The sequence below is a fragment of the Oenanthe melanoleuca genome, chromosome 2, assembly GCF_029582105.1.
Source record: "Oenanthe melanoleuca isolate GR-GAL-2019-014 chromosome 2, OMel1.0, whole genome shotgun sequence".
Lineage (NCBI taxonomy): Eukaryota > Metazoa > Chordata > Aves > Passeriformes > Muscicapidae > Oenanthe > Oenanthe melanoleuca.
The window spans coordinates 87,872,454-87,933,401 of NC_079335.1; the positions used below are offsets into that span (position 1 = coordinate 87,872,454).

The 60,948-nt window shown below is 39.8% G+C and overlaps 1 protein-coding gene across 3 annotated transcripts; it reads left to right on the forward strand.

Annotated features, from left to right (window-relative positions):
- The first annotated feature begins 19,859 nt into the window (after positions 1-19,859).
- Positions 19,860-49,017, forward strand: RNF182 (ring finger protein 182). Of its 3 annotated transcripts, XR_008839811.1 has the most exons (4): positions 20,086-20,265; positions 25,850-25,978; positions 40,397-40,477; positions 45,826-49,011. XR_008839811.1 is itself a non-coding variant. In XM_056484422.1 (3 exons), the coding sequence occupies exons 1-3, from the start codon at positions 20,088-20,090 to the stop codon at positions 45,900-45,902; spliced, it is 336 nt and encodes a 111-aa protein (XP_056340397.1). In that variant the 5' UTR covers positions 19,860-20,087; the 3' UTR covers positions 45,903-49,017. The 3 variants fall into 3 exon arrangements, 2 of the variants coding, with proteins under 2 accessions (XP_056340397.1, XP_056340396.1); XM_056484422.1 differs by lacking the exon at positions 25,850-25,978 and having other exon boundaries at positions 19,860-20,265; positions 45,826-49,017; XM_056484421.1 differs by lacking the exons at positions 20,086-20,265; positions 25,850-25,978 and having other exon boundaries at positions 40,139-40,477.
- The last annotated feature ends 11,931 nt before the right edge of the window (positions 49,018-60,948 follow it).

The window sequence follows — 60,948 nt, forward strand, 5'->3', positions numbered from 1 at the left end:
GTGAGCCTTTTGAGATGTGCCAGCCCCTGTTTCTCGAAGTAGGAATTAAGCATACTGTCTTAGGTTGCAATACAGGATGTGACCAAAAGTATGTATTCTATCACCATCTGTTGAAACCAGGTGGGGCAGTGATCTTTATCTTTTCCACAACCCACCCTCCCTCCAGGAAGATATCATCTGCTAATGGACCATTGAGTCCCACTGTATGACTGATAAAATTACATCATCCCACTGGGAGATGCTCCAGCCAGGGGGAGGAGCCAAGCCTTTCCTACCTAGATAAAACCTGAGATTTAGAACACCAAAGCAGCCTTTTTCAACTGGATTCCAGAGGAGAAGCTGGACCTTTCCACATCATCCCTGGACCTTCAGAAGAAACCTGCACCTTCTACAGAAGCACTGCTTCAGCTGAACCACATCTGCCACTGCAGGAGGATGCAGCCACCATTTAATGGGACTGCTACCAACACCCTGACTGACTGACAGGGTGTCAGGTTGTATTCTGACTCTGTCAGGGTTGGGATTGTTCTTTGTAATACTGTGTTTCTATTTTGATTTTCCTAGTAAATAACTTTCATTCCTACTTCCCATATCTTTGCCTAAGAGCCCCTTAATTTCAAAATTATAATAATTTGGAGGGAGGGGGTTTACATTCTCCATTTCAAAGAGAGGCTCCTGCCTTTCTTAGCAGACACCTGTCTTTCAAACCAGGACACATACTCATGTAGAAATTGAAGTGTGACCCGAATAACAGATCCAAAATGGTGGCATCCAAAATGACAAACCTCTTTAGATACTGTTGGCCTGGGAGTTTAGGAATTGCCTTCAAGCAAGAAGGGCACAAGAGATTATGTCAAGTCTATAAACATGACTGGAAGAATTAGGATAGGGCTGTACTGAAGCTGTACCTAGTCCAGCATCTTGTCTGCAGCAGCAGGCAGTGAGTTGTCCAGTAGCCAAGCAGCCCAAGGTGCTGTATTCAAACTGCAGTATCCACTGGAGATACACACTGAAATCTCATTTTTAACAGGGCCCTGGATCCTCTTTTTTCGTCAGTTTGGTAGATGGTGCTTGTCTCACCAGGCCTGGGGACATCTTGGACAGAAATCTTTACAGATTTCAGTGTACTTTATATTGCTTGTCCTACATGTGGGGTCATGCCTTCTCCAGATGGTAAAAAAAGACATATTGCTCCTGACATTTCTACTCAGTTCTGCAACAGTAGTCCCCATCTAGTCCCTCTGTCCTTCTTGGTTCTTGCATCTCCTAGCTACACACAGCATTGTTTTACTAGAGGTCTGAAGTTCAGCATGTCTGCCCCACAACATTCTGTGGAAATTTTTACTCCTCTTGATGCTCCTCTCCCTTTTATATTGCCTGTAGAATTTCCCTAGACACTTTCTATGGGGTCTGTTACACTGGAAGAAGTTAGGGATCCCAGCAGGTCACCTTGTACTCCTACCTGGTTCCATGGCCCTCAGGGAATGCAAGTCAGGAGCTCCTCCTGGGAGCAGCCTGTGCTGACAGCAAGCCTTACAGGATGCCCTGACCATTGCATGCCATCCAGGGGCCCAGCCATGTACACACACAACTCTGCCAAGCTGTGGCCCCTCTCCTGGTGCCTTCCAGACCACTTGTTTGGGTTTTTTTTCTAATACCTTCCCCATCTGTGGTCCCACTGAGTCATGGGATTTCCTGATCAACTTCCCCCGCCATCGTCAGCAGGAGAAAGAGGAAGCCTGGTGAAGAGTCCTGGTGACCATGGTGCCTATATCCATTCCCTTTTACTCTGAAGTCTCCAGCCCAGCATCAGTGACAGCTGCCCACTGGCTCCTCAAATGCCTTCGGGGTGGGGTGCGTCCTCCTCTGGTTCCCTATCTGTACATTCCTGACCTTTCGACATTGATCTTCCTTTCTTCTCTCTTCTGCTGTCTCTCGTGATCATTTGGCTTTCACCAGACCTTTTGAAGATCATGAGATCAGTGCAGGCATGCACTGACACCTCAACAGAATACTTGTCTAGCCTGAAAAGAGTTAATGCAACTCGCCCCTACTATGTGTAATAACTTTGTGCCTTCACCAGATTGTCTTCTCACCATATGCCCTCTTTTCCAGTCCATTTTTAAACAGGTTAAACAGCAGGAGCCCAAGAACAAAACCCCCTCAAGCATCACTAGAGACCTCCCTCAAATGTGGACGAGGGCCATTTACCCTCCTTTTTGTAACAGGTTATTCACATGAAGGCTTTTTCTGTTGTCCCATGGTGCCTTAATTTCTTTCAGACTTCTTACTGATGGATCTTTATATCTCCAGAAATTTTTGATGGATTTCTATACAGATGACCATGTTGTGGTTTTCATTTAACTTGCCAGAGTTTATGATTCTTTCTATTTTCCATTCTTGGACACAACTTCTATTTTGTGAAGAATGTCTTCTGCTTCTAATAAATTCCTTTATCCAGCTATGGACTGTGTCAGGTTTTCTTTTCCAAAGTCTTTGTCCATACACAGAGGAGAGAGAAAATGCACTCCTACATACATTACATGCTATGTTTAAATAGCCACCAGGCAAACTTTTTAGCCCTCAGGCATCCATTTTAGCTTATTTTTAACAATGTTCTTTATTCTTATGTAATTCTATTGCAGTTTGGGCTTTTTTTTGTTGTTGTTGTTGTTGTTGTTGTGTTCCCTAAGTATGTTGAGCAGGGGTATTTTGAACCAGGTTCTGCATGTTGCTGCAGGCTAATATAAAAGTTCTTTCTTCTTTTGTATGCTCTTTCATGCAGAAACAGTATTTTCATTTTATGCAGCATCAATCCCCTGTGTGACATTTATCCAATATACAAGTAGGAAATTGATACCTTCTGCTATTGTTGCATTTCTTGCTCTGTCAGCAGCTCCAATTTCCCTCAGCGTGTAATAGATACAGACATTTGATTTAATACTGATATGATATGCCACATTTCTGACTTAGGCCAGGAATATCAGGCTATATAGGTTTTGAGCTGCTTGTAAACAAAATTAGCATGCTACTTTAATTTGGCACAAAGGTTTCTCTAATATATGTTACCACTTATCTACTGCTTCTGCCTCCTCTATCACTTTTTTAGTGTTTGTACCACAGTTCTAAAGCATCTGATCAATTGCCTTCTTCCCATCAAGTTTCTGTTTAAAGTCATCTTGTTTGTTAAACCTCCACCTTTCATAAAAAATGCATGTTTTCTTTTTCTTTTGTTATACTGTGAGATCCTTCTTGTTTGATTATTCTTCATATTCCCTTTTAAAGTTTCATCAAATTATTGTTATTCAGCGGAGGATAAAGATTTCCTGACTTCCTGCTCTGAATATGTGCCATCCTGAATCATGTTTAGCACTTGTCAGCTTCTCCCTTCCTTCAATCTAAAAAAAAATTTCCTAATATCTTTTTAGGTGCCACCACTGGTTTTATTTTAGTTTACCTGAATCTGACTCACGCGTAATGAAAGTTTTCCCTTTTTCTAACAAGTTCAAATCCTTTGTCTTCAGCTAGTTCCTAGCAAGTCATTGACAACATGTCTCTACTTCTCCCAGTTCAGCTCTGCTCATGGTATTGGAAGCATTTCAGATGAAGCTACTATGGAACTCCTGGCCTCCAAATAACCATCTGACTGCACCCATTTCGCCTCCAAAACTGTCTCCTCCTCCCTTCTCAAGGTTTTTGCTCCATACACTGTGTCTGGATACTCTCTCAAGCCTCCTCCAAAAGCCTGCCCAGATTTTCCACATCATCCACCCAGCAGGTATTGCATCCAGCAGTTTAATCACCATGCAGTTCTTTTTGGTATGACAAAACCACATGGATGTATGCCTGATAAAGCATCAGGGGCCCTCTACTACTGTATCTTCCCGAAAATCCACTGCAAAAGGGAATGTGACCTCAAGATATGAGATTATTTCTGTCCCTCCCCCAGATAAGACTGCCACTCACAGAGCCTTCCCCCACCTCAGCAGCTTGGGGTCAGCCTGGAGATAGGTCTGTTGACCTATAGGATAGGTCTGTCTCTTAAAGAGATTGTCAGTGCCTCTGTGTGTTGCCCTGAAACCTTTTAGTTCAGGTGTCATGGCCTAAAGCACTGGGATGTTGGGCTAACTGCCCTGGATATTACCTGTGCACAGAAATTATTCACAGTGGTCACTGAGAACTCCTTGCCCACTCATTCTGTAAATATTAGAAGGGCTCTGATGGGCTCAGTACCCAGCTCCAGGCACAGATCCCTGAGGGAGGAGCCATTCAAATGCCCAAACAAGGATACAGGCAAAACTCCACCTCTGGCAGATCTCCTTTTATGTCACCAGAGCAGCACCACTGCTCTGGACTTGCTGTGAGTCCTTGGTTTCTCTGACTCATCCCATGGCAAGCCTTTGGTTTCTCTCTTATTCCTTGTCACTGACATCTAGAAAGGGAAAAGTGCAAGGGATGCTTGAATGTACTGCTGCATTGCTTTGCCCTCTGGTACATTTTGGATCTTCATTTTTTTGGCTTAGAAGGACATTCTTACAAACACTTTGATTCAACTGCCCTGAGCAGAAGCATTCCACAGGAGTCAGAAATGGTGACTTGGAAACAAGGGACCTTATACTTTATAAACACTGCTGGGGTTGAAGTGTGTTCATTCCTTTTGGTTGCATTTCTTCTATGTACTGATAGTTGCTCCTTTGTTCTGTTTTAGCTTTCAAAGAAAAGGTTACTGCCTGAGAGCTCCCCACTCATGGAAGAAAACAAGACCTAGCAAAATGGAGAGCAGCAACACCCAACAAGGACTGTGAAGCACCATGTGTGCAGTTGCCACTGGAACAGCAGCTTCGTGGGAGGTAGCCCAGAATGGAGCCTAGCTTGCTTGAAGATGAGGGACAAGGACATCTAGACATGGGAGCACCCTCATGAGAGTTCCCATAAAGTCTCTGGGAGCCACTTTCTTCACTCTCCCAGACACTCAGCTCCTACAGGCTCCCTCATTCCTTCAGCCTAGGGCTCTGCTCACAAGCTGTCATCAGCAAAACTACTGCAACCCTGCTGAGGCACACAAGGGATGGAAAGGGGAACCACTGCTTCTTGAGGGGGAGGCTGAGGAAACGGGTGACGACGTGCCGTGGGAGGATGAGCAGTGAGAAATGGAGAAATGAAAAATGGAAAGTTTTCTCTAGAGCTGTGACAAATATAACTCCTCTAATAGAACTAGACGGCAGAGTGGGCAAAGACGACTTGACGGCCTTTCAGAAGAGGAAGGAGTGACAAATATGTGAAGATACTAAAGTGGCCCATGTCCTGGGCTCTGGGGGTTCATGCTGAGGTGATTTAAGAAGCTCTTGGTCTAAGTTGCTCACTCATTACCACAGGTGGTTGCCCTGTCACTGACTTGTCAGAAGTAGTGATGTGCCCATGCCATAGGCACCAGACTAATATCTGTGGCTAATTCAGTTTATTAGGAGGTGGACCATGGTGGCCAAGGCCTTCCTCTTGATCCCTATAGGTTTAGTTGAATAGGTGACCAGCTGAGATCAGAAACCTCCTGAGACACAACAGCCTAACCAGACAAGCACCAAAAGTAGCCAGAAGATCACCAGGAGAGCCTTGATACCAATCTATCCAATTTTCTTGTCTTTAGACCTCCTTCTCTCTGCTTTTCACTAACTCCTTTATTGCGCCCTAGCTTGCACAAGGAACTGGAGAAGGTTTTCAGAAGCCCTGCAAGCTTGTTCTTCTGGTGTCTCCTTTCCTCTAGGGAGCTGAATTCCAGACTGAGTGGTACAGGTGGGAAGTGATCCCATGACATGGTTCAGAGAAGAGCACTTGTAGTTTATAGAGTGGCTGTCAGGGTGCAACAAGGGGTGGATGGGGAGAATTCCCAGGGTGGCAGAAGCAGGGTAGCCTGAGGAGAGGCAGTCCCAGCCCCAGGCAGCCCCAGCCATGGCCCCTGGCATCCAGCATCTCCATGGGGATGGAAATGGGTCTGTGGCCAGGCAGGGCAGAGCTGTGAGGAGCTGGAGACTGGTCCTGCTGTGACATTTCTGGGGCAGAGATTCACAGTTCAGGGTCCTGGTCCCTGGCCATGGTGGGGTAGAGCCCTGGAGGAGTTGAAATGGGGTTCTGGTCCCTGGTCAGAGTTGGGGGACCCCCAGGGCAGTTGGAGCACAAGCAGGGCTGGTGGTGCCCTTGGGATCCTAACAATGTCATTGGCCAAGTCTGACACTTTTGATCATCTCTGCTCATATTAAAGAACTGGAGAAAAACCTACTCCAGCAAATGAGTTGCAAAACTAAGCTTAATTCCCTGTAATCAAATTCCTTGTTGTTACCATGGTCATGTTCTCTGAATATCAACAGAGCAAATGACCACTGCAGAACATAAAAAGATGCCAGCCTCATACCTGGTGCCAGCTTTGGACTGCTTCTGGAAATTTGCTTTTCTTCTGGCTGCAGCAGTCCCTGGATGTGCTAGAGAGAGCAGCTAATAAATGGCAAGTAGTCCCATGAGAATTACCACTAATGGCTGCTGCTCAGTGAGATAATCACCCATTTAATAAAGGGTGAGCTTCTACCTCTGCACTTCCATGGGGAGCATTAATGCATTCTTTTCCCCTCCTTAGCCACTTATTTCTACAAAACTGGTAGGAACTTGATGTTTTTGAAACTACTCTTCCTCTGTTAATCTTAGTTGAAATTGCCCAATGGATTCAAGAAGTTAATAGGAATAGCTAGTTGGTTGTAGGAATGTTGACAGGCACAAAGCATTATCCTATTAAGAAAGCAATTGTGTTTATAAAAACACAGATTTTAAAATCATGCTAAAATCAGGGAAATGGGTACTGTTATAAGGATTATGATTTATTTCTGCACAAGTCTGGCTCACTAACAGCATGAGAAGGTAAAGGAGCTCAGAAGGAGGTGGCCATTGCTTAAACTTCATGCCTTGATACTCTTCTCTGGGAAGGAATGATGGAAGGGTCAGGATTTGATAGGAGTACTTGTATGCTCTTTAGAGACTAAGGGTTTTGCTTTGCACATCCAATTCTAGATCTTTCAAAGCTGCAATTAATCATCTTTCTCTTCTCCAACATTTTGTAAATTAAATCCCCTCTCAATCTGTCCCTTTTTTCCTTCTTTTACTTTGAAACCTGAATGTGCAGAGGTTGCTACTCGTATTCATGTTGAGCTTCTCAGTAGCAAAAAAGCCTTCTTGTTTGATGAAAATATTTGTTTCTCAGGCAAGTTCAAGGTTTAGATATAAACATTTGTGAGTAATTTCTCCTTAGGACTATTTAAAATGTAATGAGATCTACATTTTATATTGATTTGAGTTTTGGTTTACTTGTTCATACATTTTTGAGAAAGAACAGATGCTTCTTGAGTGTTTCCTTTGAGGCATATTAAACACACTCTGGAGAGCACACCTGAGCCAAAGGTCAATATTCCTCAGCAAACCAACCAAACAAACTGCTCCATGAGTTCTCAATTCTGGTAATGAAGGCTTATAAAATGAGCAGTAATTATATTTATTTTTATGTAAATTTTACAAACTACTGAAATACAGGTTTTAAAAATTTTTGCTTTGGTGACCTCTGGAGTATAGCAGCTGGTTTTCTACATACAGTACTGTATAATTTGGAAAATTCCAAGGCTTGCAAAAAATTTGTCTGGCAGCTTTCAATGAATTACATGTTGAATGGTTTTCACTACCAGCCATGCCTACAGTTTTGCCCTTCTAAGAAGTACATTTCTCACAAGACTTAAGATTCTTTCCAATTAAAGTCTGAAGTGGCTTTGCCGTATCTGTGGGTCACTGTACTCTTATTGTAAAACACCTCATTTAGCTAATCTCATTCCCATTGGCTTTAAAATTGTGGTGTTCATGACAAGGACAAGAACTCTCTTTCTTCCTTAAGAGGCTTGGTTACCTCAGGGAGTTGTGCCAATTATGTCAGTAAAAAATCCTCCCTTCGTAATGCTCCACGCTGGCCCTGAGCAGAGTAGTAAAAACAGATTGGTGAAGTACAAGCTGTGATCTGTCACTGTGTATGGCCAGGAGGAATTACTGAAAAGCTCCTTGTGTTCCCTCCTTACCCTCTGAATTGGTCTGGGTGTTACACACAGTTTACTCTGTGTATTTCAAATGCAGAAGAGAAACCAATGTCTGATAAGTGTTCAAATAGACAAAGCCACCCCAACAAGCAGTGGATGTGTTATTTGTGATGATGTCTCATTACAGATTATTCTGTAAACTACATCCTAAACTAAAAATTCTGGTTTGTTTATTTTCAGAAAGGCAATGGGCAGTTTGGGGGGGATGAAGGGAGAAAGAAAACTAAATTCCATTTTTTTCAGGAAGAGTTTTATTGCTATTCAGCTAAAGATTGAGCAACAGTTAGCTAGTCAGTGTGAGTGGTTTTCTTAAATTAACATGGGGAATTGCAAGTCACAGGAAACCTGGCTGTATTTCTAGAAGAGAACAGAGTAGTTGTCTACATGGTCGGTGAAAATGTCAACTTCCCTCAGCAAAAAAAAAGAAGAATTACATGAATTTTAATATATCACAAACATTTCAGTACATAGCTATATATGCCATGACTGAGACATTTCTTGCTGGTGGTGGAAGCAGAATATTTATATTATAAATTATTCTTGATGGTTCTGAGTGATAAATGTCAATAAAAAGTGATCCCAGCTGGCAGAATTCTAAATCTGCTCTGAAAAGAATATTCAGCCTGAAGAAATTGATGGAACTAATATTTTTCATAAGCCCTTGGTTTTGTACTTTTATCTACAGTTTCTCAATACAGATCTGTAATATTTTTCCCATGCATTTGGAAAATGTCAATTTCTCCTCAGATTACTTTGTAACTCATTTTACCACCACTTCACCCTCATTTCTTTTTTGTCCTGATATTTTACCTTTCTAAAGTTTTGAGTCAAGGAGTTATCTTTGTGAAATGTCTGATCAAGCATTTTAGGATTGCAAAAGCTCATGTTTGGAGCTCTTTTTCTAGCAAAGATTATTAAAAATTGACACAAGAGAAAGCAGTGAGAATAATACTGGAATCTTCGTCAAAATTCTGTTCAGTTTCTGTCTTCCAATTAGTCTGGGAATAAACTGAATAAAATAAAGAAGTGAATAAACTGATTTTGTTTCAGAAGTAGCAGTTTTATTGTCCCTTATAGAAATGGATACTCTACATACATAAGTCTTGTGAATGTGCACCTGCTGTTGAACCTTCACTGGGACTTTATTTTCCACCAGTTTTCATCGCCACATTTCATTTCCATCCTGACCCTGTTTCTCTCTGTGCAACCAAAAGCAATGATATGTGAGCTGTTTGGTTTGAAAAAAAAAAAGACAGGAGAGGGATGGGATGGGATGGGATGGGATGGGATGGGATGGGATGGGATGGGATGGGATGGGATGGGATGGGATGGGATGGGATGGGATGGGATGGGATGGGATGGGATGGGATGGGATGGGATGGGCTCTATGGATTTTAGATTTTTAATTTTGGGGTTTTTCTGGGTGGGGTTTTTTCTGTACTGGGAAGAAAAACAGGGCTAAGTGACAGGGTGATGGGAGGTGTCTGGGTGTGTTGGAGGTTTCCTTCTGCTTTAAGCAGACAGGGAAAAACTTCTGTTTTGATGAACTGACTCTAGGTGGCAACAGCACCCTGTGTAGCCTTCCTAGAGGCTAGTCAGGCAAAGATTAATGCTGCTTACAGAGGAAAAAAGATTACAGCATTTTCAGTACTGCTTCTAGAAAATTTTACAGCTGATCACACCAGCTGCTCATTGCAAGAAACATTTCCAGATTCTGACAGTTTTCATTGTAATAGAGGACTTGGTTTTCAACACGTATTTTGAATAAAATGCTGCATGTTTCATTTTGCAGCCATAATACTGCAGGTGTGCAGAGAAAAATTAGCAAATTATTCTCTTTTGGTTATCTTGCTTGGATGGGCAATCTCAGGAAGCATGTGTATCATCCTGATTTGTAATGATGCCTGTAAAAAGTGCACAGATGGATATGTACAACTGCAGTTCTGTAGCATTCACTAAGGATATTCCTGAAATGCCACTTCATCACCTCATCAAGAAAACAGCCACACAGATACCTATGAAATGCTTGACACATATTCTGCTTAAAACACTATTATCTGCCAAGAGATTTGTAATGTCCTATGTCATTCCATCTTCAGTACACATCCAGCCTCCTGGGCTTAGGAGTAGCTAAGCAAACACTTGAACAATATAAAAATTCTTAGAAGTATGATGGCCTGCAGCATTATCACATTTATCTCCAAAGTCAGCTTAACTCCACTGACCTTGAAATATTTAAATCTGTTATTGATGTGTTCACAGGCAAAGGGAGAAAACAGAGAAAAAGGTATTAGCTTTGATTATACCTTGAAGAAAAGAACCTGTCATTGTAACCACTCTATATACTAATAATGACCATAGAAAATCTTTCAAGTGTGATTACAACATCCTTGTAGCAGGCCAAAGTGTCTGATAGCACCTACAGGATATGACAAACTTCTTTATTACTCTGTCAAAGTGACAAAGCTGTAAACCCTTGTGATTAAATCAGATTGTTTATAATTGACCCATTCACCTGCATGTTGTCAATTAAACTCCTCTGGAGCTACCTCCAGTATTTCAATCCTCTAAGCTTGTTTCAAAGATAGGAGCTGTCCTTTAAAATGTTAAAACATATCTCCTGAAAGCAATTTCTTCCTTTCTTACAAAGGTATGGAATTTCTCTTTAAATGATACTGAATCAGATTTCCAGATGCATAGTATTCTATATCAATATCTTAGAATACTCTATAACCCTGTAGGCTGATTTTTTTAAATATATATTTATAAACTAATCAGGATTTATTCTTACTAGGAATACATTAAAAAAAAAAAAAATATATATATATATATATATATATACCTACCCTGTCTAGGAAAAGAATGCCCTAGAAGGGAAAAATAGAATTCACTAGCCCTTTTAGGTACTTTATGTCAAGGTACTTTGTGTAATTCCTGTTTTCATTTATTTTTTTCCTTTCAATTTAGCAGCAAAAGTGGTGGAAGTGAAATTAGAAAAATTGGTTATGTCTATCATGTATTGTCCCTCCTCCTGTTTCTTGCTTCTTTTTCTTTCAAGACATCAGCATTTTGAGTATACCTGGAATATAAGGCCAAAATAAAAATCGTGGTGTATTGGGACTAACAGGTTTTTCTGCCACCAGCTAGGCTCTTTGGATGCTTAGGAAGTATATTGTCAATGCCAACTATCCCTCCAGCAAAAATGGGGGAATATGTTGCTTGCTGACAGCCCAGTGGGTTTCCAGCTGGTATGACATAACATACAGAACTGTCTTACCCAGTATTGATACAGGCAAAATCAATGTGACTGAAGACAGTGAGAACTCAAGTGTAGGAACTGATAGTTATTAAATCATGTGTTCTCTAACTCTTCAGTGTAAAATTGTGCAGGGCTCTGTTTCACCATTCCTTTAACCTATGGGCATCTCTCCACCTTGGTTTTCATCCACATCAGTGAAACTTTCCCACTGATGGTTGAAATGTTCTGTGAAACTTGTGAGCCAGTGCAGTAATCAAAGCTTATCATCCACCTAAGCTAAAAGTGCCATGTATGAAGTTGTAAAAAATAGCCTTGTCTCTCCAACCAGCCAGTGAAACATCAAACCCATAAGTGACATGTCAGATCCAAATTATGTTTGAAGATAAGGCATCCTATAATAAATAGTTTTCAAAACTTTCTGTTATTTGTTGTAGTTTGTTGGGGTTTTTTTCTCAAATAGGGTCAGATATTACTTTGTATAGATTAAAACATTCTATTTTCCAAGTGAAACTGTTTCACATTTACAGTGCAACAGTTTGGATGCAATATGGAATGTCATTCTCTACCAGCAATTCCAGAGAATTCGCAGGGGAAAAAATACAAGATTCAAAACAAAACCAAATTTCCACATGTCCTGTAAGTGTAGATTCCTTATTTTTGACCCACCTAAAGGAAACCACTCCATTCCCTGTTTATTCTCAACAGCCGTATCCATTTCAAAGTAAGTTTTGTTTGGCAAAAGAATTATCACCTTTTCAGGAGTTTGCCTTCTACCAGGTTTACCCAAATTTTATTTGCTAGAGTACCACCAGCATGGAATAGAATAGCTGTCAGTGGCAATGGAACAAGTTCTAGGAGGTATTTGGCTGTTTGCATGTGGTTCTATTTCAAACAGCTACTCCCTTCTTCCTTCCACATTACAAGTCTCCACTGTGATTTACAATCCTAAATACAGCCCTAGTTACTGAAGATGAGTTGGAAAGTAAGACCTCTCTATGACTGCTCTATACTAAACTCTCGCCCAAGCTGTAAAAGAGTGAAGAACCTAAACCAGTCTTAGGCTTTTATTGATCATACAAATAAAAACAGATTTTATATTTTGTGCTTATCAGGTAAATTGGAGTGAAGCAAAACTCCAAATTAAATGTAGATTGTACCACTTGACTTCTTTCAATGATAAATAATATTATAAAACTTTTTTCCCCAATGAAAGCCTACCTTTCTGAATTTTTTCCCTTTTACTCAAGTTCACTTCAAATCCTGGAGTTACTTTCTCTTCAAAAATTTTTATTCTGTTTTCATTTTTCACTTTCCCTCAACAATTGACTTTCACCATAAGATAATTTAAGGTTTGGGTTTTGGATTTTTTCTACAAGGCAAGCAACCTTTCACGTAAGATTTATGTTTATTATATGCAAAATTGGTTTTAGGACACTAATCATTAATTAATGGTAAATCATTGATTCAGATTATTGAGGCTTACAGATCTTAGTGATGCAGGAATATTAATTAATTCAACCTATTCTGCCTGCAGTGGCCCTCTTACTGTATGCATCATTAATTCCTCTGTGTGCAGTTAACCAACAAACAAGAAAATAATATATTCAAAGTAAAGAGGAAGTTGAAAGGAAAAGCTATAGTGTCTTCCTTCAGCTTCTCATTTTTGGGGCCTTTAAACCTAGAAACTGCAGTGTTTTGTTTTCTTGGTTTGATTTTTTTCAAACTTTACAGAATCTTGGGATCAGCAAGGTTGGAAAGGAGCTTTGAGATCATCCAGCCTGTGACCTAACATAGTGTGAATGCTATCACTGTCTTGCCACTGGTAGACACGGAATCACATCCCAGAGAAAGCTGAGCTACTGTTAGATTGCTGTTTTCTTCCTTACTGTTGCTTGGGGCAGGGGTGGGGTATGTAATGGCTCATCAACATTTTTATGAAAACTCATCCTGACTCCAAAAAATAACAACAAAAAGAACAAAACATTATATGGATAGTGTTGATGGCAAAAGACTATTGAAATGCAATTGTTACAGTTTTCTACAGTTTTCTGCAGTTTCTGCTTTAGCTGTGCCATCATATTTTGTGACATAGATGGGAAATGTGAAAGGGAACAGCCATTGCTGGTACCAAATTGCTCCATCTGTGAGCCAGCAATTGGGGTTTTTTATGCAAGAAAAGACGGGCACATTTTGAATCTGTTGAAGTGTAGTATAGTTTGGTGAATCCTCTTGAACAATTCAGACTGGTCTGACACAAAAATAAGCACTGAAAAACTGTGATTCCCACATACTAAACAGAGAGCTTTAGTTTGAGGATTTGTTGGGATGACACAGCATATAAAAGAATGAGAAGGTGTTGTGGTTTAGGAATGTATTCTCCAATTTAGTGCTCCCACTAAAACTTCACTGCCACTCACACCCCCTTCCCCTGCCTCCAAAAGAAAGCACAGAAGGCAAAGACCATGGGTTGAGGTAAGAACAATTTACTGGAAACAGCAATGAAATAAGAAAACAAACAGTAACAGCAACAATATTCATAACAAAATGTATAAGACAAAGAAACTATTTACATGGAAAGCCACAATAAATTGTGACCGGCTCTTCCCGACTGTGTTTCTCACCCAACTGGAAAAGAACATCCTTCTCCTTGGAAGCAAAATAGATTCCCTTTCCCCAGCCCCTGGCAGTGATGTGAGGTGATAACAAATAATATTAGGGTCTGGCCATGCCCCCCCTCCAGGCTACTGAAAAGAAATTAACCCTGTCCTGGCTTAAACTAGGACAGAATGTCACAGGTGTAGAGCTCTGTACTGCATCATAATTCACTATCAAATTTTAGCATAATTCAGGTTTATATATAAGTAAATCTCTGTGAGGTAGAAGTAGTTTTCTGTTGGCTGAACATCTTGGGATATGAGTGTTCTTGTCACATTGTCATCTTTTCTAAGATATATGAAGTCCCTACTCTTTTTGCCAGGCACATTTAGCATGTTGTTGTACTGAATATGAAAAACATATATCTAAAATGGGTGAATCTATATTATTATAGAGGGAAAAAAAACTCTCTTAATGTCTCCAGTTGGGAGTTTCGTGTTACTTATGACTGCATGGCTTGAAGTGAAAATTTTGTTGACTGGGAACTGACTGTAACATATTTTAAAAAATGGAAACATTCTGCCTCTGAAGAACTTAGCTTCTGTTGGTTTTCACCTTGTAAGTTTGCATCTAATGGGTCACATATTCAATCTACCCCTGAGCTGGGTTGAGTATCAACCACACAGCAAGTCACTAGCACCAGTAAACAAGGGGTTTTCAAACTGGAATGAGAGGGTGCTCTGCAGGATTACTTAGATCATGGATCATACAAACACAGATCTACACTTGTCACACGGATGTGCCTTTCAATATCTGAGTCCTTGAAGGGAATCAGTTTAATACAGATAAGTTTTAAAAGAATATTTTGTGTTTTCCCAGCAATGTTGTCCTTGGCAAACTGTGGAAAAAGAAACACCCAAGTGTGCAGCTGGAGAGGATATTCACTCAGGCACAAATGGGTGACTGTGGCTGGGGGACATTAGTCCTTCCTGGATAAAAAAATGAATCTGCATCTCAAATGAGAATGAGTATCATTTGTTGTCAGAGCTTCTCCCTTTAATCATCAGCAGTAAATGCTTCAGAAGAAGCTTCAAGGAATTCAATAATTTGCCTAAAGATGAGATTCTCTTAATGATTCTTTCCCTGTCTCTCTGCTTTATGACAGGCTTATGCATTGAAATATTAACTTTTTATCCCTTTACAAGTTTTACACAATCTAGTCCTTTCTCCAAATTTAATCTCATGTAACAGTGAATGCTTTCACTTTAATAGCTAGTATTTCCTTTCATCACTTTCAAATTTATATCTTTTTAATTCCACTGGATGAACTCTTGTTCTTAAATTATGAAAAAAGGTGCCCAGAAATGCAGGATTTATCTTCTTTGTGCCATTCATTACTTTCTATAAAGCTCAATCATGTCCTTTCTTAATGCCACCCAGATACAAAATTTTCTCTCTCAGCCTCTAATCATTTGCATTGCCTGTCTCTGTGTCTTCTGTGTCTATTTTGCAGCTGAGTTCCCAGAACTGAACAAAGTACTCATGCAGTATCAAATAACCAACCTTTGGGAATTACAATATTTCCAGACTGATTTTTAATTTACCACTAGCATTTTGTTTAACACTGCTGTCCACTGAGCTTTCCACAGTAGTGCCAGGTTTGTTTTTTTTCTGAGCAGTTGTACTTGATTAAGGCCCCAGTAGGTTGTGTGAGCAACCCAAATTATGCCATCCAGTGTTAAGATAACCCAGCATTAATCCCTTTGTCTGCTGGGGTGTTTATTCCACTCCTTAGGTTAGGCTTCCCTTTACTGTCTCTGAGGCTTTTCAACAGTAAACAAAATTAAATAAGAGTGTGCATTCTGCATGTTGCCACACCATTTTACCCCTTTTCAGATCAATAATATTCTTAACAAGCCCTTTTAACTCAGGTGTTTCCTTGAGATGGCATGTAGTCACAGGAGGCCACTAGGAGTTCAGATTTGGGATGCACCTACACTGCCCCACAGTGAATACAAACACATTGGGCATGTCTCTAATGGCCCAGCCCATGTATTGTGTGTTTCTCAGCAGGCTCCTTCACTGCTGTTTTCAGTGGCTGTGGCCTCTCAGCACAGCAGTGCATGGTGGAGGGTGGGCATGAGCCTGGGCCATACTGGAAGTCAACCCCACTGTGGTCATGTTTGCTTTCTGACAATTTTGAATGCTCAGCAGCACTTTCTCTACCACCACGAATTTGGGTAGAAACCTTTATAAACCTCTGATAATTACTTTGTTAAATGGTGAGCTGAAGGTCTGGATATATGTATACATGCTTGATTTTCCTTACACCAGCATCTTCACAGTGTGGTTAAAAACAAAAGATATAGAACAGTGGTTCTGCTCATCCGGAGCTGCCTCTGAGAAGCAGCTGGCAGAGCTGGGAAAGGCCTGAGTCCTTCTGGCACTCCAGTCCTTCTGTACTGCTGTAGCCTTGCCTCCTCAGGACATCCAGAAATATCAAGCAATGGTTTGAAGTATGCATTTCTTCCCAAGGAAAAGAAAAAAAGTGCTCTGGAGAAAGCATCTTTTCCTTTTACAAAAGACAGAGCCTAAGAGTTCATCCCCTATTTTAGCATATTCATGTTTTATTGCTTCCTACAATTATCACTCCATCTCATTTTCCATGTTCCAAAGTCTCTAATTTCCAAAAGGACTGCTAGCCTATAGACACAGAAAAATGGTTTTTCACTGTCTTCTGTCAGAATTATGATTATAATTATTGCATTATTTAAAATTTATATTACACATATCTAAAAGGCTTCAATTAAATTAGGTCCCACTGCACTTGCCACTACCCAAATGTGTAACTAATGGCATTTCAGGCCCTCAGGAAAAACATTTAATTCTAAGGTAAACTCCTCAGGGCAGAAATTACCCACATTTTTGTTCTGTGGGAAAACAGTGCCTGGTGCTGGTACAGCCTAGAGGCTGCACCACAATCCTAATAATAATAGTAATGATAATATTAGTATTAAATGTTGTTACTTCAGTTTTATCACAGCTTACTCCTATCTTTTGTTTTCATATGATGTGATAAGGATGTGTTTCATTCCTTCAGCTGAAGAATACTTTATTCAAGGCCTTGGTGCTGGTTAAGGACACTTTGCTCTGCTTCCAGAGAACAAATAGGCCAATAGAATAAGTGTTTGGTGGTGTTCAGAGTGAGGACAAATGGTGAAAGAGAGGGGACACCATCAAAAGCTGTTCCACTCCAAATGAAAGTTAACACTTGTTCAATGTCCCATGATGAATTCCTTCAGTACCCCGAGGTACTGGAAAAAGTCCACACTGAGAAAGACTCACACACCACTGCTGAGTAAGAAGATGGCCATGGTCATACCAGCATACATTTTTTTCAGGGTTTTTTTGGGTTTTTTTTTTGGGAGGTTTGTTACCCTATCCCAAAGAAGTAGATCCTCGTTAAAATTGCTGCCAGAAGGCATTCCAGATGTAAATTTAAAACATATTATCCTTAAGCCAAACTGTGAGATAGAGGGAAAAAACGTCAACAGGTGAAGGCAAGATAGCTTAGTGTTAAAATCTTACAAGCTGCAATTGCTGATTTAGTACTGATTTGTTACTGCAATGCAAGGGTTTAATATTTGTATGTTTCATTCCCCTCTCTGTAAGTATAGAACTATTGTGACTGCCAAGCAACAACTTGGCATGGTTGCAGTTAGTGCCCTACTCTGTAAATGCTATTGCAAAAGTTCAGTTCCAAATGACATTAAGCAAGTCAAAATTTCAAACAGAGTTTAGGAAAAAAAATTTAAAAAAGAACAAAAAACACACAGTGAAACACTTTGCAAGCACTAGAACCGTGAACTGGCTAAAGTTCTGTCCTAAAGATACAGGTGATATCCATCTACAAAAGTGGCTCATCTCTGTGAGTAAATTGTCATTGTAACCTGGATAGGAAAATTAATCTGGAAGGCATGGATATCTGTACAATGCTAAGTCAAATTGAGTTTTCCTGCAAGTCTTTTAAAATATCACCCAATTGTCTCAACTGGCCCTTCTGTAAATGCTATTCTTTACCTTCAGCCTGGAGAGGGAAGTGTTTAGGAGCCTGTGTGTAAAACTGCATTGAAGATTAAAATCCCCAGGAGCACATGAAATGATATCAGTGCTCGGGTGCTTTGTATTAGTGAAGACCAGATAGTAAGCATGCCTTTCCTATCATTTTTCTGTCCCTTCCTGTGTTTCCACCTGGGAGAAAGTGCTATGAGTTTATTTTGTAAGAAAAATGAATAGGTATTATAGCAACAGCATTGCTTTCTTGCTGTCAAAATAATGACCATTTCTTTGAGCAATGTCTTTGTTGCTCAGCTTTCTCTTCTAAATGCATCTTAAGATAAAAAGCATTCTTACTCTTCCAAAAGATTTTAGAATATTAAATGTTTTCCAGCTTTTAGAGGGTTTTTGGCTTTTGAGGTGTTTTTTTTTTAAATTATTGCTACTATGAATATTGATATTCCATTTGATTAAAAGGAGTATTCTTTCATATCAGGTAAAATAGTCAGAACTTCTCCTATGCTATGAGATCCAGGATGTTGCAGAACTTTCGCTTTTCTAATGTTACTCTTTCCTCCTCAAAGCAAGCAAATTCACTATGAGGTAGAACAAACAAAAAAATAAGTTCTGCTATGCTCTGACTGGATTTATATTACATTTTTTCCTTATTTTTATAACTTAAATTGGTATTTAGCACGCAAATTAGGTAGATAAGTACATGGAGAGCCCATCTTTCTTACCCAACCTTGTCTCTCCCTCATTTGAGCTGCCATTGTCACTTGGCTGTGTGATGGCCTGCCAGCAGCTCTGCTGTAAGCTGGGCTGCTTTGTCAAGAGCTCCTCTGGGGGTCTTTCTTGGCTTTGGCAAACTCTTCCTAAAGAGCATTTTCTGCAGTGTGCCAGCAGCTCTTGGCACAGATTCATCAGCTCACAGTGACTTGCAGTGCAGATACTTAATAGTCATCCCCTGTAGCTTGGCAGTGGCTGAGATGGATAGTGCAGCCTCCAAGTTGCTCCTTGCATGTTAGGTTTCTTCTGCGTGGCAAACTTGGGAAGTCCAATGTAATCAATATAAACCAGGGAAAGAGAAAAGGGGAGATCCATCTTGCCCTTCAAAGGATGTTTTATCAACTGTACTACTATGGAGAGAATAAGAGTGTTTCAGGCAGAGAAATTAGAAGAGGACAGATCCAACAAGCCGATAGTGCCGAGCCTTCAGTGCAGGAGGAGGAAAGGAAGAAGAATGGAGGAACTGCCTCAGCTTTTATCAGTCATGTCAAGCAGGGAGAAGGATGTGAAGATGGGTGTCCCTGACATACCATAGGCTGTTGCTGTAGGAAAACATACCACTCCCCAGACTCAGGATAACCCTAAATCTCAAATATGTCAGGACACAATGACATCTCCCACACACCTGGCTGCTTTACTCTAATCCGTTCTCAGCCTTTCCCTCCTCTTCCTCCCAATCACCCACGCTTCCATTCCTTTTTACAGCGCACAGAACGAGCCCTTCAGCTCCTCAACCCTTAGGGCGTGATGCATCATACTGAATGCTCTGCAGAAAAACCCCACTGCACCCTTGGACCGTGAGCCACCGTCCAGAGGGCTTCCAGCAGCGAGTTCCCACACCAAAGCAGTTCATCACCTGAGGATGTGGAGCTAAACCACTTTCACAAAATGAAAAACTGTTTCTAAAAAATTTGGTCCCGGCTTCGTGGGGTATCTGTGGTGATGCTCTGGGACCAAACAAGCTTCAAAGGCAAGAGGGCAGGAGCAAGAGTGCAGGTCAGCTCCCATGGTTATTTCATGCCATGAGTGCTCCCTGGATCCCTGATGCCCTGGGATCGCTTCCCGGAGTGTGAGTGTGCCTCTGTGTGTTTTGGGGACAAGTCTCCCTGAGGAGACGGCAGGGCTGGGACGGGGATGCTCCGAGCCGAGAGACTCGGGATGCAGCGGAGGTGAGGGCGGCGGGGCGCCCTCCCAACCTGCGGCCGGGCTGGGCGGTGCCGGGGGCTGGCAGCGGGCGGAGGAGGAGGAGGAAAAGGCCAGGATATTCCTGAATGAGCGGCTCGCTGCTCACCCCGCACCTCCGCCCGGCTCCCGCCTCCCTCCCGCCGCTCGCCGGTGCCGGTTCGAGGCGCAGCAGTTTCTATAGCGACGGCGCTGAGCCGCGGCTCCTGCGAGTAGTAACAAAGCCGGGGCTGCGGGAGCGCCTGCCCTGCCCAGGACAGCCGACAGGTACGGAGCCGGGGCACGCCCGGGGCGTGCTGCGGCTGCGGGAGGGACAGCGGCTCCCGCGGGGAAAGGGGGAGGCGTCCGTCCGTCCGTCCGTCCGTGCGCTCGATGGGCAGCGGGGAGGGCTGCGGGAGGTGCGCCCCGGGTGCCCCTTCCCGGCTTGTCCCCGGGTACCCCCGGCAGTGGCGGGGCGGCGGCGGGAGGCGAGGGCACGGCAGGGCTCCGAGCCCCGGGTGGCAACCGGTGGTGGGCTTGGCTCGCCCCTGCCCTGCCTCGTCCCTTGCGGTTACCCCTTCGTAGGAACACTGATAATTTCGCTGCTGGGGTTGTTGTTATAAAAAAAAAAAAAATGTGACCCCCTGGAAATTTTGGGGTTGCAGAGTTCCGTTTCTTCAGCTTTGTAAAGTAATGATGGATGGGGTAATAGCTTTAAAATGCGCTGTTTGGTTTTAAGAGAAAATCGAAAGGATTGGTGTTGTAGAGTAAACAAGGCAATTACTGCTTGTTTTTAGGAGTAAGTGTACCGAAAGGTTTTAGGCAAAATGAGTCTGTAGCTTTCCGAGTCAGAAGCTAAGATGGTAGAGGTGATAAACGTTTGCTTATCTCGGGCAGCCAAGGTTAGGCAAGAATAAGCCGTGTTCACCTCCTGAGATGCCAATGTCAGAGAGTGGATGGGAAGGTCATTAGCAGGTCATTAGCCTGAGCAATGTGGTGACTGTAATCAATAACATCCGAATGGTAGTGGCTCTGTGAATAGACATGGATTTCTGCAGAAGTTTAAAATTCAAAGGAACTTCCTGATGGTGAGAGAAGGCTGACCCCGCATGATGAGGTCCCAGGGAGCAGTCGTTGTGGTTCATTGCCGAGTGATTTAGGAAATAAACGAGATCCTGAGCCAAAGCAAAATTGTGCTGAGGCATGTATGCAGCCGGCAGCACGCTCAAGATGGGAATCTTCCTGGCTGTGAACAAGGGAAATAGTACGTGAGATGAGGACACTGTGACTGAGGACACAGTTAGTGAGTAGGTGAACAAGAACTGACGTTTTAAGTAATATGTAATCTACATACCAGAGATTGAAAACACTATACATAATGTAATATCAGGATATCAGAACTCAAAGCCTAAGCATTGACTGGGAGAAGTTGGAGAAGTATATACATGAAATGCTGAGTGAAAAGTGGAGCTACGAATACAATTAAGTAAATGATGTGAAAACGGTGGAAAGAGAAGATACAGCTCTTCAGCAGTCATGAATATAAGTAGCAAAGAAAATGGAGACAGGTTTCTCTTGCAAGAGAGGTATAAATAAAATGAAGCTTTAAATGAATGTTGATCAAGTTTGAACTTTGCTCAATATAACATTTAAATCAGTAATATCATAACAATACATGGAGTGGAATTACAGATTTTTTAGAAACAGCAGCCACAAAAAAGAAAAAAAGTTGAATTCCTTAGCTATGTCGATTGCAGTGGTTTGCCCAGTGTTTATGAGTGCTTGTCCTTCTCTTCTTTCAAAAGTGTCACAACAGTTGTTTTGTTGAAAGACTTATAACCTTCTGAATGACCTCTGCTTTTCATGCAACGCTGGAAAGCAAAGTCAAAAGTTCATAAAATGTGTAAAAACGTAGACCTCAGATGAGTTTAGCATGATGGAAAATAGCATTTCAAGACCACACTGTGGACCATCTGAAATTGAGTGCTCTTGCAGGAAATAAAAGGTCAGCTATGCATAATAAGGACACTTCTGGACACTTCTACCCCCTTAACTGCATGGCAGAGAATGAGAAGAATCAGAACTCAACATCTTGCCTTAAAAGTGAAAGGGAAAAGTAAAATATTTATGGCTATGCTGCCTTGTGGCATTTCAGTCTCAAAATTGTTCCTTGTGGAGCAATTGTACACTCTACTAGACAAAGTTTATCAGTGGAAAAAATGTACTAGTTGAGGCAGTACCTGGAAAGAATGCAGTAGTTCAGTGTAGATAATACACCCCATAATATAGCCTGACATGCATAAGGGCTTCTAGTAGTCCACAGTTCTAGAAATTAGATCACAGTCTCTCAGATTGTCATTTCACACCTTTCTGGTGCTCCTCAGTCCAGACCAGGTTTGTAGGAAGCCTGTTGTCAGATTTTCTTGAAAGCATCATCTAAAGCTGAGCACTGTGCATTGATATAAGGCCACTACAGGAGTCTGCTTGCCACTATTCCTCTTGCTGTGTCCAGTCTTAACATTTTTATCTATATCCTAGTTTGATGCCATTAAATTTTTTTTCTGGAGGTGTACATGTGCTTGCTGTAGCCAGCAACTTTTTCAAGTGTACAGGGACACTTATCACCTGCTGCCTGGAGGCTGTGATTTCAGTCCTCCCAGCAAGGTTGCTAAGGAGTACCAGGGATCCTTGGAGAGCAAAGCTCAGGAAATTCTCCTGTGGCCTTTGCACACGCTGTGTGCTGAAGCACTGCCTGTCCAATATAAACTACTGTTCTCACAGTAATATAGCATGACCTGATGTGTACCTTATGTATCACACTATAACACAAGACAATTGTGACTTTCTAGTAAAAACAAAACATCTGCAAGTGTGAAAGTGCTGTGATAGGCTGCAAAGAGCTCAGACCTCTTCAAAATGTACCTTAGATTTGAAATGCATCTGTAAAGACAAATCAAGAGGTACAAGATTTTCAGCTTTTAACCTACTACAGCTCTAAACTTTTTAAAACCAAATCCTGTGCGTTTCATTCAGATTTTTTTCCTGCAGGGATGATGCAGCACAGCATTTTAGGCATAATAAATGCCATAATTCAACATACCTTTCCTTTTCCCATTTTGTCTTTTCCACTATCAATGAGTGGACACAAACATTCAAGTAGAAGTTGAAATAACTCAGCAGCACTTTAAGTTTAGTCCAGATAGCATGAACACCTGACATGTTCTAGCATCTCTAGAGCATTGAGCAGGGACTACAAATCCATTTAGGTTCTGTCTGATCTCTCCTGCCATTTCCAAGAAATTTAGCCAAAGTGTTACAAAGCTGTAGTTCTCTGAAATACTCTGGTTCACAAGTGTTTTGTAGATATATATTACATTTTGAAAGAAACATATATAAAGGTTACCACCACCAGTGCTAGTTGAGAAATTGGAGAAAGGAATAGGGACAGACTGTCTTGTCTCTCAGCTTTCCTACTTCAACTTGGAATTGCCCAAGTTATTTGCAGAAATGTGGCCTTGTAGGGAAATGGGGTGTGACAATTTGGTTTGAAAAATAACTGTAAGGAAACCTGTCAGTGGATGGGTGAGGAAGAAGGTGGGGGCTGATGTGCAGTCCATGATAGGGCAGACATAGCCCTGGAGTCGATGGGCATGGTGGGAGAGTTATCTGGGACTAGTGTGAGGAGTCAGATTGAGATGGGACTCAGACTGGGACAGGCTGGTGGAGAGCCAGCCAGGAAAATCTGATATGAGCCTGTGTGCATCAGTTCCTCCCAGTGGATGGCCCAGGTCAGGGCTGAAGGCTCCTTTCAGACCCCCTTTTGTAAGCCTTCAAGGCTGTATTGGCAATATCCACGGCAGAAGGTGTTGGTCAGGAAACCCAAATCTTTATATAATAGTTTCAGGGCAGGTGTTGTTCCAGGCAGGGGAACTGATCTTGGCAGGCAGTGCATGGCATAGAAAGAAAACTCCCATTTCAGATGGATAGCCAGTCTGTACTCAGGCAGGAGATGTTCTCCTGTGAACGGAAAGAAAATATTCCCCCCTTGGTGACTCACAAGCAGTGACCTGATCAGAGTCTGCTTGAAGAAGCATCTGACCTTGAAGCTTCTGCTGTGGAATAGCTTTGTGTGAAAGTGTAGCTGAGCACTGAGGAGCTACACTGCAGGTGTTTACCAAGAACTTGCAGGTGCCATTTGCCTCCCAATACATGATGGGGAACCTGCAGTATTTCCACAGAAGTATTCTCTGTTAAAAACCAGCAAAACTCAAGCCAATACTGGCTTTCCACTCTTTAAACAATTCCTACAAGTAACTCCCAAAAAAAGCTCTGGAAGGCTTACCAGTGCTTCTACCAATATTGAAAATATTTGGTTTATTTAGCTAGAATTTTATAAACATCTTAAGCAGAGATTTTAAGTAGTGTTGGAATCACCAGGTCGAATGCTGTGTAATGTGTGTGTAATGAGGGCTTTTATCTTCCTGTGTCTTTCAGTTCACTGAATTCCATTTCTGTGCTGTTAAAGTGACAGCTAAATGAAAGTCAAAAAAATAAACAGTGCTGTGTTTGGTGCTAGGTTCAAATGGTACAATGAGTGAATTGCAGGGCCACAAATTATACAATGAGAATAAACAAAAAAATTCACTAAGTAACTGCTGACTGTACTGCAAATTCAGTGAAGCTTCCTGTGGAAGAAAATGATGAGTTTATTGTATGACTAAAACTGTATTGATATATATATATTCAGTGGAATGCTGATGTTTTGTAATGCTCTAGTACTTGGATTTGCTTTCAGTATATTACAGGCATTTTACTGTGTCCACTGAATCAAAGACCACTTCTGTAGATGATGCTTATTCCTGTAATCAAGTTGCCTCTCATTCTCTGACAAACTAAACAGATTGAACTCTTTTAATCTTTCCTTTGAAGGAGATTTATTCAGCTCCTGAATATCTTTTTTGTGACTATCTCACTGTTCCTGTAAGAAACTACCCAAACTGTTCAAAATCTTATATAGGTTGTGAACATTGTGACTGTGCAAAATCTCTTAGTTTGACTCTCACCACAGCCCAAAAGTTAATGGTATCTCAGCTGTGTTTCCCTCCTCACCTATCCCATGTTGCTGAATTTGTGTTGCAAAGATCTGACACTCAGACCATTTGTCTCTGTGACTTCTCTATGTCTCTGCTCATTAGAGGGGGGTTGGACTAGATGACCTTTAAATTCCAACCAAAATTGTTCCATTCTATGATTCTGTATTCACAATGTGAATTAGGTATCCAGCTTACCTGAATAGTCATAGCTTTTTCTACAGTAATCTGATATACTAACAGTGCAGCTAGCAAGTACTTAAATGTTAAAGAGAAGAGCTTTATTTTTTTTTTTTTTGTTAATTCCTCATTTTATTTGTATCACTTCAGCAAAGTTATTAGGTGGAAGTGCTCTCTGTGCTTTTTAGGATTCTGATGTATTTCTCTTTTCTTCTCTGCCATCACCATGGCAGACCTAAAGTTGTCTTTTTCTTCTAATAGGCCTCTGAGATAAGTCCCGATGTTTGTGCTATTAAATTCAAGGTCAACACCTTGTTAAGTAAATGGAAATGAAATATTATCTTACTAGTCTGATCTATCTAAAAAGACCAAGAAGGGAGAGCATCTTCTGACAGTATTTACACTCGAGATGATAGGCAGGTGTACCTGCTCATTTAAAGATCAATTTAATTTAAAAAAAAAATTAATTTCTGGCTCTCTCTATCTACTAAAAATTAGGAAGAAGTATCTATCCAGTAATATAAAAACTGCCCTCATTATACTGTAAGTTTTTCTTAGCCTGAAATATCAACCTTAATCTTAAAATGCCATGTCTTCCATAGGACAAAGAGAGAACAGAAAGCATACCAACGATGAATCATCTGTTTTTGTTATCAGTCATTCAGACCCTTTGGTGATGGATGGGTGAATACATTGAGCCTAGAGCTGAAAGCCAGCTTGGCAGCTGGCAGGTAAGTCCCTGGAAGCTCACCAAAATGCCTTCTCAAGCACCACACTTCTGTTTGACTTGTTCTATTTAGCCAAATTATATCCTAGAATATAAAGTGTCCTCTTAAGAAAATAGGATCACACTTAACCATACATCTACTTTCAGTGGAATTTAAACATATAGAGATTGTACAGAGGTAGGGATCTGAAGAGGGATGCTATTCTGGATGGGGAAATAGATAAACAACTCTAACAAGACTTGGAAAGAGCAAGTCAGAATTGAAAACAAATGGTGTGCAGGTGATGTAAAGGTGAAGTAATAATATTATATATTGATAAATCCCACAAAAATCCCAAGTGAACTAAGTTTCCAGTAAATTTTGTGTCATTTGTTTCTTAAGGATTAATGAAACTTTCTTACATGACTGCTTTGCCTAACTATGCCACCAGACAGGCAAGTTAAAAGCATTTTATAAGCCTGGAATGGAGAAGCACTGGGTGCAGTGGTATCTCTCCCTTCCCTTGGTATACCCCCCAAGACAGTTTGTTCCAAAGTAGTGTGCTGTGCTAATGGCAGCATTTGCTTTAAGAAGATTCTTTTTATGAATTTATTGTAACATGGCCAAAACATCTGCTTCATGCTGAAGTGTGGTTTTTAGACTCTAAGGATAGTTCTCTGTGTGTTCATCAGTGTAAATGTAAGGCTTCAGTGATGCTTATTGACACAGAATTATTAAAATATGAATTCTCACTGACTTTGGGACTGAGAGGAGGGAGGAATGGCAAAAAGCACGTAGAAAGAAACTTTCTGGGGTGGCTCTTTTAAGTGCAATTTTGATATTCACATATGGCTATGAATAGATGGAACAGCCTTCTGAACTTTATGCCCTTTTAAAAATTAAGTGGCCTGCCTATTTTCTGTTTCAGTAAAGTAAAATTATTCATGAAGGGAAATGTCAGTTGTGCCAGTCTTATAATTAATTTTCAGTTTTTGTAACATTAACAGGATGCTTCACTTACTCTTTGTTACTTACACATATAGCTCATATAGTGCATGTGTGTGCATTTGAAATTCTGTAGGTATCTCGAGAGGGTAACAGCTTTTCTCTAGTTCTAGAACACACACACATGCATGCACATATACTTACTTATACATGGTACCTTCTCAAGACAGCTAGAGTATTTTAAATTATGCATATATATGGACATGTATATTTATATTTGCCAGACAGATCAAGGGTATAAATTGACATAATGGATACAGGTGTGAAAATCTTCTGCATTCAGTGATACAGATTATTTTACAAACACGTTCATCCCTCTAACTTTGTGTTTGCCTTTTGCTCAAGGAAGAGAAACAATTTCACACAGTATGATCAGTAAAGTGCAGCTGTGGACATAATTCTGTGCAGGTGTCCAAACCAGAATTATCTATCCACTGACTGTGAAACAGTAACTTGTAATAAACAATCCTGCTGCATATTTGATGCCTCCTCCTTTTCACTCTATCGCTCTGCACTTCTTTCATTAGCAGTGTTATGTCTTTATGCTTAGCTTTTTCCCTCTCTTATTTCATTTACAGTCTCATCTCTCTGCATGTAAGACAGCCTTACTCATTAAAACAGAGATTTTTTTTTTAAAGTTGTTTCAGAGTTACCTTTATGTTTTATTTTGCTGCTCACACATGAGCCACATCAACCGACTCACAGAAAGAGCAAAAAGAAGCATGAAATAATGCTATGAGAAATTGTAAATACTAGGAAATAAAAAATATACAATGATCAGCACATGGTTGTATGGATGCATAATACATGTCTGTATTGAAAAGTAAGGTTCATATCACTCCATTACTGCTGGCCCAGAGCTCCTTTGATCCTGTTTGAAGAGTTTCATTTGTCTGGGAGTGTTTGGATGGTTGATACGGGTCGACTTCAATCAACACTTGCTTTTATGTTTGTATATTCATAAAATTTAAAATTCAGATGTGTTTGTGTGTGTGTGATAGTAATGCACATAGCTGATGTATTAGATGCATTATTTGCTGTTAAACATTAGCAATAACTTTCATGGACAAGACACAGTAACACAGATTTTGCTGTGCAAAATAGAGTATTTAAACACATGGAAGTGCAACAAGTAGGGTATGTCAGAAAATTCCAGAGAAGGGGGTAATAGTGTTTGGCATCAGTTTTGAGTTGCAATGGATTGGAGTGGCTTGCTGTGTATTGCAGGGGTTTTTGTTTGTGTTAGCTTGTGCTTTTATATGGAGGGGAAGATGGACCATAAGGGTCTTTTAGGAAGAAATATTAATTATGGGTGGGATTTCTGCACTGGCATGTGGATGAGAAGGAATTTCTGCCCTGGCAGTATGCCTGTTAAAATACCTAATTTTGCACTACCAAACACACTGCAATGCTTGTATCAAATTTTCCAGAGAATACACTGAAGGAGCGCGGAGCACTCAGACAATGGGCAAAGCCTGAAAGACTTTTAGAAAAAAAAAATCAAACTGAGCCCATATATTGCAAGATCATATTGTTCTGAGAGAAGAAACAAATCTTGGGAAAGCAATTCCATCAGCATTCATAGCAGTAAGCAGTGGCCCAGTTCCTGTGCTGCCAGCTCCAGAACTGACGTCATCTGTCCACCATGACATACTGGACCACTGAGACTGGCACACAAATACTGAGCAGCTGCCTCACACCAATCCAGTTGCATATCTCTAGCAAAAGAAAGACTCTAGTCAGAGATATGAATGGTTATTCACCCATCTGCAAAAAGAAATGCAGTGTGCTAGGCAGCAAACAGCAAGCATCATACATTCACTGATGAGCAGCGTGATAATGGGGAAACCACAGGGAATTGTGTTGATAGGAAATGGGTAAATATTGGGAGTCTGTTCAGCTCAACCCACTGGTTCCAGGGAGGACACTTGACAAAGCTCACATCTTGCATACGACTCCAGATGTCCATGAAACTTAGGGAGGTTTTTTCTCTGATTTTTCTGTCTGCTGCAAGTCTGAGAGGAAGGGAGCTGAAGTCCTAGATCTGTGCTCTGCCTCTCCAGAGTGCCAGCTGCCCTGGAAAGACTGAAGTTAAATTGTTGTGTTCCTGCAGCTGGCTTTTAGACTCTGGGATATGATAGGAAGTATATGCACAGGTCACACCAATTTTTGGGTTTCTTTCAGTTGCACTGGAACCAAAAAGGGCCGTTGTTAAGGAATAGACAGTATAGAAACATCTTTGATCCCCTGCCTAGACTGAGTGAATTAGCTAAATGGTGAATATCTCACATTGTGCAATCATTATTGTTCATCATTGTGACAGGCCGGAAAGAGCAAACATAATAATTAATACTCAGCATTGTGATAATGCCATTGTGTCCCAGCTTTAAATTGTTTAAAAGAAGTTTCTCTTTTATTTAAGTAACTCCCTGATAATTCTGTTAAATCTTTCTTTTCTTCAGTCTTGAATCAATTTTTCAATAGAGACATCTTGTATCCTCTGGTGAAGTGGGCTTAAATGTCTGTGTTTGTGTGTGTGTGTCACTCCCTTCCAAGTACTCATTGCAGAGCACAGCTATGACTGAATTATTTTCTTCCAATATCAGATAAAATGATCCAGCTAAACATTATTGTACACATACATATTGTGTATGTGCAATGTATCGTATATATGTAGATTAAAGCATTTATCTCGTAATGTAATGTTTAAAGAAATATATTGAGCTATTTTTCCTGGGATCATAGAATGGTTTGGATTGGAGGGGACTTCAGAGATCATCTAGTTCCAACCCTCCTGCCAAGGTCAAGGACACTGTCCACTAGAGCAGGTTGTTCAAACCCGTGTCCAACCTGGCCTTGAACTTCCAATTCTTTTTTTCTGCATTTACAGAAATGCAGTGTTTTATTCCAATTGAGCAACAGTCACTAGCAACAATATTGTATCTGATGTGGTTTCTTTTATGAAGCGATAGTAGTGCTCGTTATCAATGTGAAAATTTCAATTTCAGCTTTTATCTATGCATTTTCCTGATATACAGCAATGGATTTATAAGTATGGAAGCACAGTGTGTAAAACAACACACTCCCTCCTTTGTAATACTTGCTGGAAAATGCACTGTGTGCACAATGCAATGCTTTTGAAAATCAGAATCAAAGATGTAATATATAATAAAGAAAAGTACCTGGAAATGTGAATATTCCTGTTAAAATAAATAAATAAATAAATACACACATATATTTTATCTTTATTTGATAGTGCAGTCGAAATAAAAGTACATTCCTCACTGTGAATCACTGCCTGGGGTCTTTGTGAACTCTCCAGCTTTGGGAGGGTTCATAAATGCTCAAATGGACAAGACCCTTCAGACCTGTCTCTACTTTTGTTGAGAATTGTAGTGGGCACCTTGCTGGGAATGGGATTGAATGGGTGTAGAAGCACCAAAGTAACCATGCAAGAAGGACCCTGAGAATGGCACTCAGATGAGGTCATCAGGATAACATCACACATCCATCTGACCTTCCCAGGACACCCACTTCAGGAGACAGGTCAGTGAGTAGAGCCTGATGACTCACACAAGTGGGTGGGAAGAATAGATTGTTTGCTCTTGCCTGAAGACAACAGAAGTGCACATCCAGCAGCAGCACGTGTTTGCCAGCCTAAAAAGAAATGGATGAGGCATGTCCCGTTCACCATGTCACTGCAAGGACTGTACCTCCATCATCAATGCTGGACACACTTTTGGTTGCCTGTGTCTCTGTGCCTGTGAGTGCATGGATTGGAGTGCAATCAGCACCCTCCCATTCTGTAAAATCTCACATTGAGCTCTTCTAAGTTCTTGGTAGACAGTGCTGCAATATGGTCTTCTAGACTTTTCAGGATGTGAGGTTTAAACCAGATGATCTCCAGAGGTTCCTTTCAATGTAAATTGTTCTGCAATTCTGTCACTTGAAAGCAGGAGTATGTTCCATGAACTTCACTGCACAGGTGATAAGATTAGTATAGTATAGGTTTATGGTAATTTCTTAAATCTTACGCTTTTATCTTCATTTGTTTGAACTATCCATGCTTTGTTTTTTAAAAATGATTTTAATTCACCAAGGTACAAAAAAAAAAGGGCATTTCTGAGCATAAAAGTTAGTTTTAAATAATCTTGCACTTGAAAATATTTCATTCAGTGTATCTTTCTGATCAGAAGGCTGTAAACCTTTGAACTTCAGGGACCTGGGATTGAAATGTCATCTCAGTTGTTGGCTGAGACAGGATCAATCACAAACAATGAGGATAATGTATCCACTTTAAAAAAAAAAAAAAACAGTGCCCAGACTGAACTGTCCAATTTGCAGACCTCATCTTGTTGCATTCTTTATGGTGCTAAGCTGATTGTATGAGGCTGGAGCCACAAGTAATCTCTCTCATTCAGCTCTGCTGCAATGCTGCTGGACATACAGAATGAAGGCATGTTGCTCAAAATCATGCACATCTGTCAGCTCTAGCACAGGGCAGGAGTTGTGCTTTTGGTTTGTTGCTTGTCTGACAAAATACAATTTCTTTAAAAATGCTGAAGAATCTGCTGTGACCCCCACCAGCCTTTACTCTTAGTAGAATTTTCTCTTAAATGAGCTGAGCCATTTAAGAGCCACATACTTCTGTGTTCTATCATTCTATTACTATTTATCCCATTCATTCTCATCAGCATGATGGGCAATAGAAGGTATATTTCATTACTCCATTTCTTTTCATATTCAGATTACTACCAAATTTTCATATCATCTATTCTTGTATAACACACATTTTTCTTACCTCCCACCTCTGTCTGTACCTTAATACTTTCCTAATTTGATTGCTGTCACTTGTAACAGGTGCCTTGTAACCTACACTTTCCCAGCTGACTTGACACTTCCATCTCTTCCCTTCCTCTTTCCTAACCCCCTTGTACCTTTTTTTGGCCATCTTCCTAAAGTATATAATCTTGCTTCTTTGAAATCCCCCACAAATTCACCTTGTGTATTAAACTTGGTTTTATTCCACTCAGCCTTTCTCCCCCTGTTCATGCTTCCTGCTGTGTTTCCTTAGCATGCTAATATAGAAAGCTTTTTTCCTAAATTTTCTTCACTTGCACTTAGCCCTCTCTGTCCACTTCCTACAGCAAAGTCTTTCCAATTCATCATACTGCTCCTCTCTTTTGTCTGATTCACAGCTCTCCTCAGTAAATACTCTTAGGTAACAATCTTATAAATTGTGTGCTGTGATCAGTTGCACTCAGGCAATATCAGTAACACAAAGGAATTGAGCCCAGTGGCTTTGCACAAGTATAAACAAGAGAGAAAAGATAGTGAGCATTAACTTTGAAGGTCCTTTTTTGTTCCATGTAGATCTTGTGCTTAATGATGTGGTTATAAAGGTGTTGCTGTAAGATGCCTTGTAGGCTTTAAAGACAATTATAATGTGTAGTGCTTCAGTTTGTTTCCCTTGAGTAGCTGAGTTAAAATCTTACTGTGGGAAATGGTTAAGGATTTCTATGGATGTTAAGTGGGATCTCAAGGTCTTTCATAACCACTGGTGTAATAAGCCAGTGGTTCCACCTGGTGTGTCCACAGAATATGAGACACATCTGAGGCTGCAGTGTCTCATTTGGACGTGATACTGAGTCTGTGTGAGTGTATCAAATACTTCATTCACATAATGTTCGATCAAGTCCTTCAGACTTGATATCCTGCCAATGGGGCTGCCACAATTCGTGTATTCATAAACAGTGTCCTTGAGATCTTGTCTGCTCCTTTCTGCACAGCCCAGTGTATTAAAAGAACTTTATCTTTTTAGGGAAGGGAACAGTATCCTGCAGTTTTTATGAATGACTAGATGCCATCATAGTTGTTTACTGATGATGTTCCCTGGTTGGAGTTATATATTATGAAGCACAGTTGTTTCCAAGATTTAATAATGTGACAATTCAATTTATTTTCTTTTTCAGTAGCAGAGCCAAGGAGAAATTAATGGTTGGTTGTGTCAGTTTTCTAGTCCATTCAGTATGACTTTTGCCTTAGCAGGAATTACAGATTTAGGAACTGAATAAATGAGGCAGTAACAAATGTTAGAAATGTCAAAAAGGTATCCTGTGAAATAGCAATCAAGAAAAACACACAGTAGTAGTTTAATTTTACCAGCTTCCTCCCTGTTACCCAAATAAATAAGCATTTTGCCTGAGAAAGGCCTGCATGTGCATCCTAAGAAAGTGTTTGCATCCAAGATTTAATTCTTGCTGTCATTTTACAAGCTAAACTCAGTGACAAGTTTTGACAAACAAATCCCTCAAGTTTTTCTTAACACATCTTTAGAGCTACAGGCTACCATAAGGAAAGCAAGAGAAAAACTACTTTTTTTCTCAAACAAAGGGATTTTTAAGACAAGCCAATGTGATTTGTTGACATATTTGTAAGCGTTGCATCTTGTTTGGTGAATCACTCTTGGTTTACACAAGAGGATCTTAGTCTAATGAATTATCCATGTGCCATGTTGCTATTTTTTCCTATCAAAAGACTTGTGACCACTCTGACCAAAAAGGAGAGAATGCTTTTATTGCTGTACAATACCAAAAATGCATCTCTGAAAATGCTATGCAGAGCTTTTGATTTTATGCAATTCAGTGGGATCATTGAAAGCTAGAGATTTGGGCACAGACAGTGTGATATACTATCACCTTTTGTGTGGACAAGAAATGCTGTATTAATAAGACAAAATGGGTACTAGGGCTGTCTAGTGAATCTACTTAAATAAAATTCACTATTGAAGCAGCTGCTTCTCCCTCAGTCCACCTCTGTCTTGTTAACTGTCCTGTGAAGTGTTCTGTGAAGCCCACTCAGAAGCAGGAGTGTCTTGGGAGAAAAGTAATGAAAATTCAGGTTTCTCAAGCCTTCTACTGCACTTCAAATACACAAGGTGTTTATGGGCAGGAAAAGACTTGGGAAGGCATCTGTATGGGGGAACACTGACAGACATTGTGTGAATAGGAATAGCAACATTTGCATGAACTTTTTAGTAAGTGGAGATGAAAGTCTCCGTTTTCCATGGTTACTAATCCTCAGATATCCAGTTCAAACAGACATATCTGAGAATGAAAGGTACAACTTTTGCTGTCTTTTAGGGTGTCTTCTATCACATTTCCAAGTGCAAAATTTCTGTAGCTTAACACTCTACAGTGATGGCTTACAGATAGGCAAGATATATTGGCACCGGCTGTAGACAATGCTCAGCATGTTAGCACAGGATGATGGAGTGGGAAATGGTGCATAAGGTTGGCTGATTCTCCTACAAGCCAGATTAACTTAGCTCATCCAGAGCTTCATGTTATTATAGCTAGGTTGGTTCCAGTACAAATCCAGCTCAGTTATATCAACACTGCACTGCAGTTTTAAGTACAGATGTACTCACTGTTGCAAAGTATATCCACCACAATTACTGAGAAATGCCCCTCAGGGTGCACTTTCTTTGGGTGCACTTTCTGAAAGAGTCCTCCAGAAGCAGAGAAGGACAAATATGAGCTCAGAAGCTCTCAAGTAATATTGCAATCATTTGACTCTGGAGCAGAATTGGATTTTAATCAATTTCATGGAGAGTTCTTTCTGTCAAGAAACCAAGCCCAAGGGAAAAGGTACATTTTAACTTCCTGCAAATTATGTAGTTGGTGTTTGCAGAGATGTGAAAAAGTCAGATTCACAGTGAATGCTGCCTTTTGCACTGATCATAAGTGAAATAGTTGATAACTTTCATAAACTTTGGTTTAGTAGGCTAACAAACAGCAGTGTTCTATCCTGGTGCTTCGAACATGGAGCTTTCCATGATAAAGAAATAGCATAAATAAAGGCTAATACTTCCAACCTTTTGAATAGAGAATACATCTATATAGGATTTTTTTCCTAGATCTTCAGTCTTTGCAGATTATATGCATTCGGCACACTGGAAATGAAAAACAGTGAAATATGTGTTATCCCCTAATGTCTAGTTAATTAGTTCACTTCCTAGCACATCTTTCTAGTATCACTTTTTGGCAAAGAGACTTACACAGCAGAACATTCAGAAGCCTTGTATTCACTTGCTTAAGTGAAAGCAGAGCAGAGGAGATTCATTATTAAAAATAGTTTAAAGAAAGCTGTCATTTAAAACATCTGGTATTTTAAAATGTTCCTGGTTATGTTTCTATTCTGTCAAAAAAAATCTTTTTTTACTCAGTGGAAAGGCAAGAAATGTTTTTAATTTGCTACTTTAGTCCATAAGCCTTAGCCAAGCTTCTAATTTGTGATATTGTATAGAAAACCTGATATCCTTGGGAATACTTGCTGAAGAGCTGCTGTGCTGATGTTGGGATTTTTATTGCAACAAGTGACATCCATAACCTGTTAGTATTCTTTTTTCTAGCCTTGTAGTACATGTTGCAAAGCACTTAAAACTAAAATCCCCATTGATTATTACCAGTTAAGAAAATACCAATACCTGGTCTCAATTATTAATTTACACTAGATTTATAGGTAACTAGGGAAGTGTAATGGCTCTCTACGGACTATGTTGCTTTTTAAACCTTTAGAATTCAATTTTACGTACTTTCTCTCTGTTTTGTGTGTTGGTTGGGGGGTTCTTTACTAATTAGTTTAATATACAGGCTGGATTTCTGAATATACCTTGATTACTTCCAAAATGTCTGCAGCGATGCTTTCCTCTCATGCATTTTGTATTTTGAATCTGCTCAACTGACAGACTTCAAACATGCTCATTTCATTTAACCTTTCAACCATTGTGGTTGCAAATGACATCAAAATGCTGTAGCTCCGCTCAAAGAAAAGACAGTTTCATACCCTTCATTGAGTTTGTGAGACTTAACCAGTGTAACTTTTGAATGATGGAAAATTTGTAAAGTCCAGGCTGCCCTTGTCCCAGAATAGAATTATGCAGCTCTTGCTGAAACACATTTCCTAAGTGCAGATTTTCCGATTTTTTGCAGGTTCATATTGATCCGATTTAGACCTGATTGGATTATCTGCTGCTGTGGCAGTACATTTCTATCAGAAACACACAGGAGGGAGATACCCTGCATTCTTAACTGGATTCTGATACATCCTATGAATAAATTGCAGCTTCTTTCTGCTCCTCTTATCCAGTTCAAAGGGCACTGTGTATAGACTCTCAGCCCATAAGGATTCTGCCCTTTGCTTGAAATATTCCATCTAGTGGCACTTCAAGTCTTTCACTGACAGTTCAGAATGCGTAAAAAAAAAAAACAAACCACATTTCACTGCTAAATAACATGCTAAAGCTGAGCAATTCATATCAGTCCCCCTGAAGTTTAATTGCTTTATAAGCATTAATCTGAGTTAATCAAGTCTCACCAGCAGAACACTCCAGCAATTCTGACATTGGTGGTGTAGCAATTTATGGATCTCTGGCAGTCCCAGATCATCCCCAGTAGCTACAAAGACACTTCCAGACTAATGCTTAAAGCTGCTCTTGTTTCACATGATTCCTGTATTCCTTAAAGGAATAGAATAAAAGCTCTGCATATCATTTGACACAAATTAATTTCACTCCTTCCATTTGCTTTTTCAATGCCTGCAATTTTATTTTGAGTACCTGCATCGAGAATGGTGGGATGTTTGCAGTAACTGTTCATTGTATATTGTGTATAAATCAGGCCAAAAGGAATTCTTCTACAAACCTTTTATGAGAGGGCAGTACATGTTGCTGTCAAAGTTAACATCTCCCCACTGGCACTTGTCTGTTAGGATTGCTCATTTCCCATGAATGCAGTTGGAGATGTACAACTTTGCTGCATGTCTAACCACATCTACTAACACCTTATTTTTTATAGCATCTGGCGGTTTTTTGTTTGCTCTTTTTTAAATACATTTGTAAGATTTTTTTTTTTTAATTCTTAGTTATTTTGAAATTCTAGTGATGATAATGAAGAAGAAATATTAATAATAATAATAATAATAATAATAATAATAATAATAATAATAATAATAATAATAATAATAATGACAATTGAGGAAGGGTTATATGCCAACTTTACCAAAATAAGAACAATCTTTATCCCAGAAATAACTATTTTTAGTTGCGTGCTTTAGGGGAACTGAATGAAATACTAAAATTACACTTTACTGAATCCAAGTTAGAGTGTTGTTTGCTCAGACCCCTCACTTTTCAAGCTATTGGGACTATTTGCAGCATCAGCTGGATCAGACTTTAGTTGCCAGTGTTTCAAAAAGGATATGGTGATAGAAGACCAGGTCTGAAAATGTTGTTTATAAGTGGAAATCTGTATTGGGTTTGGAGTATTTTGATGTTGAATATTCAAATATTCTTGTGACTGAAGTAACTGCAGTTGTTTTTTGCCATTTCCTTTCTGTAAATTCTGAGCAGTAGTTAAAGCAGAAAATCTTGTTACCAGATTTATGTAAAAAGTACATAAAATTCACTATCAGTGCTGCCCTGTATAATGTCCACCCTTTTTATTTCCTATTTGCACTATGGACATAAAATAGGCAATATAGTAAAATCTTTGTATATAGCCATACCCTCAAAAATGCCTGAAACAGAATATACAAAGTTATACATACTTGTATTAGGTGGATTTTTCTTAATGCCAGTAGAAAAAGCAAGAAATACAGCTTCTTTTCTACCCTGTTCTGGGATTGTTTTCAGCTTCATTAGGACAAAGTTAATGCCACAGTTTTTTTTCTATTAAATCTTATTTTGAAGTTTAATTGGAACTTATTGTAATGCATTAAAATGATTCCCCTGTGTGGAGAGGAATTTCTCACTGAATGATGTAATCAAGATAAATTTTCTGTCATTTTGTCTCACCTGGTCTCTCCCAAATTATATTACATAGAAAATATGTCCAAAAAGAGAGAATTCTGTTATATTTTGGGCATTTTACATTTTGAGTATGTCACTTAATATCTTCCATTAGAAGTAATTTTTATGTAAAAAGAAGAAGCTATTTTCTTGTATTTCTTTACTTATTTTAATTACTTACATTCAAGCATGCAGTAGCAAGCAGAGCAAGGATGTAAAATTCTATGGTGCTTTCAGCATGTGTTCTGAAACCTAATACAAAATCATATTGGCTTTTAATAGTGTCTAATATAAAGATAAATGCTAGACATATCTGTAGGCCATATGATTAAATATTTATGCCTATATTAAGAAATACTGGGAAGCTTTTTATTTATTTATAATTTTGTATCTTTTCAAGTCATATTCTAGGACCAATGTCCTACAGTCTATTCTGCTCTCAGAAGAGCTCCTAAAGGGCACAAGCACTAAAGCAGAGGAGCAGAACTCTATCTTATTTGATAAAGCTACCAAAAACCAGTCCTATTACCAAAGAGTAGAATGTCTAACCTTTCCCTGAAATAGAAGTAAGGTCATGAGTCCTGCTGTGAAATATATATTAACTGGACTAGGTCACTCACTGGTTTCAGAGTCATAAAGGAAATGCCATTGTCAGTGAGAAAACTGCAAGAGAAAATGCCTAAACAGCCCAAGTAAGCAGGTTGTGAAAGAATTAAAAATAATTTTAAAGGAATTAATTCTGTTTAACTAGCATATTTCCAAAATTAAATGTTACCATTTTAGATACAAATTTCAAGCTCTCTCTTTTTACTTATCAATTTAATCTAATTAAGCCAGTTTAAATCAAGACTGCTAATAAAAGCTCCAATCCTTTGTCCTTTATTAATTTTATTCTTAAACAGCTACAAAGCAACCCACAACCTTATGTCACATTGAGTAGTCACTTGGCATATTGCTATATAAATAGCTCATGAATTCTATATGAGGGAAAATTTCTTCTTAAGAAATATTGGAAGAGGTTTTGGTTTTGCCTGCAAGTCTAAATAATAAAACACTTTTTTCTGTACCACTATTGGTGGATTCATATCAATACTGTAGAAGCCTGTAGCTAGAAAGTAAGTAATTGAGAAAAGTAGGGCTTCAGTAAGGGATTTACTGTGTATTCATACCATTTTCCACTACTACTTGACACATAATGTGAGTTATTGGAATAACAAAAAAGTATTGCAAGTTATATTATTAATAGGAAGTGGAGTCTGATGATATTGAATATGTACAGGCAAAGGATATAAAAGGTACCCTAAGAGCTTGTGTTGAGCACTGAATTAAGTGAACCCTGTTACATTAAAGTCTCCCTGCTTACTTAACAGGATGGGGAGGAAGAATAATAATTTAAAAAAAGACTGTTTGGGGGTTTTTTAGTATGAGATGGCACATTAATATTACATGACACCTCATACTAAATAATTAGAGACCCATGAATTCCACTTCAAATATGAAAAACAATAATTTTCTGTGTTTTGCATTTTTGTGACATTATTGTAGAGGATTGAGAGAGATCAAGGAAAGACTCTAAAAATTGTAACAGTAACTTCTGATAGGAATGCTTCTCTTTTGTATTAGTCTCAGCAGTCAATAATACACAAGTTTTTGCTGTGTTTGTTGTGGGGTTTCTCTTTCATGCTAGTTAGTTATTGGAGGAATAACCTCATTACCTATGCCATTGAAAACCAAGTTTTTGTGAAAAGAATGGAGGCATTTTTCATAGCAGTTTGCACAGCTGACCATAAGCCAAGCATGGATCAGTACATCACATTCTGTAACTCCTGTGCAAAGTCTCGCATTGATTGGAGTTGACAGGGAAATGCCCATTGTTAAAACCCACCCACTGTTAGCAGAAATGTGGCATGAAACAGATTGAACATGTGATAGCTGCAGGCACTTTGAACGTTGTCTATTCAAATGTCAGATTAGTAAAGCAGTTTGGGGTGGGGTTTTTTGCATTGTGCTTAGGACAAGCTGGAAAAATCTAGTGCGATGGTCATTTCCTGCTGAGTCAGAATGCAGCAAAGCTCCTCCAACATGAATGCAGTGGCCCACAGGAGATGGTTGCTTTCTGGTCTGTGCTGGAGAAGAGACTGCACTGTTTGGAAAAGTAGAAATGATCAAAGAGCTTCTGTGACATTTGTGAAGGGAAGTATTTCAATATGTTTTTATAATTCTTCTTGCAGAGCACAGTTTATCTCTTCCGATGCTCTGCCTTTAGGTTGGGTTTTTTTAGTGAATTGCTAACATTTGTGAATATGTAGTTGCTAGAAGACATAGCACTTCAGAATGTTTAGCACATAATATTGAAAGAGGCTTAAAATCAACAACAGATCTGTAAAGATAACTGGATTATGTTACAGAAATAATTTTAGTAAATGAGATTTACCCAATATATTTCTCTAAACAGAAATCTCAACATATGGCTATTTCTATCCAAACTAGAGAAGTTGGACTCCTTCCTCTATTTCAGAGAAAATAGACTGAAAAGTCTCCCAGCTGTATTCCTGCTCTACTAATTTTGTTTCCCTCCTTTCTACCAGTTTTTGCCCATGTGGAGAAGAAAAGGAAATTCTTGTATTCTCTGCAAGTGAACCTTTGCAAGAAGTTCTTTTTCGTGGAAAGTAAGTTCCTCAGTATTTATCTATTTTTTTCCTTCTCTTCTTTCCTAACTATACTCAGCTTGTATTTAAGGGAAACTTTTCAAACCTTTGAAAATATCACATGTTGAGTAGGTCCATAGATGATATCTTATGGAAGTTGCTGAGCTCATATATTCATTTTAGGTTATATATGAAATATTGGCAAATTCCCTTCACAGAAAAAAAAAAAAAAAAAAAAAAAAGTGTGAGAGATGAATGATAAAACATTAGTTTGATGAACTGGGCAAAGATGATCCTCCATTAGGGAAGAGAGGCACAAGTTTCCCATCTACTTTGCCCTGTCAGCATGACTGAGCTCCAATATTGAGAGTTTCATCTGCAAGTAATTGCTTCAGGCCTCTCAAAAGGACACTTTATCTACACAGTGTTTGATAGATGAGTGCAAAGAAGGGCCATAACCTGTTGCAAAGCCCATTCACCTTTCTTTCCATGCCTGAGAAGAAAGTCTGCAGCTCCAGAGCAGTGATTAGTACAAAACTAGTCAATGGCCAGTGTTCTGTTTGGGCTGATCACCCACTGCACTCTGGCTGGCCATGTGTGGGGTCATACATAAGAGCTTGCTTTTATTGATTCAGTCTGGTCCTGTGGGTCACCTCCTCTAGCCACCAAGGGAGGTTATCCCCCCTGATCCTGCCCTCCAGCAGGCACATGGAGCACTGCTTGTGTCTTCTACCATCCAGAAGATGCCCCTCTGTCTTCAGCTTTTGTGTACCTTTTTAATAAAAGTTTCAAGTCAAGAAGTTCATAAGGTACAGGATGGGTGGCACTGGGGTGGAAAGAGAGGGATTCAGAGCTCAAGCAGCAACAGAAATGATGGATTCACTCCTACAGTGCTTAGTCAGGACTCTTACAAAAGGCAATGCTTGTCATAGGATAACAGATGTGCTTGTTCTTGAATAAATTGCAGTGGATACTGTCATCATTGGATGTGTCTAGTAGTTTATATTTTGTTCAGAAAACTGCTGTGTGCTACATAATACTCACAGGAATTAAATGTTCTGCAACTGCATTGTGTTGATCCCATCAGATAGATTCTGTGGAAGGCAGGATAGCAGGAGGACTCTAGATTCTGTAAAAATTAATTCATATGTTAAATGAAAGAATTATTATCTAGGAGAGCTGTTTATCTACATAAACAATTGTCAGCCTGATTCTTTATTCAGTAAGAGATAAAGCTTTTCAAACAGATCACATAGAATGAGTTCAAGATACCAAAACATTGAATCACAGAATAATTTTGTTTTAGAAAGAATCTCCAGGAAAACCCAGTTCTCTTTGCTCAAAGCAGGGCTCAGTTCCAAGGTAGAGTGGCCTGACCAGAGTTGGATCCAGTCAAGGATATCTGTAAGGTTGCAGATTTCATTTACATTTGTCTTGACACGTGTTCAGTGTTTGAATACTTGTGTACTTTTTTTAATTTTTCTAATCTGTAGTTGAAATTTCCCTAGTTATAATTTGTGTCTCTTGGTATCAAACAAGCAGGTGAGACAAGTCAAGGTTCAGGTGAAAAACTGAACATCAGTAACAGTTTAAAATCATGACAAATACCAGAAATAATAAAAATACAGTGCTTTAAAATTAGACGTGGGATTTCACTTTGATCTTCCAGTCACTACAAATTTCGTACTTGGGAAAGAGGTTAGATTCATCATGACTACCCCTGGATTTCAAGGTCAGAAAGAACATGCAGGTTGCAGCTCAGTATTTAAAATAGTCCAAATATTAATGGAGCACATAATAGGGACATGCCTTCTTGTGACATGATTTGAACAAGTGTCTCAAAGAGGAAAATAAAACATGAATATATAGACAAGATCTCTTTTTTTCTCCCACATAATATTGCTTTTAACACTCAACAAGTAGAAGTATGTGAATTGTGACATTTTTGATGAGGGAGCAGGATTCAGAGGGACAGTAGTTAACCTCTTCCTTTCTATAATTCATTATCCTGCCTGATTCCAGTAAATACTCATCTGGGAAGCATGACCAGTTAGAAAATCTTTGATATAGAGCAGAATTTGCTTGAAGGAGTAGCTGGCCATATTTCTCAAGAAGTTCTTAATTTTGTCAAGAAAGGTGAATAATTTGAAGCCAGATTTCTCTAAAAGCCTCAGTTTCCATATATTTTTAATAAGACCCTGATCAGAGAACTTTATAGTGTATGTGATGTATATAATAGCAGAGCACCATTAATTAAACCCAAAAAGGTGGCTGTTCCCAGAAGAGAAGAAAAAGAGCAGGAAAGTAGATATTGAGAAGGAAAAATTTCCATAACAAATCAGGAAAGTGAAAAAGAGAGAGGAAACATCTAAAACCACCATAGAGCTGAGAGGGTAAAAAATGCATAAAAGGCATTAATAGGAGCTAGTGATTAAATTTTAATTATCAAAGGAGAAGATGTATAAATAACAAATAGTAATAAGCAGTATTCACACTAAAACACGTAAGGAGAAATCCAACATCTAAAGTTAGCCAAAGAAAAAACAATCAATAATGTTTTATTACAGATGGACATTTTTTTAGAGATTGTGAAGTGAGAAAGACGACGACAGTCTCTCTTTCTTGTACAGTACATTATATTTTAAAAAGAGTTTGGAAAAAAATTGTAGAATTGCTCATTACACAAACTACAATAGGAGGATCACTGTGCTCTGGAAATTGAGCTAATAATCCCAGTTTAGCAACTGGGACATTGCTAGTCCCAGAGACTCAGTATTCCTTGTATTAATGTCAAATTTTGGCATTCAAAGGTGGTAAAATCAGAAAAACACACTCAGTTTGAAAACTGGTTCAGGGAGAGGTAATCCATGTCTGAATAGAATTGGTTGGAAAGTGGGTTGGATTTTGTAAAAAGCCTGGAAATATTAATTAGAAGGATAAACACTAAAATATCAAGCTTTTCTGAGTTGGAAGTTTCCAGAGAAAGGTCATGATTTTCCATGAGAAGCAGGCATATATTTTAGAAGATTTTTGATTAATCAGGAATCTAGTTTTATGTTGTAGGACAACATTTGCCAGCAGATTACTAACAGAATCTTGTTAGTAATCCTAATTCACCTCAGGTACAGAAGGTGAATGATGGCCAAAATGTGAAAGTCCAAAACCATCACTTTTTTGTTTGGCTTCTTAATTTTACAGCAGTTCTTTGCCTTCCTGTAGGCTGGCATTTTGCTTTTTTTGGGTCCATTTTGTGGTTTGTTCATCCTTTGAAAAGTTAGCATCTCATGACATTTATATCACCCTAAAAGGCACCTAGAAGATGGTATTTGGAATGAAAGAGTAGAAATTAATAAGGAAGCACACAGTGTAAAGAAGGATAAAGAATAAATTGTAAGTTCTGTAAAAGATGTCCTTTTTGTGTCTTGGAAGATGTATTGCTTGTACACTTTGAAAATAGTGGATGGTCTCTTAAGTTTGCTTTGCCTGATGCAACATGCCACAAATATATCCACAGTTCAAATAATAAAAACAACAGTAAGACAGAGATGAAAACCTTTAGAGCACTAAAGACATAAATTGGAAGAGACAGAAAAGGAGTTATGAAGCAATTGAATGGGAAGGGAGCCACGTCTGTGACAATTCTTAGAGAAATATGTGTGGGTTTTTTCACTGTGTTGTCATGTTTTTTTCATTACTGCATTGTCTGATGTTCGCATCTTTGTTTTAAAATTCTGGAGGGGAGTTTTACAAACTATGTTGCTTGTTGCTTGTAGAAATTATATATCCACCTCTCTCATATTTCTCCATCTTCTGCTGGATAGGCAGGAATGGAAAAAACTTAAAGCACAGTAACAACAAGAAGCCCCTGAAAGAGACTTCACTGATGGATGGCAGGTGAAATGTATTGACAGAAGGAGCACATTACTTAAAAGAGTTGCTTCTGCCTTGTCCTCAAAAAAAAAAAAAAGAACAAAAATCTGAATGCTAGGAGTGAGAAATAACTTCCAAATGGAAAGGGAAGGAAATCACATATTTACTAAAACAAATAGTCAAGAAATAAGTTTCTTGAAATAGGCCACTTTTTCATAATCAGTGTGCCTGATACTTATTGATAATGCGAGAGGCAGCTGGACAGAAGTGCTGACTTTGCCCATCGTTTGACTGTGGCCAATTCCTTGCTACTCCAGCAGTGAAGGCATGAATTTGAAAACCTGCAAAATGCAGTTCTGCCCTCATTTCTAAGAGCAAGCACGTGCCTGAATCTGGAAGAAGTTTTTTATCTTCTGGCAGATAAGAGCTGGTTTTGTAAATGCTGGCGAATATTGATCCCCAGAGCACATACTCCTGGTTAATGCTTTGTTTATAGTACATGTACAGTTTCCTGAAGTCATGTTACAAAGTATAACAAGACATTTGTTTAAGTGAAGCAGACGTGTCTGGTGGCAAAACTACTGCACAGAGTGACAGTGCAGCAGGGCAAGTGTGCCACAGACCTCTCCTTAGCTGAGGTGTGAAACAGCTGCCACAGCCTTGACACCCTCAAAAACCAGAGCATCTGGTGAATGCCCTTGGAAGACACATTAGCCTTCATCTCAGCAGCCACATACTGAAGGAGACATTTGCTGCAAGCTAAAGAACACTTATTTTTATAGTGGTAGGTCCAGCATCTGGGCGGAGAAAATGAAATGTGCTGCTCCACAAACAGAAAAACTAACAAAGCCTAATCCAGATTTTACCTAAGTACCCACATAACTCTTTGCAATAACCCTGGACCTCTTTCATACCCATTGCACTCCTCCAAATTTTTTTATTTCCCCAGAGTATCACCAGCTTCCCCCTGGGTTGCCCTCCTCTCTGGCTGAGCTACAGGCAGCATGCTGCCCATTCAGAGCAGAGGTTGGGGTGTGCTGACACCCAGGATAAATGGTACTTATTATAAATATCTCTCCTATACCAAAGAACCAGTGTTAATTTCTTTTTAGCAACTCAGTTGTCTTCAGTACTCTGCTGATTTGTTTGAAACTGGACAGCAGGTTCACAAGTCACCGGGAAATGGTCATAGATCAGTGATTAGATTGCAGCTTCTGCTGAGAACTTCATGGGCTAAGCTACTGAGAGCTTCAACTCTAAAATAAATACATGCAGCACGATGCTAAGTTTCATCACATGACTGTTATATAGGCCTGGTGTACCACATAAAAAGGCTTAGAGGTAGTTACAGCAAAGGAAACTGAGCTTATAAAAAGTAGAACTTGTGTATTTCATTTGCTAAAGTTTTCCCTCTCCCTTTCCCTTTTCTTTTACCCTTCCCCTTTTCTTTCCTGTTTTTGCCTTTTTTTTCAACAAAAATTCCACTTTGGCTTTTCCAGATGGATGCCTGGCTCAGAGTAAAGGACATGCCGTGCACAACCCCCAGCAGAAGCTGAAAATGGATGATGTCTACTGATGCTTTTCAATGATGTCATCTCCTCTTTTTCTGTTTGAGATGGGTGATAGGAAAATGTTCTAAAACAAGACCGAGTGACCTCTTGATCCCTTGACTTCTCTCTTCCACAAGTCTAAGAACCATCTGAAGAAATGACCACTCAGCTCCCAGAGGAGTCTGTGGAGACCCAGAGCTCAGATGAGCTGGAGTGCAAGATCTGCTACAACCGCTACAACCTGCGGCAGAGAAAGCCCAAAGTGCTGGAGTGCTGCCACCGGGTGTGTGCCAAATGCCTGTGCAAGATCATAGACTTTGGTGACTCCCCTCAGGGAGTCATAGTGTGCCCCTTCTGCAGGTTTGAGACCTGCCTGCCAGACGATGAGGTTAGTAGTCTTCCCGATGACAACAACATCCTTCTGAATTTAGCTTGTGGGGGAAAGGGAAAGAAGTGCCTACCAGACAACCCAACAGAACTGCTGCTGACTCCCAAAAGGCTGGCGTCTCTGGTTAGCCCCTCTCACACCTCTTCCAATTGCCTGGTTATAACCATCATGGAAGTACAAAGAGAAAGTCCCCAGACTCTGAACTCAACCCCCGTGGTGGAATTTTACAGGCCTACGAGTTTTGACTCTGTTGCAACTGTGTCCCACAACTGGACAGTGTGGAACTGCACATCTTTGCTCTTCCAGACCTCGATCCGGGTGCTAGTGTGGTTGCTAGGGTTGCTGTACTTTAGCTCCTTGCCTTTAGGGATTTATTTACTGGTATCCAAGAAAGTCACCCTTGGGGTTGTCTTTGTAAGCCTTGTTCCTTCGAGCCTTGTTATTCTCATGATTTATGGCTTTTGCCAGTGTGTTTGCCATGAAGTTCTAGACTGCATGTCATCTTGATAACAAATACAGTAAAATAAGGTGTATTACCAGATGTGTAGCATAGTTGATTTATCTTTGTTTTGTATTCTTTGTATTCTTATTTATTCTTATTGTCCATCCCACTAAATGGAAGCAGTGGCCCTAGTTACATGGTCCCTTTTTTTCCAACTGAATTTGACCCCCTCACCCTGAGCTTTTTTCGAGCTAAGAATTGAAAATAAAAATTACATTTTGATTTTGAAGGGCTGAATTTTAGAAAGGGATAAAGCAAAATCACCAAACTGGGTGCCTGCCACTGCTGCTGCTGCCACTGCTCAAATGAGTAGGACTTTGCTTTGTATAGGCTTGATCAAGTCAGTTCAAGCTGCAGGATTCACCCAAGAAGAAATCACTGTAGCAGATACCTTCCAGATGCAAGTACTGCATCTCTTCACCCAAAGCATCTCATGCTCTGAAATAGCTGTTATTTATAATGCATCATCATTTATAGTAAATTAAATCACTCTATTAGTTAATATTATAAGAAGAATAAAACAAACTACCAATTTTTTTAGTTCTTGTTAGGCAAAAATGCTTGTGGGAGGCCAACATATTTTTTGAATGTTGAAAACTTGTCTCCAGAACACTTTCCCCAAAGAGAAGCCCATTTCTTTCTTGTCACACAGTTGCAGCTCACTGTGAAATTTTCCTGCTAATGAGTACTTCTGGGGACCCAGCCACGTGTTTGCTGTTCTCCAGGTGCACTTATTTCAGTGTACACACCTTAGGCTTCCCTTTGAGGGTTCAGAGCTCTGCAGATTTCTCTGGCTATGTTCTGTTATGCTTACCCTCCCTCCCACCACCACTAGTGACATTTCCAAGCCACCAGTCCTTCCTAATGGATGACCAACCTCATGCACATGTACCCTGTGGTGGCTGTGCTGGAGAATTTGGCTTATGTGGCTTTAGCTCTCAAGACACTTTTATTCCCAACCATTAGGAAACAGATCTTCAATCACTAATGCAATTCGAGAAAAAAAAATCTGAAATTATTAACTGGGGTTTTGTTTGTTTGTTTGTTTTGTTTTGTTTTGTTTTGTTTTGTTTTTTTGTTTTTTTGTTTTTTTTTTTTAGTTTTGTTTGTTTGTTTGTATGTTTGTTTTTGTTCTGAGTTCACAGAACGAGCATTGTAAGGAGATACTGTGACTTTGGGAAGGTTTTTGTTTAAGGCATAGTCCTTCAAAATGTTTAATAGTCTGAACTCCCCCTGTCACCACTGTGAGTTGATGGCAATCTAGATGTGGCAATTAGCATGTCTCCATTAGTGGAGCTCAGAGGAATTACTGATACTTTACCATTCCATAAATAGAACCAGGCCCTGTAAGGCTTGCTTGTATGTTGCATGGTTTAGACTGCTTTTTGAGCTACTGGAAGAACACAAAAATAAGTAATATTTAATGTTCACGTGTATAACTAGGTCTAGCAACACCACAGCTGCAAACTGGTTTTCTTGTGCACAGCAGGGTGGAGTTGAGCAGTGCAAGCCTGGTTTTTGGGTCTGGCACAAGATTTAGTCATTTCAGGGCAGTGTAAAAGGGAGAAGGGTTTGTTGCATGAAAATTGAATGTATGGGCTAACAATATACTCTTAGAGCAAACAGACTTTGGTAAGAATGAAAAAATGACAGTGGGAAAAGCAGAGCCTGTAAAGAGGATTTGAAGTTAAGCTGTAGATGGCACATGTGGTGTCTGAAGTTTTATTGCAAACTCAGAAAATGTGGAAATGTAAAGGTCCTGCTTTTCTTGACACTCATTTTATAATAGTGCATATATATGTGTGTGTATGTACATATAGACACATATGTAAGAAGAAAACTTACAGCGAAATTATAGTTTTCAAGTGTATGGAGTTATGGAGCTATGTGTTGAATGATTAAAGGAAATGTTTCAGACTTTTCTGTAATGACAATAATTATACCTAAAATATTTTCAGAATTCCTAGAAAATACTATTCCTAAGTAATTGTTTTTAATGTTTGTGGTAAAGCACATGTAGTTAGAAGAGGAATCATCTCCAGTAAAGGTTTGACTCATCTATGAACTCATAAATTTTAAGTATCCAGCAACAATCATGTCAAAAGAAAGAAAAACAGAAACCTATGTGGTTTTATAGAACTTCATAACTTTTGGAAAGATGTGTTTGTAGTGTTAGGGGTTTATATGTTTTAGGATTTGTTCAATTTGTCTGAATATAGTGTCTCTAATAAAGGGCTGACTAACAGAGTATATAGGTTTTGCAAATGTGTGATATGTATGAATTACTTCTGCACAACATTTTCTGCTGCCTGTTGTCTTTTGATTTTCAGCTGATTATCTTAACTCCAGCACCAGGTATTTTGTACTCTGTTTTAAAACAGAGCCTAATTACACTGTAGCACTGTAGCAAAATCACTGTAGCAAAATTACAGTGGTATCAGTTAGACATCACAGCACAAATTAATGCACCTGTTGTTATACTTCTCTACAGGCTGCCAGCCCATTAGATTTATGCTTTTATTTCAGGCTGGGTTGCAATACAAATCCACTCAAAGATGCAAGTGTGCAAAAGCATATTACAGCTATGCTGCCACTCAGCCAGAGCATGCTATTGCAGCTTTGGGGTCATAAAACACCTATATGACTTACAGTATGGCCATTGAGAATTGCTGGGAGATAAATCTCAATTATTTGTGGAGAAGAATTTTTGCTGTGTGACTGAGAATAGAAGAACTTCAGATATTACTCTTTCCTTATTTTTATTCTCTACCATCCTTTGGACTTTGAACTGAAAACTCTTGTGTCCTCTGCAGTGGAATAACTGTGCTGAAATCGATGTAAATGGGGCTAAAATCAAGACTTGAATACTTCTCTGCCTGCTTTTCTTTCCTTTTCTCTGACTGTTTTTCTCTCCTTGGAAAATAATGGCTCCTGGGGTTGTAAAATACTGCCTGCACACCAAGGCAATTCTCTTTCAGTGGGATTTATTCCTGCTATGCCCAGACATGACTCAACCAAGTACAAAGTGCTAGAAATTCATTACTACGGGATTAATTGTGTCCAAATGAGATTTTTTTGTTTTGTTTTTAATTCCTGCTTATCCTATGGAGGCAGACTGTATCCCCACCAGCTGCTCCTTTACAGTATGATATCGTGGTATCCCCTGAGGGCTGGGGCAGGATGATGCAGGAGCAGCTGCTGGGCACAGCTTGGGAAGGATGTGCTGAGCTGGACCATCCTGTGAGCAGGACCTGGTGAGGGATGAAGCTCTGTAGGTGTGCCTTGAACCCAGAGCCCAAAGGGCAATTAGCAGAGTGTGGGTTAACAGAGACTCTGGGCACTTACACAGGACATGGGGCTGGGGCTGGGGCTGGGCTGACTGGGAAACTGAGCAAAGCAGAGAGGGGGTTTTGTCTGTGCTGAGACAAAGGGGCTGTGTTTTGAACAAATATTTTGGGGTAGAGCTGCTGCAAAGAGTTTGTTTTTCATACTGACCCTTCTGGGGGTTAAAATTCATTTGGTAATTAAATTAATTCATTACTGTTATATTACTGTTATTACAGTTGAGTACATTTACTTTCCAAATGGCAAAGTATTGAACTTCTTTCTAATTTAAACAGATCCTTAGATTTGGCACACTCCCATTGTTATATTAACTATTTAAAGCTACAGGACTGGCCAAAGAAAGGGGTGATGTCTTTGATTTAGCTGCATTGTGAGCTTTAGTAGGTCCTGTTAAATTGATTATAGGCCCACAAAGCTGTTTATGCTAATATAAAATTTAAAATAGGCAAACGCTTAAAATAGACAAACCCTTGTCCTTATAACATTATTGGCAAACTTTGGGGTGGCCAGTATTTTAAAGTGTACCCAAAAACAGATTCTCCCAAACAGACTTGACTACCTGAAGATAAGTGGTCAGCCAAGGTCATAGCTTCAATCCCTGTAGGGACCATTCACTTAAAAGTTGGACTTGATGATCCTGGAGGGTCCCTTCCCACTCAGAGAATTCTCTGGTTCTGTGGAGCCTAGCAGCACACAGCCAGATAGACAAGCACAGAACAGACAAACACAGCTTTCCAGCTAAGTGGCTACACTTCAACCTGAGGAAGAGGAACTGAGGAGGTTCACAGGAGGGTGGATGATGTTTTTGAGGGAGTTCTTTGTTATTGCGTACAGGGCCACTGTTTTTCTTAATTTTAACCAGTTCTAGTGGTAGATTAAAGTCACTATTCCTTTTACTTTTCTGCCCACTCTTATGAAACAAGTCCATGAAACTGTGGATAAAGAGTATTTTTAAATGAAGATATCTTTCCTACTACACTGAGTTTGCAGCCCAGTCCAGCACAGCAAGGCTAATACTGAAAATATGGCAAATTGCAGCCAGGATGCAAGAGTGAACAGGGTGCAGTGGGTAAATGGCACCATGTTGTAAAAACAGTTTTGATGTCAAAGGAAGGAAAACATGTGGCTTTATCCTGCCTTGTCGTGGCTGGTTCAAAATTACTGAGAGGATGTCCCAAGCCTGAGGGCCACCATGGCTCAACACCCACCCCTGCATTACCTCTGAGACACTTCACTTCAGCTGTGCATCTTGATTTCTTGTACAGGAGTCCTACATCATGATTTCATCTTCCTGCATGGATGATGAGTGGAGTGAAAGATCCACAGTGTTACACTCTTAAACATTTTTACTACCCTGAGGTTTCTCAGGGTTGGGATTTTTTCCATTTCTTCATGTTTATTTCTACAAAGCAAATAAAGCAGTCTATTTTAAATAGAGTAGTGCCTTCAAGGATTTTAAAAAAATAGAAAAAGAAAAAATGTGGGGAAGAAGAACTGAGAATTTTGAAATAATTTTAATATATTCAAAGTGATAGAAAGAGTCTGAGAGTCTTTTTACTGTCATATAGCAGACTAGATGTTATCCTTTGAGTGGCATCAGCAAATAAGGGAGTTGGTAAGTGTGCCTTAGGCACAGACCCTGTACTCCACTACTTTTCTGTAAAGCACCATTCTTCCTTTTGTATCTGCCACCTCTGTCAAAGTTGAACCATCACAGTTCACAAAGAGTTCTGGCACAAAGAATAAATCCCCAGTCTGGGGACAGTAAATCATCTTTTTAGAGACCTGTGTGACAGTAGCAAAGCTTTCAGTGTTAGACCTTAAACAAAGAGAAGTCATCTTGCAGTCTGGATTGCTAGCATAAATTTAATTTTAAATCAAATTTCATTGTGCTAGGCAACACTACAACTAGAAAACTTTTTTTTTTGTTTTTCTGCCTTTTGCTATACAAATGTGGTTTGCATTTTTGAAAATGTAATAAATTGTAGAAATTAGAGATAGATAGGAAGAAGCCTAATAAGTAATTTTATCCATTTCCTCTGCTGCTGTAGAGATGAATGCTTTGTCTAGTTTGGTTTTAAATATCTAAAGTGATGAGGCCTCTACCTCTTCCCACAAGGGACTTTTCAGCCATTTAATAGGCTTCTTTGTTAGGAAATACTTGCCTTATACTGATCCCATTTTTTTTTCTTCTACATAATGTAGTCTCTTTCTTCTATGCTCACTATTTTAACTTTTATGAAATCTGGGAAATGTATCATATTTATCCATTTCATACTGTTGCTGAATAATTCATAATCCTTGTTGTTCAAGTAACAAAAGAGATAAGCAAGGAGTAGCTGAACAGCTCATAGTTCACAGAGATGGTACCAGTGGGTATATTTCCTGGCAAGTCCTGGCTGACACTGCATTAGGGAGTGAAAAATGTCAAGAATGTCAAGTGAAATTGAAGAAATGCATCTTCCCAAGTGCATGCATGGCAATATTACTGAAATTTCAAGAGGTGCTTAGGCAAAAAGCCTACTTCTTTGGATAGAGCTTTTCTTTCTAAAAGTGGATGATTTTATTAAAAGTACGCTTTCAAAAAGCATCTGAATTTTCTTTTCATAAGCAAACCTCTAGATGAGAACCACACTATGTCAAAACTCCTTAACTTGTTGAGAGACAAGGCTGGATTGATTGCCACTCACTGCTAAGCAGTTTTTGCTGACAGCTTAGCTCAGAAGAAAAAATTAATCCAGCATTACAGAGTTTGAAAAGATGCCTTTGCAACTGTGTCACTGGAATCAGATCTGTGCATGAAAAAATGAGTCATGTCTTGACAACAGTAACTGCATTTCTGATTTAATTACAGCATATTAGATAATCCTCTGCCTCACTCAAAGGACAAGAAGGAGCAGTGTGACTCAGGAAATCCTAGGTGGACAGCTAGATTTTATGTGGTTTTGAATTCAAAAGATACTTACTTGAAAAAAGCGGGGCTATGCTTTATGCTGACCCTGGACCAGGTGGGAGGTTTGCTGGGTCTCTCTAACCTCAGAGCTGTAGTGGATGCACAGAAAAAAGGTATATGAACAGCTCACACGGATGTAGAGCTCCTCATATACCTCCTAATCATGCAGTTTGGAGATCTCTTGAGATAGAGGTTGTGTCTGTGGGTTTGATCCTTGCCTATGGACTCCTTTGGATTCCTTTAAATTCCTTTAAGTGTTTAACCCACTTGTAGTCTTGGCACCTATAAATTCCCACAGCATAGAGTGCCACAATTTAATTCTATACTTGGTAGAAAAGGTCTTCTTGTCTTAAAAACCCCCGAGATTCTTGTTACATCTGCCCTACTTACTCCAATAAGGAAAGCAGTTCTGAGGTATGATGGCACACTGTTCTCAGAACTTCATCTATCCTTGGAGATGTTAATGTCATGGTTTTACTCCTCATACTTCTCCTCAGCTGCCTTTTGTCCAAGCTGAACATCCTAGTCTCTTTGATCTCTCCTTAGGCAGCAGGCTTTCCATGCTCACTGCCAGCCACCTTTTCTACTGCTTCTTCTTTTTTTACTTTGAGATGGGATGAAGCATTTAGAAATAGATTCTAATTAGTGCCATTTGTTGATAAGCCATGTGACCACATAAGACTGTACTCCTACAGCCATGGAAATCACTTTGTCATTTTTATTGGTCCTGACAGCACATCTGAGGTGCTACACTCAATTATTGTTAGTTTATATATTACATGGATATGTACTGATAAACTCACTAACATGTATTTATCCTATGCATTCTAATATCTCTGTTTAAATTGTCTGGTGCACGTGGGTGCAGGAGACAGTAGATTCCAGAGAATATTTAATTTAAACTTGGCATAGACTGTATGGATTTCAGCTCTATTAAGCACATGGCCTGACACTGCTGGACTGAGCAGCCACTCATCATCTCCCTCTGCCACAGTGGTGGCACCTACCTCACCCACTTGCTGCAGCCATCCCAAACTATAGCCAACAGCTTTTTATACTGCAAGAATATATTTTTCTTTTAAACACCTTTTACTGAATCTTTTACTTCCTTAAGACCTTTTTCATGTCCTTTTTTCTTCATTCCAAGAAAATGAGGTGCTCCCAGATAAAATTATTAATAATGATGCTGTTTAGACAGTAAGCCCATTACATTGGGTTCTTCATATTGCCTAGTAGGGCAAAAGTTTGGGGTCTCTTCCTTCAGATGTCCTACCAGATATAAGCAGGGACCTCTTACTGTCCTGGACCTCACAGAAGGCTCTTTGCAGCCCCTGGAGGTCTTCATGCTGATGCTCTTTATGTCAGTGCCCCATCTTTTAGTTAGGAAAACTGTATGACTCTAAGGAAACATTGCATTAAAACTAGATAGAACTTATTTTCTCTAAGCAAAGAATTAAATTCTGAGGCTGAAACTTTTTAGGGCACTTCCAGGGTCAGCTGCAAATCTCTGATGACTTTCTTGTTTGCTTTAGCAATTAAACACAATAATAAAACCAGATCAGAATCATGCAGATAGTTAATGAAGTAGGTGCTGAAAATGTAGCAGGGGGGAGGAGGGATTTTTTTAAAGAATAAGGAAACTGAGGAAAAGGCTGGATCATGCAATAGGGCTTGGGTGGAGAGGGCAAACAGCTGTAGATCTTCTACAGGAGATTGCAGAAATAACACACAAAGACAGGTAGAATGTGACGAATGTGTGTGCATGCTCCTGTGAATTATGGACGCATTGTAGAGTGAAATTCTCAATCCAACAAACATGAAAAAAGGAGGTTTTAATCATATATTGCTTTACTTTTTACTTTTTCACCAAAAATCTGTAGGTTTTAAATTCCAGATTAAGTTGAGGTTTACCAAATGTAATGAGTTTTATGAGAGGAGTTTGGCTGCTGTAACTTTGCCTTCTATAACTGTGTGTTTTAGATGAGGAAAAGTCATAGTCTGGGAACTTCTTTTTGTTTGTGTTTATTTCATGAGTGGAACGATGAAATCTACCATAATCTTGCAGACAAGGAAATTATGTCATGGTAGCAAATGGCAAAAATATAACCATTCCTATCTGAAATAATAAAGAACTCATGTAAAAGCAATTGTTTCACTCAATAAAACTTTAATTTTTCAGTAAATATTTGTCATGATAAGCATATTTCTTAATGTCTGGGTTTGAAGGTCTTTCAGATTTTATTCCTGTTATTCATTGGAACAGTTTAAAAAATAGACTGGAGGTGAGTGTGTGATAGTATTTCACAGTGTTTTAACCAAATAGACAAAATATTTTTATTTACTGCACAAGTATGTAAATTGTTTTGTGCAAAGGAAGACTGAAAAAAAACTAAATGAAAGCTAGACAAACTTCTGGATGATCACTCAACCATGTATTTTTAAAATAAGATGACAGCATGTATGAGGGAGCATTCCAGCTAACATCCAGAAAGTAATTTGTAGCATGTATTTTGCATTGGAGTCCTACATTTTCTGGCCTTTCCAACTGCCTGTAATTAAAAACACAGGGCTGATTCCTGGTTTAGAGAAGGATGTTCTTGCCTGGAAACCTTTTTCCAGGCACCTCTAAAGCCTGAGTCCACCAGTGTTGTTGCTTTTGGAGGCTGCCAGCTGCAGGTTGCCCCTTGTGTTGTCAGAGAGGTGTCAGTGGGGCCTGGCTGCAGGGGACACAGATGTGATTTGCACACACGTGCACAGGGACATGGAGCTGCTGCACACACACTCCCCTGGCATGAATTATTCCTTCTTTTAGCAGGACTGCAAGGAGTAAGTGTGTCATGCAACTCTGCTGGCTTCAGGTGCAGCTAGACCATAAAGGAGTGCAACTCACAGGGGTGCAGTATGTGATCTTGTAAAAGTGGGTAGAATAGGAAGATTTATTCACATTAGCCAGTATGTGGCCACTGGTGTAATTTGCATTTTGAACAGATGAGACTTTGGTTTAGTGATGGCTAGATATAAAACTCATGCAGTGATGCTTTATTTTTTAAATTGCAAAACCTTCCCTGCCATGCTTTCCTTCCTTTATCTTTGTTAAGCTGAGGGATGGCCCAGATCTGATCAGCATTCTGATATCCAGATCTCATGAGCCTCTAAGCTTGCAGGTATTTGAACCCTGAATTGTAGGCCAAACCCACTCTGAGCTGAAAGTAACCCATCCTTGAAAAAAGGTGAAGGTGTGCTATCCCTCTTTCTGTGTAGAAATAAAAGCTCAGATTAAAATGCAGGCATTTGTTTTGTTCCATGGTAAATCCAAACATGAAGTTTCTTTTCAACTTCATTTTTACCATCCCAGAATTTCATATATTTCTTCCGTTTTTTCTTGACAAAACTTTATGCATAGGTTTAGAAAATCCAGTACAGTACATAAAAAAATGAGAGAGAATGTGATCTTCACTTGCAAGTTCTTTGTTACTTGGTTTATCAGTACTCATAAAAGCAGCATAAAAAAATAAATTGGGAAAATAGGCAGCATTGTTAAATATCCAGACTGAATTTTTAGCACTTAGTCAGCATTGCTTCAAAGAGGAAAGTAAATGAAGTTTAGACCAATATTGTTGATATGTTAAGGCTAAAAGTCAGCTCTCTCCCTCCTCAAAGACAGAAAATATCAGTGGCTGCCTGTGCATCTTGAAGGGATGCAAACCTGCTCCTCTTGCCATTGACACATTGTGTGAAAGGAGAATCATCTGATGGTTACTTTTGCTGGAGGCATTGGTGTTTTGACCTGGGACCAAGCCTCTGGCAGGAGCACAGGAGTGCACCTCAGCATCACCTGGTTGTCTGTCCCTATGGCAACAAGGGGTGGGGAGGACTGGGAAGACTGTGACTCCCAGACCTTGAAGGATGACGACATTTCGAGATGCTTCTTGAAGGATGTTACCTGCCAGCTGTGCCTGCTTGTCTGAAACATGAACCACAGCTGTCTCCTTCACCAAGGAGATACAGCTGAACCATGTGGTGCCACACACCTCCAGGAAATCCTGCAGAGCAAACTGAGTTGGCTTCAAAGGGAGAATTGGGAGGAAGAGCCTTGTTGGTACCTTCACATGGCAGCAAGGGAAGCAGCCCTCTAACAAGAAGAGAGATGGTGTATTTCAGCCCCAGCATTGTGTGTGATTACCTGGCACTAATGGCTTGTGTTGCATGAAGCACCTGCCCCGCTGCAGCACCCTGCACTGGTGCTGCAGCACAGACTTGCGTTGCCTGCACAGTTTATCCTCTTCCACACTGCACAACCATTAAAGCTGTAGGGCAGCTGCACCTGGGCATTGGCAAAGCCAGCACCTCTTCCCATCCAGACTCCATGGCCTGCACACAGCTGGCACCGAGCACTCACAGCCCCTCCTCTTCCAGATGCCAGCACCATAACTCTCCTTGCCTGTCCCTCTCCCAGCTCTCTGCTGCCCCTGCCTCGCTGCTGGGTGTCCGTAAGGCTGTATAGGATTGGAGCAAATTTATCTGAAATGAGAATGATTACTCTTGGAGAGTGTCTTAGGTTACAATGCAAAGATATACCCAAAAGTATGTGTTCTATCACCATCTGCTGAAACCAGGCGGGGCAGTAATTCTTATCTCTGTGGAGATATCCTCTGCTAATGGGCCATCTGTTAAAAACCAGATGGGGCAATGTTCTTCATCTTTCCCATGACCCACCCTTCCTCCAGGAAGATATCTTCTGTTAAAGGGCCATTGAGTCCCACTGTATGACTGATAAAATTACATCATCCCATTGTGAGATGCTCTACCCAGGGGGAGAAGCCAAGCCTTTCCTACCTAGATAAAAACTGAGATTTGGAACACCAAAGCCACCCTTACCCACTGGTTTCTACAGGACCACTACTTTGACAAAACCACTTCATCTGAACTGCTACCACCACTCTAACTAGTGGGTGTCAGGTTGTATTCTGATTCTGTTGATGTTTTATTCTTTTGTACTATTGCATGTATTTTATTTTTCTCTTTTTTCTTCCTATTAAATTGTATTTCTGATTTGGAGTCTCTCACTGGTTTTGCTTTCAAACCATTACAGAGAGAAAAAAAATCTTTGCAATTTTGACATATGTAGAGGCTTCAGGTTTCTGGACATCATAAAGTGAGAAGAGTAAGGTACATGTCCCATGTCATCTCTCCAGGTGGCTGTCCCAGCAGTGCCACATGTGCTGCTCTTCCTTGTGAGCACACCCTCAGACTACAGGAAAGACTCCCTCAGACCTCCTTGTATGCTGGTCAGTGGTGGTTTCCAAACCCAGACAGAATAAACAGGGTAAAGTGGATGCTATTGCTCCAGTGCTTTGCTACGTGGGAAGTGTGGGGTGGTATCCACGGGGAAGCAAAGGGAAGTGGGGGAGCAGGAGTGGGGGCCCCCAGAGTGGACAGTGATGTGTAATGAGTAGAGACGTCTGTGTGGTGGGAAGGTGAAACCAGGAGGTGGAGGCTAATGAACACTCGAGTCCCATCCTGAATTGAAAAACCTTCTGGAAAGACTCTTTATGCATCAGTCTTCCTTAAGAAAAATTTGTCTGTGAGCAAATGGCTCATAAAATTAATACCAGTGACAGGTAAAACTGGGCAAGAAAAAGTGAGACTGTCACTGGTTAGCTTGGAGGCTTTCCAGTCAGGCATGTCAGATGAGTTTTCCCTAGGCTAAAGATCCTGCTAAAGCTGCCTCAGACCTATCAGTGGACCTCTTCAAAAGTTCAGGAACAATAGAAGAAATATCAGGAAGAAGGGAAAAGACAAGTGTGTTCACATTTTTCAAAGAGGAGTCGGTAGGAGCAGGGAATTAGTGACTGGTCAGCTCTCTGCAGCTCTTTGTGGTTCCCCTAATCAAGCCACTCTTGTATTTTAAGGTAGATGCAGGACTACCCATTGTTCTGAATGATTAAAAAATCCTATATTTGTTACAGTAAAGGAAAGATCCAAGGTGAAGATAAAAGAGAAAAATCTACTATAAAAAATACACTGTAGGAGTTACTGCCTCTGAATCACCTAGATTCATTTAATAAGCAATTGTTTCAGTAAAACTGTAAAAAAAAATTTCCTATTGACATTGGTTTACTTCAACACCTGCCAAGCACAAATCAAAGAATGTTTACTTTGGTGCCTTTGTCTGATAGAGAAGGATTGTTTCTAGCAAGCACTTTATATTGTATTAAGGCATCAGTCAAAACAAACAAGAATGTGAAAATTGCATTTCAAAAGTTGTGTAAAGCCGCCATTCAGAGTCTCAAACATTAAAGGACACAGTGAGGGTAGTGTGTTGGTATATTCAAAGAATGGCAATATATTTGCTGCTTTTAAGTTCTTTATGTGAGTGAAACCCTTCTTGATCCATGGAGCTATTATTTTAGCACAGAGAATAGTGCTCAGACTTTACAATGGCAATCAGTGTTTCTCCCTGCACCCGGATATCCCTGCCACCAATGTGTTTGTGCAAAAAATTTTGATAGGTAATTTAGCTGCAGGCAAGTCACAATTTCCACCATCAAATACAAGAAGGGTTAGAGAAAAGGGAAAACAACAGATTAAAGCAGTGCCATAACATATTTAAAATCCTTTCCAGTTAACAATTTATTTACTGCATATAGCAAACAGCAAGTTAAAAATACTTCAGGTATGTAATTTCTTCTTTCAGCTTTACATAGTTTTCCTAACACATGACTGTTGAAAGAGATTTTCATGAGTGTTTTTTTTTTTTTCCAGTTGCTTTGCTGTATGACTTCACCTTTGAATTCTTCAAGCTGACAAAAGCTTCAGTAGCTCAGTGTACCAGAAGCTCCTGCTGTTAGTCCCACTACAGCATCTTAATTGCAAACCAGAGATGATAGCTCATGTTCAAAGAGCACAGACAGAGGCAGGACTAGTGATCTATCTGAGCTCTGTTACAGTGTAAAGTCTGGGAATGCTGCAGGCTAACAGAGAGAACAAAAATTTAAAATGGTGTATCAATAGTGCTCCCCAAACCAAGGGAGGGGCGTACAGCTTCCTCAGCTGTGAAAACTGTACACTCTATCCATCCTCAGGCACAGCACCACAGCAAGATGTGCCCATGTGTGAAAGTTCCTGATGTTCCTGAAGTCACTGGTGGGTTTTTCTCCTTCCTTTTCTGTGGGTAGGGGAATGAGTGTATAAGATGCCTCCTTACACCTAGTGGATGACAATGAAAACCCATGCTTTAAAACATAAACACATAAGTTATCATGTTAAAGGTGACACAGTCAAAGAAATGTACCTTGGAACTGCAGCAGCAAGGGGTGAAGAATGAAGATGGAGGATGGCAATATGTGTTCCTAGATCCCAGAAGGAGGAGCAAGGGAAGCTCTGCCTGCCACACAGGTGAGTCCTACCTGAAACTTCCATGGTGCTGGAAAAGGAACCTCAACAAACTGGTCTTGGGTAAACTTCCAGTTACCATAAACCATGGGGTGCATGAATGGTAAACCTAGAAATTCAACACTCAAGAAAGTATCTTGTTTAGATTTAGATTACTTACTTAGATTTAGAAGACAGCAGAGAGGTAATTTAGATTTGCTGAGAGGATCTGCTGTTCTAGCATGATGACCTAAGGAGGTTTCCCAGCCTGGAAATCCCTTATATCTGCCTCCCCACCTGTATCAGGCAGCTACAACTCAATGGACACAGGGATGATTGGCTGAAGCTATGTCATTGTTCACCAGAATGGGGCCATCTCTGAGCCAGAAGTGGTGGAAAACAGGAAGCACAAAAGCTGCAGCATGATGCAGCAACACACACAAATGCTGCATTGCAAATGATGCAATTTAGGATCAGAGACTTGTACTGTACAAGCTGAGGCAGTAAATC

What these genes read in the sequence shown, in the direction of transcription:
- RNF182 (XM_056484421.1), top strand. Translation starts at nt 46,034, where the DNA reads ATGACCACTCAGCTCCCAGAGGAGTCTGTGGAGACCCAGAGCTCAGAT.